At 41.2% G+C, this 60,948-nt stretch overlaps 5 protein-coding genes and 2 long non-coding RNA genes across 10 annotated transcripts; 4 read left to right on the forward strand and 3 right to left on the reverse strand.

Moving 5' to 3' along the window:
* The first annotated feature begins 15,427 nt into the window (after window positions 1-15,427).
* On the forward strand, window positions 15,428-28,128 carry smarcad1a (SWI/SNF-related, matrix-associated actin-dependent regulator of chromatin, subfamily a, containing DEAD/H box 1 a). Of its 2 annotated transcripts, XM_035166615.2 has the most exons (24): window positions 15,851-15,895; window positions 16,124-16,235; window positions 17,119-17,179; window positions 17,272-17,386; window positions 17,491-17,560; window positions 18,220-18,314; window positions 18,516-18,617; window positions 19,314-19,392; window positions 19,518-20,245; window positions 20,949-21,145; window positions 21,653-21,743; window positions 22,150-22,249; window positions 22,847-22,906; window positions 23,117-23,192; window positions 23,296-23,431; window positions 23,553-23,684; window positions 23,964-24,059; window positions 24,215-24,332; window positions 24,438-24,553; window positions 24,836-25,024; window positions 25,106-25,224; window positions 25,454-25,636; window positions 25,872-25,981; window positions 27,097-28,128. In XM_035166615.2, the coding sequence occupies exons 2-24, from the start codon at window positions 16,139-16,141 to the stop codon at window positions 27,156-27,158; spliced, it is 3,132 nt and encodes a 1,043-aa protein (XP_035022506.2). In that variant the 5' UTR covers window positions 15,851-15,895; window positions 16,124-16,138; the 3' UTR covers window positions 27,159-28,128. The 2 variants fall into 2 exon arrangements, with proteins under 2 accessions (XP_035022507.2, XP_035022506.2); XM_035166616.2 differs by lacking the exon at window positions 16,124-16,235 and having other exon boundaries at window positions 15,428-15,895.
* A 707-nt stretch (window positions 28,129-28,835) lies between these two features.
* Window positions 28,836-31,809, reverse strand: prf1.5 (perforin 1.5). Of its 2 annotated transcripts, none has more exons than XM_035164935.2 (5): window positions 31,457-31,809; window positions 30,831-31,106; window positions 30,428-30,699; window positions 30,122-30,263; window positions 28,836-29,982 (listed from the first exon to the last, which is right to left on the reverse strand). In XM_035164935.2, the coding sequence occupies exons 2-5, from the start codon at window positions 31,098-31,100 to the stop codon at window positions 29,095-29,097; spliced, it is 1,572 nt and encodes a 523-aa protein (XP_035020826.1). In that variant the 5' UTR covers window positions 31,101-31,106; window positions 31,457-31,809; the 3' UTR covers window positions 28,836-29,094. The 2 variants fall into 2 exon arrangements, with proteins under 2 accessions (XP_035020826.1, XP_035020827.1); XM_035164936.2 differs by having other exon boundaries at window positions 30,831-31,031; window positions 31,457-31,807.
* A 679-nt stretch (window positions 31,810-32,488) lies between these two features.
* On the reverse strand, window positions 32,489-36,108 carry mpeg1.1 (macrophage expressed 1, tandem duplicate 1). Its single transcript, XM_035166826.2, has 2 exons — window positions 35,627-36,108; window positions 32,489-34,736 (listed from the first exon to the last, which is right to left on the reverse strand). Exons 1-2 carry the CDS (start codon window positions 36,074-36,076, stop codon window positions 33,054-33,056), a joined length of 2,133 nt encoding a protein of 710 aa, XP_035022717.1. The 5' UTR covers window positions 36,077-36,108; the 3' UTR covers window positions 32,489-33,053.
* Window positions 36,109-38,979: 2,871 nt separating this feature from the next.
* On the reverse strand, window positions 38,980-46,761 carry LOC118115360 (histone H1-like). Of its 2 annotated transcripts, none has more exons than XM_035166458.1 (2): window positions 46,623-46,761; window positions 38,980-39,781 (listed from the first exon to the last, which is right to left on the reverse strand). In XM_035166458.1, exon 2 carries the CDS (start codon window positions 39,712-39,714, stop codon window positions 39,190-39,192), a length of 525 nt encoding a protein of 174 aa, XP_035022349.1. In that variant the 5' UTR covers window positions 39,715-39,781; window positions 46,623-46,761; the 3' UTR covers window positions 38,980-39,189. The 2 variants fall into 2 exon arrangements, with proteins under 2 accessions (XP_035022349.1, XP_035022348.1); XM_035166457.2 differs by lacking the exon at window positions 46,623-46,761 and adding an exon at window positions 40,639-40,776.
* Window positions 42,021-43,451, forward strand: LOC118115362. The gene is made up of 2 exons (XR_004697550.2): window positions 42,021-42,534; window positions 42,906-43,451. It is a non-coding gene; the product is annotated as an uncharacterized LOC118115362 (long non-coding RNA).
* Window positions 44,292-45,716, forward strand: LOC118115363. Its single transcript, XR_004697551.2, has 2 exons — window positions 44,292-44,799; window positions 45,171-45,716. It is a non-coding gene; the product is annotated as an uncharacterized LOC118115363 (long non-coding RNA).
* On the forward strand, window positions 46,758-53,883 carry tspan36 (tetraspanin 36). The gene is made up of 7 exons (XM_035166456.2): window positions 46,758-46,890; window positions 50,334-50,525; window positions 50,762-50,836; window positions 50,978-51,073; window positions 51,807-51,956; window positions 52,085-52,168; window positions 52,915-53,883. Exons 1-7 carry the CDS (start codon window positions 46,831-46,833, stop codon window positions 52,993-52,995), a joined length of 738 nt encoding a protein of 245 aa, XP_035022347.2. The 5' UTR covers window positions 46,758-46,830; the 3' UTR covers window positions 52,996-53,883.
* Window positions 53,884-60,948: the final 7,065 nt, after the last annotated feature.

Raw genomic sequence — 60,948 nt, forward strand, 5'->3', positions numbered from 1 at the left:
GGTGCTGAAGTTTTAATAGATACATATTATTTAATCATAATTAATAATAATTAATGTGTTTAAAGCCAAATTAATTGCAATTAATTTAGTTTTTTAATCTAAATTCCAGTTTTTTTCAGGTGAGTGTCTCCCCACAGAAAGTTTCTCCAGGTGCCACGTGTCAACCTAAAGCAGCCATACGGTCTGCAGCCGAAGAAAAACTCTACACTTGTCTCCATAATGGGGTCAACTACGCAAAATCTGTAAAAGAAGTCAAGTGACAATAGAGATCAGTTGAACTTTTACTCCCTGCATAGTAAAGGCTTTTTGTTCCCGCATTGCCCTCATGGGAGGTCACATAGTGTGACACAAAATGAAGGCCTCGTATGCGTGTCCCGTGAATTGTGACAATAATATGGGCCTTTGTCAATGCTCCTATGCAATCCTAGACTCGGTTCAGGCAGGAAAGCTCACGCAATGAGAGGGTTTGAGTTGATGAGTCATGTTTAGTTGCATCGAAACGTCATCTCAGGGAAACAGGGTCGTCTCACGGGATTTTCACATATCTCCAGCCTTTAACTTTGATAGATATAAAAGTTACAGCATCAGACTTTTTATCTGTACATTATTGTACTTCTGCTCGCTTTCTAGATTATTTTGTGTTTTTGACTCAATGTTACAGCACTTTGAATTGCGTGCTTTGTATAAAATGTGATATTGTTCATAGGATTATATTCCTATCTACAGTATCTGTATCCCCACAATCCTGTCACACTGTCTCTCCTGCTCTTCATACCAACCTGTCTGCTCCTCATTGTACCTTTTTGCTCCTTAGTCTGTGTGTCTGCCAGCCTGGAAAGGTCAGTAACTAAATGGGCCGAGCGTAAACAATGCCCTCGATACCCAGGACAGGAACAGCCAGTGTCCCACAGCCAACGTCCTGCCACCACCAACACAAGCGATGTGTGGCCAGCCCTCCCTATTCATCTTCACCCTTCTCCCTCTTCCTCCTCGCCACACTTGCCTTTCTACTCTTCTCCTCCTGTCTTGTTCTGATTTTGGCCACTTCTCACTTTTTTTTCCCACCAATGCACGCTCTCTCTCTCTCCCCTGCCCTCGACGTCTCGGTGTCCGTCCTTCCCTGCCTTCCTTTCCTTACCTTTCCTCCCCTCCTCGCCCCATCAGTACCCATCAGGAGGAACCTAATAGGAAATCAAAGTTTCTGGTGGAAGAATGGAGTGGGGCTCAGCGTTACCGTCCCCTGGGTCCTCCCTGGTGAAAGAGGAGTGCAGAAAAGACTCTATACTGGCACCGTGGAGGGGAAGGTTAATGCAGCAGATAGTCTTTCCCTTGCTCTCTTTGCGTGTCTCTTTATTCATTCTTTTTTCAACCAGACACACACTCGCTCCAGCTCTTTTTTTTTTTTTTTTAGCTCTTTACCCTTTATGCTAGCTTCCATTCTCACTCACTCAAAGCACACACACACGCACTCAATGCATATTCACTGTTGGGTTTTTTTCATCTCAGAGTGAACAGTGCAGCAGGTGAACTCAGCTACCTCTGGGCCGATGGTGTTTGGTGAGGTTGGACCTGCAGCCTGCCGCTGCTCCATCCGTCCTTTGGGATGCGGTGTGTATGGTTGTGGAATGGATCGTGTGTGGGTGTGTGTGTGTGTGTGCGAGCCGCCCCCGGCCCGGTACGGCACGCACCCCTGCCCTTCAAAGCTCTGCCTATGTGTAGCAATTGACTCCATGGCCCCCGTGAGCTCAGGTACTGCTGCCTCGTCAAGCATGTCAAGAAGCGTTTACAAAGGCCATCCCTGTGTTTCACGACATACGGCATTATGTTTTCCATTTAAATAATAAGCAGTATATTGAATCGTATTGATCAGTAGACAAAGTCTCACAAACTCTCGCACCTTGATTTTTACAAATTGCAAATGTCGTTTTCCAAAAAAGCCTTTATTCAAAGGTGCTTTCAGACATGCACTAGGCATTTTCCTGAAATGTTCCACAGATGCTGTATGTATGCAAATGTCCATGTAAGATGCCGCAGACATTTCCTGGAACTATTACGCCCAGTATACAACATACAGCATGAAAATGTTGATGGTGTTTCTAACACAAGACGGATGCAAAACTGACAAAACAAAAAGAATATCAGGATGAAAAATGGGAGCCATAGACAAAGACATCAACTTTGACAGACGATGAGATTCGAGAGCGTTTAAGAATAAGGGCCGACATCAATGTTGATGTGCTGTTGTTCCGGACATTTTCCTGTTGTTGTGAACATGTCTGAATGGGAAAATATTCTGCTGTGCTCCTTATATGAGAAACGGAGCCCACTTTTCCGGACATTTTCCCCTAGTTTATGACGTCTGAAAACGGCTTAAAATAATGCTCACTAAAATAAAAAGTACATATTTATTTCAAGGTAAGACAAGATAAAACATTAAATATAAGCGGCAAATACCTAATTTAAGAACCTAATTTAATATTAGTGTTGAGAAACAGCTTTTTGGGAAATTACTTTACTTTTCCCTTCAGTTTTGCTCAAGGCCTCGAGGTTAAAATACCACCACAAAAGGGACCACAACATCCCCACTTCAGCTGGGGCCACTTCTCCGTCTTTATTGCTTGCAGTTGTTCCTTTCTTCTCACTATCTATTTTTATAAAGTGCCCTCGAAGGCTGTAAATAAAAACATGAATCCCTGGAAAGCAAATAATTGAAATAATTCATGTCTATGACACCACAGTTTTTCTTGTAGGAGAAGGAATTTCAAATGTTTTGGCATGCACATGTGCGTTGGAGTGCATATCGCTCACAAACATACATTTACGACGTCACACATATCAATAGACTGGCAGAAAGCGGCACGTAAAAAGCGGGGGCTAAGCCTAGAATTAGTCCCATATTCACTGTCAAGCATCAGCCTACTCTAGTTGGAGCAGTCCAGATCCTGCTGTGTTAAGCTGCTTAAACACTCAAGAGGTGGAAAAGATTAAACAGCGTGAACGCCTTGAGGCACGAAGGAGTGAAGGGAATGCTGGAGGAGAGGGCAGGGGTTGAGAGCAGCTACGGAACAGGGTGGGGCACAGGAGCCGCAGCAGGAGGGGGTGGCAAAAGATGAAACATATAATTTCGTATGGATTCAGGGTGAAAGAGGAAGAGTGGGAGGCCACATTCGGGAGAAGAGAGGGAATGATGCTGTCGCTGCGTCCCGATTGCCATTAAACAAATTCTGTGTCCTCCTCTCTGGTCCGTTCATCCATCCCCTCCAGTACCTCTCACTCCTCCTCTCCCCTCATGCCTGCACACCACCCACCTGCCCTCTGTACTCCCCCACACAAGAGTTCGGATTCTTGGAAGGTGTTGGGTGTCTAAAGTGTCACAACTAAACAAAACCATTTGAAAACAAAGTGGGCCGGTGAATGTGCCGGCGCAATCCGAGCCCTGTGCCTTTGTGGTCGCAGAGAAAAATGGCCTCTCAGAATCAAGGGGATGGAGGACGGGCAGGGGGAGGCACACCATTTCAATCTGCAGGTTACCCCCCCTCCATCCACCCGCCCAGGCCCACTTTTACCGCCTCCTCTCCACCCCACGCACACCCACACTTTTAAGTGCACCCTTCAAAGGTGAACGAGCTTGTCTGTGTTACCTCCAAGAACAAGAAACTCATTCAACTCTGTTAGTCTTTTTCTTTTAACCCACTTTCATTTGTGCTTTTCCCACTTCAGACTATATGTAATTTCCGTATGAATGAAAATGAAACGGTTAACAAATATCAGATGATATCAACAGACTGGATTTCAGACATGAGTAATTCCAATTCTACCAGGGATTTAACAGATTTCAAATGTGATAATTTGACAAGGAACTATCACAATGACAACTAAGATAAAGGCCTCGGAGAAACGTTATGAGTAAGTGACCATGAGACGGTTGTACAACAAGGTGTTGATGCAGTTGTGAGTCATTTCATGTCTTTCAGTGTAAAATTAGAACTTTGGGGATTAACATTCAACGGCCAAAACAGAAGTCAAATGTCCTTACAATGAATGCATTGTTTAAAGAAATGCCTATGGTGTTCCTTTGTGCATCAAGAGGCGCTGACATCAAGATCATTTAGTCAATTTTATCTTTCCTGTTTATGGACCATGTATTTATATCGTTTTATTTTATTTTAAAAAGGCTTAGTTGAGTCATTTCCTTCATTTTCAACTGTGAGAAAAAATACAGATCATCAGTCTTGTCGACGCTGCTGATTATGGGAAAGTGATGCCCCTGTGTGCGTGTGTGTGACTGTGATGAACTGTCTGTCAATCATAGTTGGAGTTAATTATTTCGTTGCCCTGCTGGGTGTGAGTGTGTGTCAAGAACTCTGACCTGGAGACTAGGGGTTGGGTGACACACACACACACACACACACACACACAGACACACACTTGGAGGGGTCCACCCATGTCTTTCCACGGATCGTCCATTGGCCACCTGACTAACCACTTGGCTCCCCACAATGAGTTAAGTGAACATGTAGGTCTTCTCTGTGCTTTCTTTTCTCAACAGATGTTTGTATGTTATTCATCTTCCTGCAGTGTTACACTGACGACGAGAATAGGGCTTTTAGTTGAACTAGAGAGAAAATGTGCTAAAACGTGTGTGTGTGCATGTGTGTGTGTGTGTGTGTGTGTGTGTGTGTGAGAGAGAGAGAGAGAGAGAGAGAGAGAGAGAGAGAGAGACGGTGAGGGGCAGGCCCCATGGGAGATCAAGTCGTCCTGCAGACAGCACAATGGACACCCCTGGGTAGGGTCCTTTCTGTCAGACAGATTAGAGGCAGGGGGCATAAAATAACACACCATTTTTCAGTGACTGGTTAAGTCAGCTAGTGTGTTAGTCTCCTGTCAGTGTGTGTCTGTGACGTACAGGAAACAAACAAACAGTTAATAGTTAATGGGTTTAACTTGTCCTGTTACCAGGTACAAATATCTTTCTTTGTCTGCACCCGGTCCGCCATTCTCAATTGTACATATCTGCAGCTTTAATACGTAAACACATGATCGCGACAACAAATAAGATCACATTTTAAAATGACATTTCACCAATAGTGACCAGATGTTCTTACCGTCCAAGTGGCATAAGGTAGGTGCCTGATTTTAACCGTCTTCAGAGATTTTTTTATATTTTAAATGTTTTTCATACTTTTTTTTTTCCTTCTAAAGATGGTTTAAATATCCCAGAATAAAAAGGCCAGTGAGCACTCCCGCCAATGGTGTAGGTGGTAGAGTAGTAGGGTATTTCATTGTATATTTATTCTACATTGACCCTAGTGACCAACATCAATTATCGAAGCCAAATAATGATCACCAACCCGCCAGGCGTGAACAAATCTTACCAGTATGATCCAATAGCCACTGCCTCTGTGAATAAACAATAACAGAAAGCTCCTGTTTTAATCAGATCTAAACCAAAAACCCTGCTTTTCATTTTCCCACAGGAGAGAAATAAAAGCTTGTACAATAACACGTGTCTCACACCATAAACCCAGCCACACACTGTGAGCCAAATTGATGGAGAGTCACCCAAGAATGAAAATTAAAACACTGTCACCTTGTTTTTAAAGATGAAGGATGCCGAGTAAAAGAAAAGTGAGCGGGGAACTTATTGGATTAACGTCCAACACAATCGCATCTGCGCAGATTTGCCTCTGTGCTGTAAATGTGATTGTTGGCAATAACATGTCGATTAAGGGGCCGTGGCTGGACTATTGGAGGCTTTGTGTGAGTCTGCAGAGGAGGAGATTGGATTAGTGAGGGCCGGAGTGGGAGGCCTGAGGGACACAGATTGAATACTGATGAGAGGGTTCAGAAGTAAAAGTAACAGTTTTCTCCACATTCGGTATTTTCTTTATTTTGCCTTGTTTCATTACAAAAACATCACTAGACGCAAAGAGTAGTTTTGTGATTTATGAGATACTGTTTTATATGTTAAAAAAATTGAGCTGAAGTTTGTCGAAAAAGTTTAAAAAAATCATTGATTACTTTAGGAATGAAAAAAATATTGAATTGATAGCCAATCAAGGATGGACACTAAGTACATAAATGGCTCAATGACAGTATCTCATTACTTTCCCTTTTGTTCCAGGAACAAGTGACATCGTGGAGAACAGTGGCAAAGATATATTGTCTGTCCTTCAGACATTTCACATATTCAACTCTTCATTCCAGTTTTGCACATTAACACAGTGTTTTAACCTTGTGTAAGAAAAACATTTGAACCTTGTATGATCAACCAGACATGCTGCAGTAGAAATTAAACATGGCACAAACAGCTTCACCTGACCGCTAAGCACAGTTCAGGAGTTTTGTTGTCAAGATCACAGGCCTGCTAACAAGCTGCACCAATTTAAGCTGTCTTTGTGCTGTTTTCACTTTGCAACAGACAAAGTCTACAAGATGAGGATGAACATATGTTGGACATCTCAGGTTAACTTCACCAAATAGCTAACATAAACCCTTTGCTTCTAAAGCTGCCTCAGGGACCATGAAGTGCTAAACCTCCAACGATAGTGGACGATACTGTCCTGAGTGGAACCATCATAACCAGTAGGGCCACAAAATTGTTGCTAATAATATGTTAAAGCTAAGTCCTGGAAGTATTGCTAAGTTATGACTGTAATAAGTGCTGTAGTGAACTAGTTAACCAGGCATGCCAATGTTAGCAACTTATGCTAGAGCACAAATTCATATCCATCATACTTCAGTTGTATTTTTTATTGTGACCCTGAATACAGGTTACTAAGATTAAAAAGTTTGAGGAGGGCATTTTGCAAACAATCAATTGGACAACACCTTTGTAGAGATCAACATTCCCACTTGGCGATGATAAAATCACCTACCTTTGTTTGTACATGCTATATTTCTTTTGACTTCATGTTACTTCTTCCCTGTCTCCACCTCTGGATCTCAATCCTCCATCTGTCTTTCCCCCCCAAGACGACCAAGAAAGGGCCTCTCTGATTTCCACCTGACAAATTGTCTTATCGGTCAGTGAGCCGATTGGGGCGAATGAAAACATGACCTTCTCAGACGGGGGTCTCTGACAGAGAACTCCAGGTACATTGATCAGGACCGATAAAAGCTCAAGGAAGAGGATACCGCACACTCACACAGAGACTTATCTCCAGGTACGCTGATCAGCGATGATAGAGCCTTACGAGGATAAGGGAGAGCAGTGGAGTGGCAAACAAGCGCCATTAGGGTTATTCTATTCATACTCAGAGAGAGAGGGAGAACAGCGTATAGGCAGTTAAGTGGCTAACAAGATCCATTAGTAGTACTAAGATCTTAAGAGTGATGGAAGGCAGACAGGCCGACTGACTGACTGGTTTACTGAGTGACAGGTGTGGGTGGGGACTGAAACAGAGAGGGTGAAGAAAAGAAGATACTTGGATTTGTTGCGAGAGAGAATAATGAAATAAACATGTGTACAAATAACTTGATCATAAAGAAGTTTTTGTATAATTCATATTTTATATAGACTATAAAACTTTACAGGTGTGAGAATGTACCATCCTGAGAAGAACATGAGTGGACCTCTTCACAAGTGAGCAGTTTTAGTAATGGGTCCATGAGTTTGAAGAATTATCAACTTCTGAGAACTTCACCTGCCATCAGGGAGGAGGTACATCTTCCTTAGAAGGACTTAATTTAACAGATATTTAATTAATTTATTCATTAATTTTCTCCATTTTAACAGAAATACAACTTTTTACAATACACTTTCTTCAAAAAGTTATACAATACAATAGCTGAAATAAAAACATGCCAACATCAGACGAACATTGGTCTACAAATCAAGCGATGTGAACTATAGGGAGATGCAGCCCACGTGGGTGATGACGACAAGGAGTACAAAAGTCTCTAGTATGGTCTATGAATTACAATGTGAAACCCAAACTAACCAGATCAAATGTTAACAATCCAACAAAGACATGGACCTTGGTTTCGGACGATGATCCAGATTTTCAGGTGTGAAAACGCCATAAGATCATTTGTCTCATCAGTTGTTGGGTTTTTTAACAAGCTGTGGGTAAATTAGCTGTTACAAATACCTGTTAACACAATAAATGTTGACGTAGTTGTGTCCTGGATCATTTCTTCTTATTGTCTGTAATTAGCCATATAGGTGTTGACTACCACTGGATTAGGACTTTAATGTTGTCACATTCACATTTTCACGTCAAGTAATATACCATCAGTGTGCCTTTGCTTGAATGTGTGACACAATTGACCCATGTGACACACAGCCAGGTGATGTTACATTGCACTGCAGGAAAGGACCTTTTTGCTGGTTTACCCCCGACTTTTTTTTTAATGCTAAAATGAAGAACGGGGCCACTTTTGATACATTCCTTGTTTTGGTGTTAACACTACCTGAGTCATTTTGTCATCAGATCTCTATTCTGAGCCAAATGTATCATGACGAGCTGAACCTGGCTGCATCCCCATTGCACGTGATCCTGAAACAAGATCAGTGAGGAGAAAAACAATCAAATAATACATTTACCAGAATTAAAGGATCAAGATGAGAGGCAGGTGTAGGTGACAGTGGGAAGAAAGAGAAGGATCAGTGGAGGGTGGAGAGTGCATGGGGATACAGTGCAAAGGGCTGGCTAACCTTTCAGATCTGCCCCATTGTCCTACATTAAAAGCATCAGCATCCATTGTGAGAGCTGGGGGACAAGGTTTCCCTGCAGACCGAGGGAAGTTAGACGAGGAGGAGAGAGGAACGAGACAGAGAGCAGCAGAAAGTTTTTTTTTAAAGTCAGAGGATGTGACTGGAGAGTAAGGACAAAAAGTATGATAGAGAGAAAGAGAGGAAAAAAGAAGGGGTGAAGGTAAAACAACTTCGGGTGTGTGCGCAAAATAAACAGCCCCTCCCTATTTACCTCACGCTTGGCTGCCCCGGGACGGAGAGAGAGAAGGAGAGGGAGAAAGAGAGCGAGAGGGGATGGGGGAAGAATGGCGGGTCACACTAGACAGTGGGGGCTTTGTGGGCACTTATCAGAGACTGATGGCAAAGCACTGGACCCAAAGAGGAGAGACAGTGAATAGAAAGCGATGGAGTGTGTGTGTGTGTGTGTATTTGTGTGTCTGTGTGTGTGTTGGACTGGAGATATGGAAGAGATTGAGGAAAGAGAGAATAGAGGGATGATACAAATACAGATGAGACAACTGCGAAGGGCAAAAAGGGTCAAAGAGTACGGCTCAGAACGGCAAGTGCAACAAGCAGCAGCACAGCGGAGACCTGTAGATCACTTTACCAGCCTGAATGCAACCTCAGGTGAGACGGAGAAGGAGAGGGAAGGAGGGAGCACAGGGACACCAACAATGAGCGAGAAGGTCAAGGAGGGGTATATGATATGGAGGGAGAGAAAATGGAAGGTGGAGGAAGGAAAGGCCCGAGAAGATTGGGTTACACAGGAGGAGAAGTCCAGTGTCACATCCATCAAGATGCTGTTTCACGGAGATGGTGACTCTGCCATGGATGTGGGAGAAATCAGGATATGAAGCGAAAATGGACCCAGACGAAAGAGAAGTCGTCTTTGTGGTTGTTGTCGTCGTTCCTCGCTTTGTAACTCCACGTCCCTCCTTCACTTTCCCACTCACACATACACACACAGAGACACACACACACACACAGACACACAAACACACTCAGTCAGCGGCAGCTCCCAGCGCCCCGCGGTGCGCCTGCTGAGAGGGGTCATGTCAGACATCAACTCCCGTCGCGTCAGCTCTTTTTCTCCCACAATTCAACACAGCTGAGCCTGTCACCACGCTAACCTCCCTTCCCCCCAAAACGGCCCAGACACTGGCCCCTAACATTCACATAGACACACACACATATTTAGGATGTACACTCATGAGCCAAACTGCACACACACACACACACACGCACACACACACGCACGCACACACACACACACACACACACACACACACACACACACACACACACACACACACACACACACACACACACACACACACACACACACACATTCACATGTCTTATCAAACACACACACATTTAGATGCAGTGGCGTCCCAGTGGAGACCGACCCCCAACTGGTGTCCACCAGCAGGGGTGTTGATCCTGTGCTGACATTCCCATCTCAGTCGTATCAACTTCCCTGCCACTTTGCAGAATGGAGAGGGCAGGACGCGGACGCGGCACACACACACACACACACACACACACACACACACACACACACACACACACACACACACACACACACACACACACACACACACAGTCTGCCAGAAAAAAAGAACAACTTAACGGGTTTTTCATTCTCTTCCTGTCTCGGCTCTCGTCTCCTTAGATAACTTTATAAATTAGTTTTAAAGTCTTACTTCACCTTGTGCATGTACTATTTTGTGCCTCTGCCGACTTGAAGCTTGTTTGTATCTTCATGTTCATTATACATTTGGGAAAGTTTCTGTGTCCTGATCCCTCAAACTGCTGTCACTTGTGATACAGTGAGGAAAATGGCACAACACTTTAAGATGATTCAATGGTTGAGCGAATGCATGAGTGCCATTTTACTTGCTTTTCAAACTCGATTTCAATACATTCTGTTGATCCACCATGGTTAAGATTTCAAGTTGTTTTGGGCCTCGTGTTTGCACATGTACATCTGGAAGCAAATCTAAAAAGGAATGAAAATGTATAGAAATGCTAAGACAACTATAATTTTGTAAGCGTAATCAAGATAGGACAACCACTATTAACAAACTAAAATCCCTGACAAAGATATGTAATCAATCATATAGCTCATAATATTGTATGTTTAAATGACTGAGATATAATTGGCATCCTTTGATTAAGCGATTGTAGACAGGAGGACAATTCGAAGGCATGCAGCGCCAACAAAGCTCAGCGTTCTGTCAGGCAGCCTGGGGATCAGTCATTGTCCCCCTGTCTTTCTGCACGTCTCCTTCAGTTTAATTAAAACACTGCTAATGTGACAGACCCACACAAAGTTGACTGCAGCCACTCATTCTGCTGCCACAGAAAACAATGCAAAATAAAGTGAAAGCTTTTAGCTAAACCACATCTAAGACGCATGAAAGAGTTTCTTTTCAGCCACGATTATGATAATAACAATAATCCAATAATTAATTATCATCATATCAGCCATGGATGTTAACATGTTAGAAGAAATAAACAGTTTACAGCATCACGGAGAGGATGCATGAAAGGAAGTGTGTCATTTTTATGAAATAGCTGAAATGAAGATTATTTCATTAAGGAGTACAAACAGGAGGACAATGCAGAGGAATGCAGCGCTAACAAAGCTCAGTTTGACTGATGTTCTGTAAGGCAGCCAGGAAGATCAGTCATTGTCTCTCTGTGATTGGTGGCTTGTCTCGGCTGCTCCGCAGCATCACCTCCAGCAGCATGGGAATTCTCCCCTGCTGCTGTTTCTTTTTGCCTGCAGAGAGAGAGAGGGGTTGTATGAGTGATGACTAAACAAAGGTAGCACAAAAGAAGTGAAATGAGTGTTTGATAAGTTATCTGACAGCCGATATCGAAGAGGACTTGAGACGCTTTTAATGACATCAAAAAGAAGGAGGGACCAAAATGAACTTTTGATGCTTTGATCTGTATCAATGTGTGAGATATATCGCTACAGGATGCAAACTATACAAGCTTTTGTTTGCACATTTATGTACTCTGTAAATGACATAATGAGACCAGTAGTTTGTCTATGAAGACAAGTGATTAGACAAACAGTCTTTAATATATCTGTTATTAAACGACGGTTAATGAAAGTTTCCCACTTCAGACTACAACACTTGACTTCGTGTCAGCTTCAATGGATCGGAGACAGAACAAAGATCTATAAAAACCTCTCAGTATGTTAGAAATGCTCACTTTTATATTTATTTATACACAACTCATATGCAGCCCTAACAAATGACATTTCAAGCAACAAACTTAAACAGATAAACATACAGTATAGTACAAGCACCATGTGTTGGCTGTGACCCCTGGGTAAAAACATTCACAAAGTCTGCAGTGGGGTAACATTGGTTTCACGTAATGCTATGCTATGCTATGCTATGCTATGCTATGCGATAAAATATTGCATTTAATGCTTTTGACATAAAAATAACAATAATATGCTTCTTTATTTATCTCTGTTTAATTCATTTTGCTCTTTGTGCCCCACTGGAACCATCCTTCTCCGGGACTCTTCATGAGGCCAGATGAATGAACTCCAGCAGCATAGCAAAGTGACAACTTGGGCATGCTTGCTTTTCAGTTTAAATTTACTCTGTGTTTTCCAGCAATCCATTCTAGCTTCTATTTGAAACTTTCAATATTCAAACTTGGCCAATGATCCCTCATCTTTATGTCATCTCTGCGATATGATATCTTGCAATACAGCCATGGTGTCATATCAAATCAATTGCCCAAAACCTTTGGATAAAAGTTATTTTTTGTGTATGGAAATTTTTATATTCTGGGTCTGATAAATCAATATGAGAAAAGAAAGTACAAATACAACAGCCATAGTGAAGTGGTTTTTTATTGTCAGTCTATCTCATATTCTCTTTATACGATGGCAATGGAGATATTGTGTTTATTGTTATCTTAATATAAGAGCACAAGATTATTGGGTGTGCTGGCATCAGTGAAAGCTAATAAGCACAAATAAAGGAAAAATTGATAGTGTGTTCAAACCAATTACTAGCCTGTGGTGTGGAACAGGGTACACTTGGCATAAATGAAAGCAACTGAAGCTGTCAAACTCATTTAAAAGGAGCCATAAACTGGTTAAAGTCAATAGCAATAGAAGAAAAATGAAGTTATGTCTCTCTGTCATCAAATCTCACAGTGAATTTCTTTGTCTCTCTCATCTCAAAGCCGTATCAGTCAGAATCGATAGCGACAATTATTTTTTAACATGAAATATGTTCTACCCTCAGAAAGAGCTTTCATATGGGGTGGTGTGTGTGTGTGTGTCTCTGTGTATTTCTTAGGGGGGGTGTTACATCCCAGACGTGTTACCACGGTGACAAGGTGCTCCCTGCCGCCGTCGGGTCTCGGCCAAGTTGGGCGCCATGGTGACTGGGTGGTGACAGACTTTGTGACGAGTCCACTGGGAGACCATGGTTGGGTCAAACTTGAAAGTCCCATGCATACGCAGACATGCATCCAATGGACACAGTGACACATGCACTTGACATGGACGCTAAATGTGAGAAACTTGAGCAAGCATGATTTACAGTTGATGCATACACAAACGTTTTACATATCACATGCAATCATGTACATGTACCGTATGAGAAGTACACACCTACAGTACGCACACTCAACTCCAACCCTCTGGATCTGTGTTTGTGTGTGCAAGTGTGTGTATGTGTGTATGCATACTGACATGTGAAAATTTGTTTTCAGAAGTCAAATTCCATTATCAAATGTCATACTCGCCTGTTTCCCTTTCTCAATGGTAATTATTACAGGCTTTTATCTCAGTTATTGCCTCCAGGCAAAACATTCATTATAACATTCACTGTGTGTGTGTGTGTGTGTGTGTGTGTGTGTGTGTGTGTGTGTGTGTGTGTGTGTGTGTGTGCCTCAGCATTGCAACGGCCTGGTGATTTGTGTTTCAGTGTTGTTGCATGTGTGCCTGCTTGTCTGTGTGTGTGGGTGTGTGCATGTCCGTACACACATAGACACCTACATAGTCGACATGCACGAAATTCCTGACAGAACAAAACAAACGTAGGAACCAACAACAAATGTCTATCTTAATGCAGATGTAAGACACACACATACACACAAACACACACACTCACATGTTTATGTATATATACACACAAAAACCTTGACCAGGACGACAGGAGAAGGCAAGGAGCCACAGTTTGAGCTTCCTGCTGTGAAGTGTCGTGACCCCTATCAGACTCTGTGTCAGTCTGCCTATTGTGCCATGAGTAGAGCGCAAACACACACACATGCACACACACTCATGCACGCACACACACGCAACGCTATAACTTACATGGTCTCCATGGCGATGATGGGGGCGACAGTAAGGCGGCAGGATGGCGCTATATTTTGACGGCTGGGGTGTTCTGACGAGAGGACCCCAACTTATTATAACACATTCACTGTATCTAAAGAGGATTCGCAGGTAGACGCACATGATAAGATGAACAACGTTTGTTATATTATATCTATGTTAATAATAAATGATCTAATATTCACAAAATAAGCTGTGACACTGTGGGGCAGTGTGTATGTGTGCGTGCAGCATGGAGGGGGTGATGGTGGGAGTGGTTGCCATTGACTTTGACCATCAAGATGAAATGAACACGAGGGCCACCACGGCTATTTAGAGTTTACAAAGGAAAGAAACAAACGCATGTAACTCTCTTATAATTAACAAGAGTACGACACTCTGTTACAAAACACCATTCAATTAAACATTTATGTCTTATGTCACACATGTTAGTAGATATACACAACTTGTTGTTTGAGCCAGGAATCCTGGAGGCTCAATGTGTGAAGTTGACATCGTGTTCAATTCAAAAGAAAGCAAATATCAACGAATTGGGACCAAATTCTGTCACGGATTCAGTTTTTTCAGAAATTTACAGAAACTGGCCTCAATTTCACACAATATTCAACTTGTCCTGATCCTAATCTGTGTCATTGAAGACATCATACATATATCATATTCCATTATTTTCTAGGCTGCTGTGTCTAATCTGGTCAACTCTAATAGGTTCTTCCTAACTCTTTCTCTTTGGCTGCACCTTGGGTACAGAGACCTAACTTATAAAAGCAAATTGTCAGTGAAACAGAAGAACTTCAGACACAGTGTATTATTTAAGTTGTTTAAAAAAGTTCAGTCTAAAAATGTGTTCTCTCGAAAAGCTGCCTGCCATAAGAGGACAGGGACACAGACATACAGAAGTTGCAGAGAGGTAGTATCACTGTCTACACCTGCAGGTGAACCCCAGCACATACCCTGATCCCATCTCAGAGAACGTGTATCTGCTGCCCCCATTTGATCAATAAATGTATGACAGTCTTTGTCTCATCAGGAGCGTGTTTCACAGAGAGATTGTGACATCTAGTGGATGGCAAACAGAAACAAGTGGATTTGACTGATTGACAATGAAATTCGAATAAAAAATAGTTTTTTATATTACTTTTCTTTACTATTGTACTTTACAAAGCTTCTATCCCATGTTTCACTAGCGATGTAAAACGTCCATCAAGACAGTTCACCTCCTATTCGTAGGAGCGTCACCAACAAGAGCGATTTAACCTGTGACACAGAGTTTGAGCTAAACCAGAAGTGTGCAGCGGTGTACTATCTTGGTTCATCCGTTAATTCCCGCCCACCGCTTACTCTGACCAATGACAGGAGTCGGCTCCACATCCTGCTGGGCCACCTCAGTTCGCGGGAAACCGGCTGTTATCGTGATACCAGGAGCAGAATAGAGCTGAAGACTCAGCAGATTAATTTGATACTAAACCGCTCCGCCATTAGTCGATGCGCGTCAAGCCACCGAGGCTACAAACGGCGCAGTCACACACGGTTCAACGCCGCCGTCTTCGAGCTAGCGCTGCCCCCGCTGCTATGCTAACACTCGCACCCGGTAGCTAGTTTGTCACATCGGCTAACGGGAAGAGCCGCTGCTACATGCGACTGGACGCAGAAGACAGCGCCGACATAAGATAGACAAAGGGGGCCGCCGCTGTCACTCGAGAAATAGTCTCCGTTTAAGATGAGCTTGTTCAATTTGGACCGTTTTCGTTTCGACAAGAAGGCGCAGGACAGCGGCTCCAACAGTCCCGAGTCGGAGAAGGAGAATAAGCCAGGTATGTTCGCGCTAGCTTCCACTGCTGGAAGCCAGATGTGTCACACATGCTATCGTTAGCATCACTAGTTATGTCATGCTATTAATATGCTCCCCTCTCCCCCTCAAACCTTCATGTCATTGTATTGGTTTTGTTCGGAGAGGTTGTTTTTGCTGTGTTGACGCTGGACAGTCAATTTAAACACAATTATCTCTAAGTTAGCATGGCGGTACTAATGCTGTGTTTTAGAAATGGTTCGAGACAATGTCATCCTACTCGTCAAGCTCCCAGACCAGAATCACATCATATAGCAGCGTCGTGATGAGGTCACACGTGTCAACACAGCGCACCTGCATTTCAAGTTCGTATGATTGTCAAGATGCATGATACATGTGAGGCCACTCTCTGGTCTGGGTCCCTCACATATCCACCATCTTTAATTTGTGGTTTCCTTGAAAGGAGGTAGATGGTTTCCAAAGAGAGTTATGCAGTCATTTTATTTACCCAGTTAATATTGTGTCATTATTTAATAACAACTTGTAAAAACGCAGCACATTGTTGCCAGGTGTCCCTCTCCTTATTAACACATCACCTGTAGTTGTAATAAATAGAGAACAGCCAACATCACTATCAGTTTGTAATGATGGACGCCTACAGAACCTTTACATCAGAGCAGGGCAGCAGAACATAGCTGCAAACTTGGCCCTGGTGTTGACATCCAACCTAACAGATCTGATTCGATCTCTCATATCGCATTTGGAGATTGTCTGAGATGCATGTGGCCACATTCTCTTTCCTGTGTGACTGATGATGTGAAGAACCACCTACTCAGCGGATGTTCTCTTAACAGCCTCAGTTTAAACATATGTTTTATATGTTTTGTTTTTTTAGCCGCCACCACCATATCAACATAGACCGCCACACAATGATTGATACTTTTCATAAATTGGTTACACTGTTCCTCAAACAGTAGCTGCGTGTATTCATTCATTCAGCCCCTCCTGACTCCACTCACTCTCTATCTTTCTCTCTTTTGCTCGAGTGGACACACAGAGCCACACACACAATTAATCATTGTCATATGATTTATCCTTAAACTCAGACTCAGTTAAGACATAATTTGGTCTTCATGAACACAAATGAAAAACATGGTTATTTGCATATATTTGGGGTAAATGAGATCCAATCACAAGTGGTCACAGGAGACGCATTCAGGAAGTATTCTAATGCCATTTTCTGAACAGATGAGCTTAAAAAGGTCCTCTCTGAACCAAAGACCAGCGTAACATCAAGTATGAAATCCAAGTAAGTGTCAGCTAAAATTTCTACATTTTCCATTGTGTCACATTCGTGGGGATTGGTACTGTTTTACAGTTGTGTTGCCTTTATTTCAACAGGAATCCAATTAGGAAACCGTCAGTTCATACGGATAAAGAGGAGAATAAGCTCGAGGAAAAAACAACCAGGCTTAAAGAGATGTTTCCTCAGTTGATGAGGGAAGAGCTACTCGAGGTGAGGCACCTTTTAAGCATATAACACAAGAGTTAAACTCCATGGACGACACCTTGCGATTTTCAGTTCGCTGTTCTAAGCACATTGTTCTGTTCTGTTTTCAGGTCATTGGGAGCACAAGCACATTGGAAGAGGCTGTAGATGCCTGCTTTTTAAAGGGCTCTGATAACAAAGGTAAGTAATCACCTTTTTCAAGAACCCAATGAAGGAGCACCCTCCTTCATTAGGTAGTGCATTGATGCAGTGACAGAACATAATCGATTCATGCTTTCCGCTACGTTCAGCCACTGCATAGTTATAACCACCACTGCTTCAGAATCAAGACAGACGAACATTAAAAGTCTGGTTGTCCTGTTCTGTGTCGGAGTTTCCGGTCCGTGTCGGCCTCCTCCCTTTTACAAAAACCTTTTTGTAATTTACAGCCCCCTTGTAATAACATTAATAATTCATATGTGTCTGACTGAATTTATTTACTAAAAAATCTGCCTTGTGCATTTATATATAAAGTTGTGAATGTGATACATTGAAATTGTTACGCAGGATGGTGAAGATGCACACCTCTACCATAAAGATGCATTTTATGGAGGAACAATTTCTGATTTGTGGTCAATAATGTTTGGTTCATTCTCAAAGCTGTAAAGCAGAAAACTTGATGCAAAACAGTAAATCTCAACCTGGTGCACATTCAGAGAAAAATAAAAAAAGTTTCAGATGTTTGAAATATGTTGCAGTCAAGCCACAGGGCTATACATAAAAAACTATAGCTGCCTCACTGGCTACGTCTCTCATTCCTATGGAACCACAGAGATAAATGGCTTCTTTTTTTTTCTCAGCTCCAGAACAAGACAGAAAGAGAAAGCTGGATGGATCCAGCAGTTCTCAGGACAGTGGTGAGATTCAAGAGACCAAGAAGAGGAGAATGTCAGAGGTAAGATTACTAATGTTACAACCCTTCAGATTTAAATGATAATGGAATAATGCGTACATATTATCGCAGTTGAAATTTTCACATACAAGAATAGGTGTTGTAAGACGCTTTAATGAAGATTATTGTATGATGATTTACTTACCCTGCAAAGTCCAGATCTCAGTGTTTTATTAAAGACTTTTTCACCTTAAAACAAAAAAGGTCTCTAATGAAGATGACGATGAAAATAATGAGCCAAGCTGGGAGAAGCAGGAAGCCATGGTGAGAAGACTGCAGAAAAAGTTTCCTGACCAGGACAAGGAGGTGAGGACACACTGACACTGTCCTTTTCTTTAACTCACCAAGCCATGTTGTTAGGAGATTCATTTTAGTACAGTTTGATTCCACCTTCCTAAACGGATCATAGTCAACTTTACTATGTTTGTGACTGAACTTGATACAGTTTTATGTGATGTTCCACTAGAGGAAGGAAGAGGTGTCGCTCTCCTCCCAGTTTTACCTTGCACAGTATCAATTGCCTTGCAGCTTAAAACCAGTCTGGAGCACACTCAGCCTACATGACCACTCGTGTACTTATTCATCGTCTTAAAATGTTATACTTAGAAAAAATGTTACTTTGAATTTCATGTTTAACAAAACCAGATTTCCAGCTGAAATTCACTGTAGACAGGAGGAAAATTTGCCATGTGTAAACACTATAGCCTTAGCTTTTATTATTTTGTGAATAAACAAATATTGTCTGTTAAGATGATGATTTTTTACATCATAAAACCTAATTTTCAATCTAGATATTGGGACAAAAGAATGAACAACAAATCATTCAGAAACACAGATGCTACTCTTGCATCTTTAGTGCTAAATGATGCCTAAGCAAAGTAGAGCACTTTCTATCATCCGTTTTACAGCTGCTTCTTATGACTTTACCATCGACCCAGACCATAGTTTTCAAGGTATCTGGAATCAGTGTATTTTGTGTTAAAGCTCTGACCCTCATTGTAGGAGCTGCGGATGGTGCTGCAGGAACACGACTGGGATGCCGAGGAGGCTCTGCAGGTTCTTCAGATGTTCTCAGACCCAGGTGTGAACGCAACGTCTTTATTCTGAATCCATCCACCTTTTCATTGACTTCATGTGTATGTGTGCTTTTAACTTTCCTGTTGTCCGCTCATACTGATTCAGACTGTTGTTTTTTCCTGGTGTCAGATACCAACTCCAGCACACCTGAGTCAGAAGAAAAGAAATCCAGCAAATCAAATAGTAAAGACAAGTCAAGCACGGACCACAAAGAGTTGAGGCGCCACAAAGATCACAGAGACAGTGCAAAGAGGAATGGTAATGTGAACTCTAAAGATCACACAATTATCAGTGAAACAGATGGAGACAGTACAGATGATACAGAAGCGTCAAAAGACAGTGAAGACGAATCAGACCCAGAAGACATTAAAGTTTCCATACCCAACACAAGTAGAGCTTCCACTATGAACACGTGGCTACAAAAAAGCTCCCACCCAGTGTCTTCGTCCTCCTCTGTCAAGAAAACAACTACCTCTTCGTCCCTAAAGCCATCCTCCTCCTCCTCTTCTTCCTCCTCCTCCTCCTCGTCGTCCACTGCCCAGATGCTGTCCAGATTTGCCAGTGGCACGAGTATAGCGAAGAAACGGGCAGCAGAGAGAAAGACAAAGGCGCGTGCCTCTGATGAACGTGTCAGTTCTGAGGGGGAAAATGACGATGAAGAGGACACAGTTAGCAGCGAGTTCGAGAACTCTGATGAGGAGCTCGACGCTCAAGGTGCCATGACGGAAATAAAGAAGGAGGTGCTCAAGTTTTTCCGGGAGGCATCAAGAGATGAGCTGTCGCTGATCACCGGCTGTTCTGTTAAAAAGGCCCTGAAAATTGTGGAGCTGAGACCCTTCAATAGCTGGCAAAGCCTGGTGAGAGAACATGTGTCTCCAAACAAATCCATTAAATAGATACTGAAATATTGAGTAGACAACATGCAGGTGATTCCTTTATGGGAAATAAAACAGTTTGCACAAGGTATCAATGGGGAAAGATGAAAAACACAGCTACTGCCAGTCCTAGGGTAAAAAAAAGTTATTGTATAGAATACCTGGAAACGGTGCTCTTGTTTGATTCACAGTGTATTTACTCATTGAGTTTACTACTACAAATTCTCTGTAGAACAGAGACCTCTTCTAATATCTATTGAACAGCTAAATGCCACACATCTCATCAGCCTTTCAACATTCCCTTTATTTTCATACATCTATCCATTATCATTGAGAAAATACCAAAGGCAATGATGGACAATAACTATCACAGGATCTCCTGATGGAATTCAATCTTTTATATAAACCAAATACATCAGACATACAGTCACACTTCATGTGTGCTTGTCCTGATCATAGATATCTTGAGCATTTTGAATATGTTTAAATAACTTATATTCTTCATAGGACCACAACATCTATTCATGCATGTGTTCAGGTTCCTTTAGGTATGACCTTGGTTAATATGGCAAATACCATTGCACACTGGACCAGCTCCACTATCGGTGTCTCTCCATGAGATTGAAGTATTACTTCTATAAGGTACTTGAAACACTATGTGAACCATTTGTTCTGTCCTCTTAAGGTCGAAGTCTTTCACAAGGCCAATGGACTGTCGGAGAGTTTACTCGGCGGCTGCAGACTTGTCCTCAAGGAGCGGAAGATGGTGTTGGGGCTCATGGTCAACTGTAAGACTATTTCCTCAAATATGGTCAAACAAGTGACTGAAGTGATGGAGAAGGGCACAGGGGCCATGAAACAGCCCAGAATACTCAACAGCCAGTGAGTAAAATGCACATTAAGTTTAATTTATGAATATTCCATCAAACTAAATGTTCAAATCATCAGCTACTTTCCATAAAATAACCTTATGATTGTGTGCAGACTTTGGTGTTTCCCCAGGGGCCTAAAAAGTCTATATTTAATTATCAGAATTTTAGGCCTTATATGTTAAAATATTACGCGCTCTGTCTAAATTGTGTCAATATTAATTCAAGGCTACTACTTTGACTTCAAATGGGTTTTGGCAGCATGCTTAGTTTGGAATTTCTCAGTTTGTTGTAGTTCTTTCCTAACGGTACAAATATTAGAACACTGTAATAAAACTACAAAAAAGACCAATGTGGTACTGATGCTGTTTCATGATGCATGGGTTACTGTTTAGTATATTCGTTTTCTTAAATGATTACTAAATGAAAACGGGACCTATCAGAAACAACTTACAGTTTGTGTTTTCATAAGATTAAATATCAGATTCTTGTTCTCAGCCTCTTATTGGTTGTCTTTCAGGTTACGGCTGAAGCCATATCAGCTGATTGGTCTGAAGTGGCTGCTGCTCCTGCATGAGCACAAGCTCAGCGGTATCCTGGCTGATGAAATGGTAAGACAACCAACCTCGGACCCGTGGGAAGAGGCAAGGTGCACTACAAACATTTGTTCTCAAGCCCAAAGTCGTACACTAATAGACATGTGAACATCAGGGCTGTGTCAGCATCACATGGCTTTGTGTTGATATGTTTCAATCCTGAAGATGAATAAACAGAAAAGAAGAGGGAACAAAGAAATTGTTTAAGCTCCAAGACAGTGAGAGATGTTTTTTGTAGTTTAGTAAAGATGCACTGTGGGTAAAGTATGTCAGGATCTTTTCTGTTTACACATGGTGAATATGATCTGAAACGCAGATGTTCAAAAATCTTTAATATCCATGCACCTTGCTCCTTCTTTTTTTAATCTTTGAGTTTGAAAGACTCTATCTCACCGTCCCTCTTCTCCTTCACTCTTCTCAGGGTTTGGGGAAAACTATCCAAGCCATAGCGTTTCTGGCCCAGCTATACGAGAATGGAATAGAGGGTCCTCATCTCATCGTTGTGCCGTCCTCTACGCTCGGTAATAGTCTCCACAAATCACACACTTTGGTGTACTTTGCTTCATAACATGTTATGTAAAGCAAACAACATATATTCAGATAATAATGTTATAAGGCATTAGGGGGTCTTATACCTTTTGGTTATATGTAGGACTTCTCTATTGGACACTTGAATGTAAAAATCCTCAGGTTGTACCTTGTATCTTACTGTATCTTCTCCTGGCTTCTGCTAAGAAAAGGGACAGTCGTCTCTCTGATTTGTCTCTAAGACTTCTAAGAATGTTTGGACCTTCCTTCTGTATATACACAACTCCCTGTATCAAGCTTGGTTGTAACAGTTACTGCTGATGATAAAGGGGTTCTATCCCATACTGTAGGTGTGTCATGAACTCATTTTGACCTTGCCTTGTGTGCAGTCTTAGAGAGGTCTGTTGAATAAGTACATAGTAATTAAGAAAGAGAATCAAACTAAATGAGAGAAATGGATCCAGATTAGGAAAAGAAATTAATGGTTGTAGCCTCCGGAAAAGGGCAAAGCACTCTTAGCCTCGCTAGGTTTTCTAACAAATCAATTGTTCATTTTTGATTTATGCTTAATTAAATGCTCTGTCTTCTAGATAACTGGGTCAGAGAGCTGAAGCTGTGGTGCCCACGCCTCAAAGTTCTAATCTATTGCGGTAAGAAATCTCTCAGTAAATGTACACAATGCTGAACATGTGTTGTACTGCCTGCTGTGTGCACGAGGACATTTTTAAATTTTTTATACCCTGCTATTGTGTGTACACGCCGTTAATCAGCGTCAAATTCTGATCAGTGAATTTATCGAACAAACGTTATATTCTTTCACACTTTGAGCTCTTGTGTTTGTGCTCTTGTGTTCTTTACAGGATCTGTGGAGGACCGCCGCTACCTCAGACACGACATCCTCAATAACAAGTCTGATTTCCATGTCATAGTGACCACGTGAGCAAACGCACAGATCACCTGCTTCATATGTTACAGATCATTGATGTAAATATGCTACTTGAAGAACGAATGAGGAAAGTTTGTTTGCTGTGTTTTGCAGATACAATTTGGCGATAGGAAACGATAACGACCGCAGCCTTTTCCGCAAGCTGAGTCTGGAGTATGCTGTGTTTGATGAAGGTCACATGCTGAAGAACATGAGCAGCTTGCGCTACCGCCACCTCATGGCTATTAATGTTAGTTCAATTTGTAATGTATTCTCCACCACAACCATTCAGCTGTCTGCCGTCATGTCTTTAGTTGCTTTCTGTCTTTTTTACAGTTTGGGATGTCTCTCTCTTTCTCTTTTCCTTTTAGGCACAGCATCGTTTGCTGCTGACAGGAACTCCTTTACAGAACAACCTCTTAGAGTTGATGTCTCTCCTCAACTTCATCATGCCTTCTATGTTCTCCAGCACCACGACACAGCTCACCAAAATGTTTTCTATTGTGAGTGTTTCGGTGTATAAGCACAGTGAGCTCAGTTTGTGAGGCCTCTCCATTTGAAGCTATTCAAACAACACTACCTGGAAATATAAGCTTGTTGTCTCCCTTTTATATGTTAGGAACTTATGATCAGCCAGATATTGTGTTTTAAGACGGCACATTCGTTTGATGTTTTTAGTTCTTTACTTCTTTATTCTGAAATTATTGCAATATATAGAATGACTAGTTCAGCAAAAATTTGTCTTTTCTGTTCCAATCTGACGAAAGTGTTTAATGTTTTAGAAATCCCACGAGGAGCAGAGCCATTTTGAAAGGGATCGTACTTCTCAGGCCAAACTCATCATGAAACCGTTTATCCTCCGAAGGGTCAAGAGTGAGGTGAGTTAATCTTCTAAATGAAGACTTGACATTAAAATCTTTTCTCAGTTTTCTTTTCTTTCTCAGTTAATACCATTTGCTTCAGTGTTTATAAAAACGTTAGTTAAAACCCTGTGTTAGTGTTTTAAATAACTCGTGATGTTTCCTTCCTCCAGGTTTTAAAGCAGCTGCCAGCGAAGGAGGAGAAGGTGGAGTCCTGCTCGATGAGTGAGAAGCAGCAGGTGCTGTACGAGAAACTCTTTCAAAAACTCAAGGCCTCCACCCCTGGCGAGAGTAAGCCTCATTTAAATGGCTGCATTAGCGGCTCCCTTTTGTCAATAACGGCATTATTTTGTACACATAACGGAAATTAATGCATGGTTAATAATTTCTCTACAGAGCGGGAGCTGTGTAATGTGATGATGCAGTTGAGGAAGATGGCCAACCACCCACTGCTCCACAGACAGTACTACACCACAGAGAAGCTCAAAGCCATGAGCAAACTCATGCTCAAGGTCAGTCCTCCTCTTTCACTATCCTTTGTTCTTTTACTTTTTTTATTAATTCAGTACTTGACCTTCAGTTTGTATAATTTGAATTCTTCAACCATTCAATTGTTCATTATCCTTTTACTCCTCCCTCTTCATTTCTCTGTTCCCATATTTTTGCTGAACAATCGAACGTACATTTTGATTTAGCTCTTGACGGTTAATGTGCCTGACGCTTGGTGCTGGCATCAAACTTGTACATGTGAGTTCTCAAAGGTTTCATCCATTTTTCTGTGATTCCTTCCTCAGGAGCCAACTCACTTTGATGCAGATGCAGCTCTGATCCAGGAGGACATGGAGGTGATGTCAGACTTTGAGCTGCATCGTCTGTGCCAGCGATACTCCACCATCAGCTCCTACCAGCTTGAAAACAATCTCCTGCTTGACTCTGGGAAGTTCCACTACCTCAAAGAGCTTCTGGCCTCTCTAAAAAACAAGGTATGTACTAATGTAGAGAATCATGTATGTGGACTGCGTGCAAAGGAGTAAAAGATAATTTATTATCATTTACTCCAACAGGGCGACAGAGTGGTATTATTCAGTCAGTTCACCATGATGCTGGACATCGTGGAAGTGCTGCTGAAACATCACAAGCATCGTTACGTCCGACTGGATGGATCTACACCCATAGCCGACAGGTCAGTTAGAGTTGGGCTTTATCCAATTGTTGATACGGTTAAACCTTTCCTAAATGTCCACCCTGTACAATGGGATTTTGATGCTGAAGTTACCGTATATAATACTAAATCAGTCTAGCATAGTTATTTTTGAAGTTGTTACAAAGAGTTTTTTTTGTCAAATTGAGAAAAGATGTCACTTTATGAGCAGACATTAAACTGTGTCTAAAATGAGTTCTTCATCCTGCAGGATTGTGTTGATTGATGAGTTCAACACGGACCCTGAAATATTTGTGTTCCTGTTGTCAACTCGTGCTGGAGGCCTGGGCATCAACCTCACGTCAGCTAATGTCGTGATTCTACATGACATCGACTTCAACCCCTACAATGACAAACAGGCAGAGGACAGGTGTCACCGTGTGGGACAGACCAGGTAAGATGTAATCTGTTACTAATACTCCTGTCAAAGAAATTACTTCTTATTACTTCTAACTACTTATCAGCAGTTGGATTGAAAGAAAACATTCATGTTATATTCTCAGATTCTGATGTGATTCAAATCTCAGAATAAGACCGTAGAATATTAATTGCTATTCTCAGATCTCATTAGAACTGTGCTTCGTGTATTAATTGACTGTAGTGACTAAACATCCTTTCTTGTGTATCAGGGTTGTGAAGGTGATTAGGCTGATCAGTAAGGGCAGCATAGAGGACTGCATTCTGGAGCTGGGACAGAAGAAACTAAAGCTGGAGCAGGACATGACTGCTGCTGAGCAGGGTGAGGACTCGCACGCACCTACACGTGCATACATTTTCTCAAATGCATGACCACCCTCTTTGATAATCCCCCTAATACAAGTGTAGTTTGACATACAAGTAATTAAGTTAAAAAGTGAGTTAAGTTTCAAAATGTAAATAAAACTGATCAGAGGAGCGACACCGCTGTATTTACTTTAATCTGGCCATGTTAACTTTTTAAAATTGTAATTATGCCATGTGTTCCATATGATGACGAATCTAAATAAGCTGTAGACTGTGCCTTATGTTATTGGTTGCAAAAGTTAACATCTTATTACATTGTATAATGTCTGAAATTGACGTTACTTACAATCATATGATATATGATGGGGAATATGGAGAATTAACAAGTGCTTCACAAGGTAGCGAAATAAAACAGACGAGTCACACATTCATCAGATTTTTAAAAGATAAGTTTCATATAAAACCAATTTAGTCGGGGACAATAAAAGATTGAAAAAATAAAGAAAAAGAAAAAAAGACAGTTCATAGAAAATAAAAATCACAGGGGAAAAAAAACTGTCCAATAAAATGCATCTTAAGAAAGGATTTAAAAAAGGTTATTGAGTCAACTGACCTGATTTCCTCAGACGGAGCCTCAGGGTCCTGACTACAGACACTTTGTCCCCTTTTAGCTTTCAGACGAGTTTCTGGAACAGATGAAAAGGAAAACGAATAAAAGCAGATGCGTATTCATATTTGTTAAACTGGTGGTCCGCCCCAGATCTTTACTTCAGCTGATGTTAACTTTTCACCCCTTTTCTGCGCTTTGACCTAAAAAACACTGTAAACTCACCTGTCACCTCCACGTTGCTGTTAAACCCCCTTTGGATGAGGTGCAAAAGATTCATTTTAACATTCTGCAAAGCAGTTTATGTATATGTAGAAATGTTGCTTGATTCTTATCAACTCCTCAAAAACGGCAGCAAGCATGGATATTTTTGTTTCCAGAGCAACATGTAGGCACCACGTCTGAAGCATGACATAGTCGGGCCATGTATTTTAGCTTTATTTTGTGGCATGCAGCTTTGAAATGATTTGACTTGAGATAACCGCAACATAACCTTCTGAAATAAAGCACTGTTTGTCCTTCAGGTGGTGAGGGATTCATACCGGAAGATATGGCATCTTTACTCAAAGCTTCACTGGGACTGTGATACACATGAAACTTGAGACGTTTTTGAAAGCATTCCTATGATCCTGGCCAGAAACTACTGAGAATCATATGCTGCAGGTTCTGAAGATGAAGTCTGATTGACTGACTGTGTAGCGTGCTAGCTGTGCCTAAAACACAATTTTTACCTGCTCTGAGTTTATGTTCTTACTTTGTCTATGAGACCAGTATTTACAGAGAAGGCTGAACAACAACTTAGCCTTTTTATTATTATGCACTTCTCATGTTACGTAAAAGATTCCAAAGTGTAGAAACGTGAAAGAACTTGGTTTTAAGAAGTTCAGCGTGAACATGTATTGAAGAACACCATCAACCGTTTGGTACTGAACTTATAGACTGAAACAAAGTTCACATAACTGAAGTGATGTGAACAAAGCCTTGTGTCATGTACATTTAGATAACTGTACTGTATGCTGGTTAGGACACTGAGAAGCCTGATGGAATATTCAGAATTGTTGTATGGTAATGATTCTTACACACTGAAATAGGTGGTGCTTGGAGAATGGCACCTGGCAGTGTTGCATCCTTGTCATTCCAGCCAGTGATTTTAAAACACACTAGTTTACATCCCAATGATTTTCATTCTATTCAAAACAATTTTGGCACTTGCGGTTGCATCACAATTTCAGTTTAGTATCTAGAAAATGAACTTCTGTCACCGTTAGTCTACTGTGTTGAGTTTCATCTTTCAAGCCCAGTTCTTTTCCTGTCAGAGACATGTCAAATGAATTCAGAGAATGTTTTTACGTTAAGTACGGTGCTTGAATTATTTTCTTTGAGTTTTCGAGCCAAGCAACAAAGAAGATGATTTGAGGAATCAGCTGCTGCATTCATGTACTGTACAAGTGGCTAATGTGTTGTAAGTGTACAAGTGTTACCGTAAACGCTTTTACTAAGTCGTTTGTATGATTTCTAGATACCTGTTTAAACTTAATAATAAATATTGGAATAAATATTTGTGTGGTTATGCTTATGGGGATTCAGCAGGAGGACCAATAGGTACCTGGATAAATTATAATGAAAGATGTGCAGATCCAGTGTGCAGGATTTAACAAATCCTTTTTTTTTCTGCTGATACACACGATCGACCAATCACGAGTCAGTCTCAGCCGTCAATCATGAGGTTTCACCCTGTTTTTATAGCAAAGACTAATTAAAGCCAAACTAACCATAAAAATGAACAATTAAAAAAAGACATCAATGTCATATGAACTACCTACAATGACGGAACAAAATTATTATTGAGTAGATGGGTTATGACCTGTACTGTTGCCAGCCACCAGGGGGACATGGAGACACTTTACCTCACTTTTCAGGAGCCATCATATTCTCAGTCCTTATAAACGTTTATAGGATGTATTAGCACCTAGTGGTGAAGTTGCACATTGCAACCAACTGAATACTTCCTCTTCACCCAAGCATGTAAGAGAACCTATGGTGGCCTTTTAATTTGAAAGGGCTTCTCTAAAGCCAGTGCTTGGTTTGTCTGTTCTAAGCTACTGTAGAAACATGTCAGAATCCGTGAAACAGGACCTTTTCCCGATGTTGACATAAAGTGCTCATTCTAAGTTGATGAAAACACAAAGGTCCTTAGTGTGTGTTTGAGCATGTCAGTCCAGCAAAAGACAATTTAAGGTAACGTCCAAAGTATGTGGCGGTGTCCTGAATCAACATTTCTTTATTTGGTTGCGTACAATGGATGTAGAAGGACATTGACTTTGGTTAATAAATACAGAAACATTACAAGACATTATTTACATAGAAGACAAACTGGTTTCTGGTTAAATTAATGTTTCCTACAAGATTATAATATGTTATGTTTATAGTTCAAATGCAATTATAAAATGCTAAATATATTACACATAAACATCATCTATCTATATATCTAAATCTACGTTGAAACATTGTAACCTAACAACCTACTCAGCATTGGGGGAGTAGCGTCCACACCTAAAGCCTGTCAAGTGAGCATCACATCTGACGGTGTAGGTGAAGTAGAGAACTCCTTTACTGAGCTGACAGCTCAGGGAGTGAGTTCCCCTCTCAGGAAACACCAGACATATCCCAACCATGTCATTATAGAGCACGTCCCTGTCCCAGACTTCAAACCTCATCTCCTGACCCAGTTCAACGGAACCAAAATCATACGTTGCATTCCACACTGGGTTATTGTCGTCCATTACTGTCGCAGTTTCCTCGTACTTGCCGTTGTAGAAGATTTTCAGGTAGGCGTCTGTTTTTGTGAAGGTGTCCGCCTTCAGGCCTGCAGCTCTGTGGATCTCCAGTCTGAGGATTCCTCTGCCAGCCCTTAATGGACAACAGTTGTGATCCAGGTTAGGAGTTGGGGAACAGCTCTTGAAAGCAGGATGCCCCTCCTGCAGCTGGTTCTCTTTAATGTAGTCAGTGACGATGCTTCTCAGATTGTCACTGATCTGCGAGTCCTCCACCAAATGGTGCAGAGGGAAGATGGCGTAGGAAACCACGTCAGGGTTATCGTGGAGGCTGTTCATCCAGCTGTGGTACGCTTCAGATGGGTCTTGCTGGTAGAGGATGTCGGGGAAGTACCTCTCCCCCCCGATAACCTCAGTCTTGTGGGTCATGAAGCCTTGGTAGAAGCCCATGCTCATATTGCCCTTCAGGAAGTTTTCACACTTGTTAGAGAAAGAAGCATTAGCAGGGAGGAAACCTAGAGCCATTCGGAGTTCGGAGTTCAGGCAGGTATTGATCTCGGACTCTGAGTAACCCTTCAGTGTGGCCAGACAGGTCCTGAAGGCAGTGATTCGCTTCACCTTTCCACCAAGCTGGACCTAGGAAACAAAAATATTTACTCTTGGCTTTTCAGTAACTATGGTCATCCACCTCTGTGTCATTATCTCAGTAAAACACTATCAAAAGGTGCAGTAACTAAAAGGCGCAGAGAGAAGAGTGTGTGTGTGTTTCTCTGACCTGGTGTATATAGTGTGTTCCATAGGTGTCTATCAGACGTCTGTACTTGGCTCTGTCCTGGCTTGTGTTTAAACTCTGTGGGAGTCGGTTCAGATACTTTGTAAATTCTGTACTCAGCTGGGGATGATCAGCCAGCCTGTAGCTGAAGAAACAAAGGACATGCGGAGTACCATGACGCAATTAGAAAATAATCTTGACCTTTTTGTAACAAACACAATAAACATTCAAGTTCACTGTGCGGCCTTAAACCATTGTAACCATGCCCATCTATTGTTTTTCTTTTGTGTACCATTAGATCCCCTTTACCTGTAGTAGGTGCAACTGATTTCATGGATGGCAAAAGTGGCCTTGTCCACGCTGTGCTGTGAACGAGCAAACTTTGCCAGGTCTGATCTGCTTCCTCCCAGCACTGCCTTGCCAACTTTGTCAAGGCTCAAACCCAGGTACCAGTTGTTGTTAACCAGGGAGGTGGAGCTGCGCAGCAGGGAGTCCACCGAGTGGTGCAGGGCACTAGAAAGCTGCTTACTGCAGCGGCTGAAGGGACGCCAGTCGAGCACCGCCGCTGGAAGCTTCTGAATCTGAGGAGGGTTAAAAATGACCGGATGTACATGGGGATGCAGGTGTAGGAAGAAAGCAGTTAAAGGAAGTGGAATACAACAGAGCAGGAGGTGCTCTGAGAAGCCTGAGAAGTGTGGTAGTTTGACTCTACCTGTCCGTTTTGGAACCGGTTGGGACACAGTGTGCAGGTGCGGTTGTCAGCCAGGTGAGCTTTGACGTTGATGACATACGCGCCTGTTCGACGCATCCGCACCACATCGAAGCCCTCTCCTGCCAGGTTGTGGCCTGGGACAAAAGGAGCTTTTTCACACTCTGACCCAAAGCCAGTCCGACAGCCATGGACCCTGCAGACCTCCAACATGACGGACAAAGCCATTATCAACAGAATGAAGTTGCTCCGTTGATGTTTTCCTGCTGGCATGGTGACCTAAATGTAGCAGGGACGAGGTTGAGGGTGGATTTTAATGATAAGCTTGTGAAAGAACATTTTGCCACTAAATGCTCCCAACATGTCTCACAGAAATCTCAATGCAAGTAGCAAGTCTTTTTCAAAGTTGCCTTATTTTCCTTCAAATTAAAACACATTTTGACAGGTTTGCAGTGAGCAGACTTTTAATAGCAGAGGAACTATGTTTGTTACACAGTAAATGCAGATGAGCTCTTAATCCTCTCTGCTTTATAAAAATCAGTAATCCTGCAGCAGATGTTGTGTCAACATTAAAAACGTGACATGCACTAAAAATGGCAAACTATGAAGAAAGACAATGTGAATCTTACCTTGGACTGTATTTGTTTTATTGTCCTTAAGTCCGTCTCGTCGTCTTCCTTTAGGAGTTGTCAGGCTGTAACTTTTCTTCCCCTGCTAAAACGCCTGCCTCTATTTAAACGCTCCCTCTTCACTAAGCCCATTGATGGCACAGTTCACTGTAAACGGTGAACTGCAAACTGACTAAAGTCTTGATCCTGCTGGAATTGAAATAACGGCCGAGGGAGCTTTTGCTGTGCTGAAAGCCTGCTGGGCTCTCTCTTTTGTCCGTCCTCTGCCTCATGAAAAAGACATAGGAGGGAGTTCCCCTGCTTCACAGCAATGTATCTGTCTCTCTCTCTCCCTCCCTTTCATTTGCTCTTTCCCTCAAGGCCTTACCAATTTCCTCAGCATGACTGGTTTTGTTTTCATTTTCAAGACCCAGCTGTATGAATACCTCACAGCTGTGTGTTTGTGTGTGCACATGTACATGTGTGTGGGGGAGGGTGATTTTTATATTGTCACGAGAGAGGAGATGCACATTGGTCTGAGCACTCTTTACGGGAAATAGATGTGTGTGTGTGTGTGTGTATGCACATGCATGTGAGTGTGCACAGTACATATGTCTGTTGTGAGTGAATGTGCGGTCATGTCTATTTAATGTCTGGGCCTGTCTGTCTGTGTGCTGATAACCTTACCAAAACCATGAGGTCAGCTTTCCCATTGTCTATTTAAGGGTGTGGGTGGAATGCTGTGGTTTTCTCAGTAAGGTCAAGGAACATTAAAGTGTCTCTCTTTCATTCAAAGTGAAACTGAGGTTTGCTGTTATATTTAGAGAACCAATATGTGCTTTGGTGCCACATGTACAGACTAGTGAGAGGTTACTTGAACTGTTTCTGCTTTTTGAACTAACCTTTACATGATCTATTAAAAACATATACACACCATGCAGACAACATGAAGGCCATTAACTATGTCAGTGACCAACTACCAAGATATTATTTGGACATTTAAGACATTTTCCTTGACCAGAGAGATAGCAAACATAAAGACATAGATCCATGAGATTTTTTTAAAATAACTTTAATAGTCAATTCATAGTTGTGCATTGCAGAACAGCTTAGTAGACACATACACCATTTATACACGTATAGGTTTTAATTGCAAGTACAGTACCAAAATGATTCATACACAAATTACAAAGGGTCCACCAGTTATCTGTGAAAAACATTTGTGAACGCATTTCTTTTTTATTAAGTGCTGAGGTTCTTAAATGGGCGGTAAAAATGAAATGACATTGTGCTTCTGGCCCTCATGGGGGCAGTATAGGCTCACTACAGCCTTTGGAAATCACGTCTGCTTCCAGTGAATCATTTCGTGATTTTAAAAGCAGATTTTGCTGAAATCAAGTATCTTAGATGTAATTAAATGTTAGAAATTGCAAAATTCAAGGTAATTTTTGTTATTAAATAGCCACATTGATTCAAACCAGGAACTCTAAAAGAACTCTAACAAAATCTCCCTCTCCAGAAAAACGTATTTTTAAAGATTCAAAGATTTCTGAGGTGACAATCAACTTCAAAACTAAATCTCACTCATTAGAAGAACTTAAAATAACTTTTTTCCCCCTCAGGCATCCTCTTGCTGTGTCTCCCTCTCTGCTTCATCACAACCATCCTCTCCACGTATTTCCTCATAGCTAGTCGCTATCCCAAACCGAGGATGCCCTCTCCTTCTCCTCTTCAGGAGTACTGCCCCTATGACCACCAGCACCATCAAACCCATCACCCCAAAGGCTATCCCTGCCTTTTCTCCCCCCGACATCTGACTCAATTCTGGGTCCATTTGAAGCACAATCTCCTTGATTTCCTCTGGTTTGGCCAGTTTCCACATCTTGGTCTGACCCACTCTGACCCAGCTCTTGTCTCCGTCACTCATCACCATTACTGTGTTGGTGGCTTGCACGGTGAGGAGCGGAGGTTTAGTGAAAGGAGGCAGGTGGATTGGCAGCAGTTGCCCGCCTGTGAACAGTCCTGACTGGACACAGTAAAGAATTTCACAGCCATCACTCACTGTGGCCAGGTGCTGACTGAACTTGGGAGGGCAGCGACGTTGGTCTCCAGCCAGTGGGTTGGTTGACTGACAGCTGAAGAGGCCTCCGAATGGTACTGCAAATCTGGATCCGGCTTCATAGTCGTCACTCACACAGATCACTTGGCCATCCGAGAGGAAATTTTGTGGGACGAAGTTCGGTGGGCAACTTTTGGCCTTGGTGAGGGGGTTCAGGAGAGAGGGGCTGTAGATGCCTCCAAACAGATACCCCGAGTTGTCCGGGGCCTTTCCGTTCACAGAGCACCAGTAGGTCTTAATGCGAGCATGGCGAACATAGTAGTTGTCCCGACACACTGACTTATGACAAGTTTTCAACCACAAAAATCCGCAGGCATAGCTGTGGTCGTAGCATTGGTGGAAATTGTAACCCTGCTGTCTCACTTCTGATCTCAGTAACGTTGGGGAGTAAGGTGAACGACAGGAGAAGTCTCCTGTTCCAGGGTTTTTCTGGGCCAGGGAATCACAAAGGGGACCCGCATCTGTACTGAGTTGATCACACGTTTGATAGATGCCTCCAAAACTGAGATTTGTAGCAGGGCCATCGCAGGAACTGTCTTCAATGTTGGCTTGGAAGTTAAAGTTCTTGGAGTTGACGTCAACACAGCCAGGGCGGCTGTTGACCATATAGTATCGCTCTATGGCTTGACTCACACTATGAGCCACTTTCCCAACTGTCGGCTGTGGCAGGTCAGGAATGGTGTTGGTGTTTATAATGAAGTGTAGGGGAAATCCGGAGCGATCAATAGCAACCAGGTTGTTTCTGGTGCTTTCCTGCCACTTCTGCAGAGTGATGCCAGGATAGAAAGGTGTGCCGCCTCCATGGCTTTGAATGAGAGAGTACTGAATGTTAGACTGATACGTTTGGAGTGACGAGCTCTGTTGGGAAGTTTGACTGCTTATGTCAAACTTGAGTTTGTCAAAAAAGTTGAAGCCAGCCTGAGCTTTGACGGAGGAACCCTGTGACATGCTGTCCGACACATATGTAGTAGTGAGGTAATCTTCCTGCACTAAAGCAGCCCCAGCATCGACGCTGGTGATAACATGAGTTCCATAGTCCAGCACCATCTTCTCTGAGAGATACTCTGCGTTCCTCGTTTGGTTGTTTTCAATTGCATCAGCAATCTCTTTGGCTTGTTGAGCAAAGCGTGTGTCCAGAGTGAAGTCTGGATAAGCCTTAACAGTGTAGATGAAGTTACGAACCTTTGAAAGAAAGAGGAATAAAGCATCATTAAATGTTATTTGGGGATTTTTTTTTACAATCAGCTGTGCATTAATTGAATAAAAATGTATTTGCTTTTTAAGTGATATTTTTCTCATCTAACCAGTGACGACAGATGAAACATTTGTATGTGCACTGCCCCTCTTGAGTTGACCAATAAAAAGATAAAATAATGAAGGAACTTATTTTAATTTTAGACCTTTTTTAAACATATCAACCAAATTTAAAAGCAATCCAACGTAGAATATAGGCATAGATGTGATGGAAGTTTTCTGGAAGCTGGTGAAAGGAGAACTCAGGCAGCAGCTGATGTCTTATGCAGAAGGTTTTAATGTAGACTTGATGCATCAAGGAGACCAGAAGGTTGAACAATGTACCAAAGCCAACAGAGCAATATGAGCAATTTTAGATTTAGATTTCTAGATGTCTCACACAGCATCCCTATATATCTCCCTCTACTTGCATCACCCATCCCAACAGCACATCCATAAAAGGCTAGAATTGCTGTCACTCTCTATGTTACATGTAGGTGTTTGCATCTATTGGATAGTTAAGCCTAAAGTATGCATTCCTAAATCACATTGTGTCCTTACATCTTTCCACTGGTGTAAAATGCAAAAGAGTTGGAGTTTGGTGCCTCTCTGCCTGGGACCTCTGAATATGAAAGTCCATGAGCGTAGACACTACAATGTACTGCTAGTTGGCCCTTTATCTATAACCTGACCTTGGGTACAGATTACGTTGTACTTGGAGAGAGAAGGGTGTGTATGTTTCAGTGAAATGAGGAATTAACTCTGGATCACCAAACTGTTTTTAATTTTTCATGCTTTGTATCTTTTTACATTCAAACCATAGCAAAACAAAAGCTCACCTGCACTCTGGCTGTAGTTGATGAGTCTTTGACCTGATGGGTTTTCATCCTCTGGTTCTCAATAGAGAATTTGCCATTTATCACTTTGAGGAAGGATATATCTGCATTTATGGAGGAGGAAGTAGAGCTTTTCTGCTCAAGCCAGGAGCTGATTATCTCTGAGGTAGTCTCCACACCCGTCTCTTTGTGGGGAATGACAAACACCTCGTCTGGGATGAGGTAGTACCCGTCCTCGGTCGTCTGGCACTGGAAGTAGCTGAGGTTCATGACTCGGCCCATATCCATGTTCCGAAGGTTGTCCCAGCCTCCACCTGGCAGCACCTCCAGTGCTGTGATGGAGAGGTTGTTGGAGGCTCGACATTTACCGAGCCAGTTGTCGGGGCGTCTGACCGGAACTGGAGAGCAGACATGAAGGAGAGAGAGAGCCAGGAGGGCCGCTGCTGTCTTCATGACGACTGTGTTGGAAATGAAAGCTTAGATGCCTGATCACTATATATACTGTACATCTACCAAGGTCCTCCTTCTCTTAGGCAGTTTCTCACATGACAAACAGGGAAATTTTGTTTGAGAGAGGAAATGGTTTTTGCTTTCACTTGCATTTTTGTGGAACCAAAGTAAATGTACCAAAGGCTACTTATTAACAGAAAGAAAAAAACTTCAAGAACTGAGGTTTAACATTAATACTGATGTTACAAATAAGTTTATTTTCTTTCCGTGAAAAATAAATGAACAGTATATTTAAAGGCAATACCATAGAACCTACAGCAGCATATGTTTTTTAAAGGCAGATACTGTGTTTAGTTACAGTGGTTTATGATGTTATCATTGAATAGTTGATTTATTTAGGTTTGATCTGTGTTCTGATATTAGGACGTGCCTCAGTGAACAGTTGTAAAACAATCTATTTCTTTGTTTACTCTCCAAACTCTCTCGCTACTTGTTCAAAGAAAAATGAACTTGGAAAAGAGAGAGTGGCCACAAAAGAGAGGGTAGATGAGAATTTAAGTTTGATCTGAACCCCAAAGGAAAATCGTACTTTTACTTTGCATATATTGTGATAGTGACAATAACGATACATTTTAGTTGTATAGCATACAAGAAATGCAGCTTAAAGTGCTTTACATACAATATAGATAAAAAATAATAACTTGTTCAAATTAATTCAAATAAGGACAACAGATATTAAGAAAGGAAATAAAAAATATATTAAATTTAAATTAATAAATGCATGAAAAACTAAAAAGAAAGAAAGTGATTCAAGATATATACTGTATATAAAATAGCGCACGTGTGCTGCCATGAGGATAGATTCTACGTGTCACAGACTTTTAGGTGAGGTTAAAATTGTTCAGACTTCCTCCTACAAAACGGAACAGAAAGCAGATGCGAGAGATTTGTTGGTTACTTTGCTATGTTTGCATAGTTGTGGGCTGTCACATGACTGCACATCACTGGGAATGTCCCCAGACTCAGTCTGAGTCACCACACGCCCGAACTCATTTGACAGACTACCAACGACAGAGATGGTGAACAATAAGGAACAATTAGTAATGTTATAGTCTTATGGGGAATTCTCCCCATAAGACTATAACATTTCTATACTATACTATAACATTTATTTTGGGTTAATATGTATTAGAACCAATGATCTCAAAAGGTCACGTTTACCAGACTGAGTATCTACTTCCCATCACGATATCTCTGAAAAACAGGAACACAGGATCAGACATTAAAAAGATTGTTTAGAAAAAAAGAGAAGTACATTTAACTTCTTCTCTTTGTTAGTTATTAAAACTAATTCTCCTGCTTTGCGCATCATATTAGTGCAAACTGTGTTCATTCTTTTTAAAGTGCTCATATGAGCATTTACATCTTCCAACTTTTGTTTCCCCCTCGTACTTTATTCAAGGGAGTGTATAACATGACATTCAGAGTTTGAAGATCCAGTACTTCCATTTTTTCCCCCTTCCACAGCCACAACAGCACAAAAGAATAATAAGAAATAAATAAGAAAAAACAAGTACAAACAAATCTGTTCGACCCCACCCCCCCTTCCTTTTAAGCTAAAATTCAATTTAAAGATCTATGAGAAATGATAGCCTCTGTATGTTACAGATGTATGAGAAACGCCAAATTGAATTTGAGCTGCACAGAACAATACTCTCTCTCTCTCTCTCTCTCTCTCTCTCTCTCTCTCTCTCTCTCTCTCTCTCTCCCCTCCCCCTCTCTCTCTCTCCTCCCCCAGGTTCCAAAACAAATGTTCTATTCATCTGTAAGGATCTCATTGGTCTTTTACCCGCTTATATCACCTCCCTGCTGTCTTTTAATTTGGGCTCCGTGGGCTGAATTTATTCCAACAGGGTTTTTTACTTTTGCTCTTGCTTTTGCTGTTTAGCTAATTTGACCGTTTCCTTTTTGAGTTTTCTTGGTCTATTGGGGATGTTTTTGCTGTAGGTAAAAAACTGTTCCGAACCCGGACAGTAGATGGCGACACGAAGCCACACACAGCTCATGAACTCTGTGATATCCCAACGCTATTCTCTCTCCCCGTGGCAAACCCACTCAAAGCAACACTTACTCCAATTACTTAATCTGATTTCTGAACCTCAGTGGGACCGTGGATGAGGACGATCTTTTTCCAGTCATCAGGTCTACATCACTGTCGCTCTGAACCCCTGGCATGGCAGGTTTTTATTTCGCTGCTGGAGATAAGAGCAACTTCAACGAACACGGCTCGTCACGCCCGGTTCAGCCTCACTTTTGTCGGTGGTGATAATAGCTGAGTCACCTGCTGCTGTTATATGATCAGCCTGGTCCCACCCGCTGTTTCTGCACATGTCAAACTCCACATCTTATCTAGCTACAACTTTTTTAATACAGGTTACTTTTCAACAAGGTCTTGCCAAGTTTTTCAAGTTAAATCAGCTGTTTGTGCCACTGCTCTTGGTCACACCAAAGGCGTCAATAAGTGCTGATAACATTTATGTAACTACATGGTGCCTTGACCCGCGTTGCGCGTGCGTAACGATGCGTAAAAGCGCTCCAAAATATACCGCGCGCAAAGTGAATCAAGAAAATAATGTTCAAAGCTAGAGCGCGCCCAGAGTCTGCTGCCATCATCAAAGAGCCAGATAGCAACAACTCTTTGCCTGTTGAAGACCACAAAAAAACTCTATCTTATTTTAGTTTTTACTCTTTTCTGTCAACTCACTGGTGCTGAATGACAAATCACTTATTCATAACACTTTGTTATGAATAAGTTTGAGAATAGACTGTTCATATCCAGAAACAGATGCAGGTAACATGCAGTCTATTCTACATCCAGTTTGTTAAAGGACACACAACACACTGTGTAAATTAAACTAGGTTTATTATTTTTCAGCAATTTCAGTTCATTGCAAACCACAGCATGCAGATAGTGGAAAGAAACAGTGTATAAAAACCTGCAGGTTCAGTATTTTCTATGGTAGAAAAGCTTTAAAATACCTCAAGCAAACTCAAGGTTTTGGAATGAATTCAGAATTTAGGTTCTCACACAGTTAAACATAGCGTTGTGTGAGTGTTCAGTGGCAGAGTGTTCTCTTCTTGGCAGCAGCCCTGGTCCTGGTAGATTTGACGACCCTTCTCTTGGCCCTCCTGGGACTCTTAGGCTTCTTGGGACTCTTAGCTGCAGCTGGTTTCTTGGCTTTCCTCGGTGATTTCTTAACACTGGTCCTTGTTAAGACCTTCTTTGCCTTTGGCTTCGTCTTGCTCACCACTTTCTTCTTTGGAGGTGCAGGAGCCTTTTTGTTCAGCTTGAAGGAGCCTGAGGACCCGATGCCCTTGGTCTGGACCAAAGCTTTGTTGGCCACCAGGCGTCTGATGGTGATGAGGACCCTGGCGTTGTTCTTCCCCACATCGTATCCTCCAGCCTTCAGAGCCTTCTTCACGGCTGCCAGGGACATGCCGCTGCGCTCTGTGGAAGCGGACACAGCCTTCAGTATCAGGTCAGACACTGTGGGGCCCGACTTCTTCCTCTGAGACTTGGCTCTCTTCTTTGGAGATTTGGCCGGAGCCACTCTACGCAAAACTATCACTGCAGAAGGCATTGTAAGCAGATCGGCTCTTCTCTCCCTCTCAAACTGGATAGTTTGTGTTTTCTCCAGCTACCGGATTCTGTAAAATTCATGCATAAACTGTTAGATATCAATGTAAAAAGCACATCACAAGAAACAGTGTGATATTAACTCTCTATATGTATATTCTTAGTTTGGGATTTTATAAAATGTACTGAAGTTTTTGGTGTAATTAGAAGCTGGCATTGTTCAAGTGTAATTTCAGGCAAGTATTTTTAACATTCTAACAAGGTTACACCCTCAAAATAACAAGTACAGACTTTTATATTTAAATAAACTTAAATAGTAATGTGTTTTATATACCGGCTACAATAATGAGCTTAATTTTATCTATTTTCCATGATTAAATGCATTTAAATATGACCAAAGAAACACAGCTAGGTCCATGAAGCTAGCATTTAGCAAAGAGTGGAAAGGCTCCAGAATCTGTGGCTGTTACAAGTGATAGGCTTTCTGTTAACTCTTTTCTGTCTTTTCAAACAATATTTCATCTACAGTTTTTGTCTAATTTTTTCCACATTACATGATCTAATTAAGAAAGATTTGAATACCGTATTGTAATCTAACAGCTAGAAATTATGTGTATAACAAAAAAATTACAAAGGATCCTCTTTACAACAGCTTGCGCACCCCTATGGGTGCATGCACACCACTTTGGGAATCCCTGATGTAGCTTAATACAAGTGACCACGAGGCAAGGAATGTTTTTCAGAATGATCACACATTTGTGACTGTACACCTCAAAGGATTGAAATGTTTTTCCTTTTTGGTAGGAGATGCACTTGACAATTCTGACACCGATCAGGCCTCATCCACTGAAAATGACAATGAGGCAGTTGAAGAAATGAAGCAGCATGTACCAAGCCAAGACTCTGTTTCAGATGGAGCAGACAATACCTTAAACACTCCTGTTGATGTTGAAGATGCCAAGCAGACACATCCACACTATGAAGAGGATATATCTGATGATCGCTTATGACATATAAGGGATCCAGACTATACCCCATCCTTTGATGAGTCCTTGTCATCAAAGGCCATCCAGAGATGTCATAAGCGATCCAGACTATTCCCCATCCTTTGACTAGTCCTTGTCATCAAAGGCCATCCAAGGATGTCATAAGCGATCAGATATACCCCATCCTATGAGTCCTGTCATCAAGGCCATCCAAGGATGTCATAAGCGATCCAGACTATTCATCCGAGTCCTGTCATCAAAGGCCATCCAAGGATGTCATCCAGACTATACCCCATCCTTTGATGAGTCATTTGAAGGTGTGATCGAAGACCATCCAGAAACCCAAGGAGATCAGTCAAACACAGAAATACCTCTTATGTTACATAATTGACAGACATTGTTATTAGTATGACAATAGTCATCTATTGTCATAACCTTTTGAGTGAAATTATTAATAAATATCATATATTCAATATTAGGTAATTTTTTTTGTGTTTTCTGAAAAACCTGAAAAAATTACTTGGGCCATTAGTTTAAGAGGGTGATGATATACAAGATCTTGTTATCAAACCCTTATGACAAAGAAATGTGATATAGGTTTAACCTACAACTTTAATAAATAGTAAATGGTGTATAATATACATGTTTTCTGTATACAAGTAGTTTTCATATTGGTGCATATCAGCCAACATATCTGAGGAATCATTGCAGTTCACACACACATACTGTATAAATTACAATGATTCTGAAGTTATGATTATATTATTATATTTGAAACTTGATATTTTGCAGTTTAACCATCAATTTTATAGAAATTTCTAGAAAAGAGAAACACAACCAAATACAGGCAGCTCGAAGTTTAAGATTTAAGAAATGTTTTGAGTATGTGTAAAGAAAAATCCAAATCTTTTCTATAAACTTAAGGTTGTCATGTTGATACATATCCACTTAAATGCCGGATACCGATGAGTGTACATACAGTATATCGATGTATATATCGATGTAGGCCGTTTTATTTTGCCTAAGTCAAAAGACAATGTGACTTAGGCAATTTTACAAGCTTTTCAAGATGGCTGCTGCATCAAATAGAACAAAAATCTACCTAGCCGCTGAAGTTATTTCCATGATTCAGGGCTCGTCCCCTATTGGTAAGTGATGAGGTTTACTATAATATAGGCTAGGCCAGTCATTCCCAAAGTGTGGGCCGCGGCCCCCTGGTGGGCCGTGAAGCCACTGCAGGTGGGCCGTGAGAGGTCATCAGAAAATAAATAGATAAAAAAGTTTCAGGTTTGTAAGTAAGCGTTGATTACCACAAAAAATGTATGATTGATTTAAAAAAAAGTAATCATCACAGGTAATGAAACAAAGACATGAGATATAAATTCCACGTTGTTCTTATTTTATCTGACCTATATAGCAGGTGTCATTGTTTTTGCTGACCGTCACAGTAACACTTGAACGCATCATTAGCGGGGGAATCACAGGTGAGGGAGAACTTTGTTGTGAGCTGGGTCGAGCAAGATGGAGCCGAGGAAAGCTGCTGATGACGAAGGGGAATCAGAAAGTCCAACTGAACCATTCAAAACTAAAACGAGGACTCGCAGAAAGGACTCATGTGAGGACCTGTCGCTGGCCCAGAGGAAAACCCCCAAGCCTGTGTGTGTGTGTGTGTGTGTGTGTGCGCGCTGAGATGCGAGCTAACAAGACCCTGGGACCGTGTAAAGTGCGCCGCCATTTAGAAACTAAACATGGACAATATTTATCCAAGCCTCGAGCACCTTTTTAAAAATCCGCCGAGAGAGCATCGGAGCCAGCTAACACACCCCCCCTCTCATCGGGTGAGTTACAGGTGACACGATGTCACTTTACACGACATGTGATTCAATATCAAGTATATCGAGATAAACTGCTTTTTAAACAATATTTCATCTACAGTTTGTCTAATTTTTTCCACATTACATGATCTAATTAAGAAAGATTTGAATACCGTATTGTAATCTAACAGCTAGAAATTATGTGTATAACTAAAAAATTACAAAGGATCCTCTTTACAACAGCTTGCGCACCCCTATGGGTGCATGCACACCACTTTGGGAATCCCTGATGTAGCTTAATACAAGTGACCACGAGGCAAGGAATGTTTTTCAGAATGATCACACATTTGTGACTGTACACCTCAAAGGATTGAAATGTTTTTCCTTTTTGGTAGGAGATGCACTTGACAATTCTGACACCGATCAGGCCTCATCCACTGAAAATGACAATGAGGCAGTTGAAGAAATGAAGCAGCATGTACCAAGCCAAGACTCTGTTTCAGATGGAGCAGACAATACCTTAAACACTCCTGTTGATGTTGAAGATGCCAAGCAGACACATCCACACTATGAAGAGGATATATCTGATGATCGCTTATGACATATAAGGGATCCAGACTATACCCCATCCTTTGATGAGTCCTTGTCATCAAAGGCCATCCAAGGATGTCATAAGCGATCCAGACTATTCCCCATCCTTTGACTAGTCCTTGTCATCAAAGGCCATCCAAGGATGTCATAAGCGATCCAGACTATACCCCATCCTTTGATGAGTCATTTGAAGGTGTGATCGAAGACCATCCAGAAACCCAAGGAGATCAGTCAAACACAGAAATACCTCTTATGTTACATAATTGACAGACATTGTTATTAGTATGTCAATAGTCATCTATTGTCATAACCTTTTTGAGTGAAATTATTAATAAATATCATATATTCAATATTAGGTAATTTTTTTTGTGTTTTCTGAAAAACCTGAAAAAATTACTTGGGCCATTAGTTTAAGAGGGTGATGATATACAAGATCTTGTTATCAAACCCTTATGACAAAGAAATGTGATATAGGTTTAACCTACAACTTTAATAAATAGTAAATGGTGTATAATATACATGTTTTCTGTATACAAGTAGTTTTCATATTGGTGCATATCAGCCAACATATCTGAGGAATCATTGCAGTTCACACACACATACTGTATAAATTACAATGATTCTGAAGTTATGATTATATTATTATATTTGAAACTTGATATTTTGCAGTTTAACCATCAATTTTATAGAAATTTCTAGAAAAGAGAAACACAACCAAATACAGGCAGCTCGAAGTTTAAGATTTGAGAAATGTTTTGAGTATGTGTAATGAAAAATGCAAATCTTTTCTATAAAGTTAAAGTTGTCATGTTGATACATATCCACTTAAACGCCGGATACCGATGAGTGTACATACAGTATATCGATGTATATATCGATGTAGCGCGTTTTATTTTGCCAAAGTCAAAAGACAATGTGACTTTTACAAGCTTTTCAAGATGGCGGCTGCATCAAATAGAACAAAAATCGACCGAGCTGAAGTTATTTCCATGATTCAGGGCTCGTCCGCTATTGGTAAGTGATGAGGTTTACTATAATATAGGCTAGGCCAGTCATTCCCAAAGTGTGGGCCGCGGCCCCCTGGTGGGCCGTGAAGCCACTGCAGGTGGGCCGTGAGAGGTCATCAGAAAATAAATAGATAAAAAAGTTTCAGGTTTGTAAGTAAGCGTTGATTACCACAAAAAATGTATGATTGATTTAAAAAAAAGTAATCATCACAGGTAATGAAACAAAGACATGAGATATAAATTCCACGTTGTTCTTATTTTATCTGACCTATATAGCAGGTGTCATTGTTTTTGCTGACCGTCACAGTAACACTTGAACGCATCATTAGCGGGGGAATCACAGGTGAGGGAGAACTTTGTTGTGAGCTGGGTCGAGCAAGATGGAGCCGAGGAAAGCTGCTGATGACGAAGGGGAATCAGAAAGTCCAACTGAACCATTCAAAACTAAAACGAGGACTCGCAGAAAGGACTCATGTGAGGACCTGTCGCTGGCCCAGAGGAAAACCCCCAAGCCTGTGTGTGTGTGTACTGTGCGCTGAGATGCGAGCTAACAAGACCCTGGGACCGTGTAAAGTGCGCCGCCGCCATTTAGAAACTAAACATGGACAATATTTATCCAAGCCTCGAGCACCTTTTTAAAAATCCGCCGAGAGAGCATCGGAGCCAGCTAACACACCCCCCCTCTCATCGGGTGAGTTACAGGTGACACGATGTCACTTTACACGACATGTGATTCAATATCAAGTATATCGAGATAAACTGCTTTTTAAACAATATTTCATCTACAGTTTGTCTAATTTTTTCCACATTACATGATCTAATTAAGAAAGATTTGAATACCGTATTGTAATCTAACAGCTAGAAATTATGTGTATAACTAAAAAATTACAAAGGATCCTCTTTACAACAGCTTGCGCACCCCTATGGGTGCATGCACACCACTTTGGGAATCCCTGATGTAGCTTAATACAAGTGACCACGAGGCAAGGAATGTTTTTCAGAATGATCACACATTTGTGACTGTACACCTCAAAGGATTGAAATGTTTTTCCTTTTTGGTAGGAGATGCACTTGACAATTCTGACACCGATCAGGCCTCATCCACTGAAAATGACAATGAGGCAGTTGAAGAAATGAAGCAGCATGTACCAAGCCAAGACTCTGTTTCAGATGGAGCAGACAATACCTTAAACACTCCTGTTGATGTTGAAGATGCCAAGCAGACACATCCACACTATGAAGAGGATATATCTGATGATCGCTTATGACATATAAGGGATCCAGACTATGCCCCATCCTTTGACTAGTCCTTGTCATCAAAGGCCATCCAAGGATGTCATAAGCGATCCAGACTATTCCCCATCCTTTGACTAGTCCTTGTCATCAATGGCCATCCAAGGATGTCATAAGCGATCCAGACTATACCCCATCCTTTGATGAGTCATTTGAAGGTGTGATCGAAGACCATCCAGAAACCCAAGGAGATCAGTCAAACACAGAAATACCTCTTATGTTACATAATTGACAGACATTGTTATTAGTATGTCAATAGTCATCTATTGTCATAACCTTTTTGAGTGAAATTATTAATAAATATCATATATTCAATATTTGGTCAATTCTTTTGTGTTTTCTGAAAAACCTGAAAAAATGACCTGAAAAATCCAAATCTTTTCTATAAACTTAAAGTTGTCATGTTGATACATATCCACTTAAACGCCAGATACCGATGAGTGTACATACAGTATATCGATGTATACATATCGATCGTGCTCAATTGTTTCAAAATAACTTAAAAGAAGGGAAGTGCTGGATGTGCTGCATTTGTATTTTTTTTTTTTAAACTGTTAAAATATATTGGTTATATTTAGTTCCAAAGTGGTCATAGGCCATTATAGATCAAGATCAACGGGATTTCTTTGTTATTGGAGTTGGAGTCCTTTGTGTTGCTCTGTGGGATCTTCCCTCTTCTCTCTCTCTCTCTCTCTCTCTCTCTCTCTCTCTCTCTCTCTCTGTGTGTTCCTGTACTTATACCTTTGTGAGGACCGTTTAAGCATAGACCCTACAGAGTGAGGACATTTTAACTGTTCCTCACTTCTTCAAAGGGCTGTTTGAAGGTTAAGACTTAGTTTTAGGGTTAGAATTAGGTTTAGGTAAGTTTGGATGGTTAAGGTAAGGGTACGGCTAGGCAATGTCTTATGTCAATGAGTGTCCTCACTAGGATAGAAGTACAAATGTGTGTGCGTGTCTATCTATAGTTATGAGGGCCAATTTTGGTTCAATGCCATAATTGTGAGGACATTTTGGCTGGTCCTCACATATTCAAAGAGCTGTTTGAGGGGTAAGACTTGGTTTTTGGGTTAGTTGTGATGATTGGGGGGCTAGGGAATGGAGTGTCCTCACAACTATAGAGAGACGTGCATGTGTGTGTGTGCGCGAGAGAGAGAGTGTGTGTGCGTGTGCGTGCGTGCGTGTGTGTGATGCAGCTTCCCAGAGAGGCGCTGGCTGTCAGACCTGTTCTGCCTCTGTCCATCGTCCTCCTCCCCGAAGCATGTGACCATGTGATCACACAGTCTCTGCGCAGTCAGACAACCGGAGGAAAGCTTGTGACCGAAGCAGCAGCTGTGGAGCTGGCGGCGTCAGCTCAGTTCTCCGAGAGATAAAAACTGGACCCCGGCGTCTCCGCACTCCTTCATCCATCTGCGCAACTCCGCCACCCAACATGGACTGCGGCATCTTCACCTCCAAGTCCGTGCTCCTCTTCCTCAGCTTGGTATTTTGTGTGAGTCGATGAGTCATTTCTCCACCTCCCAAGATTTGTTTTTGAGTAAATCGGGTATTTGTTGTGTGCTTTTACAGCTGTATTAGTTATTATTTATAAGCCAAATGTGCGCCCATGCATTACGCAAATCAGAGCTGTGACCTGGTAAACACGTCGGTTTCTTGCTGCTCTTGTCTCTACTGCGCACTTCCTCATTTTGACTTTTTGCTCAGTTGCGCTATTTATCACACATCTGCGCAATGAATTCTTAAAAACACAATGTGGTTAAAAGTTAAAGGCCACAAGTAACCTTTCTCAATAATGGGAATTTAAATGTGATTGACTTCAGGGGAAACAGTGATTTGTCACCCAGCCACTCTGACAGACTGGAGTTTATAGTTCAGTAAAGTTGGAAAGATATTCACAGATTCGGACTTCCCGGATCAATAAGTCAAAAGCGAAACGATGTTAAAGCACAAATGCCGCATAATTCCCACCGTAGTAAGGTGGACAACGGGCTACAGGCCAGTTTTCATCAATATGAGTCGTCCTCCGTGATGGACACAGAACATTGGTGTCTATGTACAGCCTGCTGTGAGACGAGTGCGCAGGGACCGTCTACAAAGTGCAACACCGAAAAGAGATATTACACAAATATTCAATAACTTCACTGTAATACTGTATATTCTCACCAAAATCACGTCACAGGTCCAGGGTCTCCTGCTGGCTATGCTACAGTACTAAGTTTGGGAACAAGGGATTTAGCATAATTTTGGGAAATATTTATTATTGAAAATATTCAATAACTTCACTGTAATACTGTATATATCTAGCTTTGTATCAATTCATAAAACTTCTGATATCTATATTGTTACCTTATAGTGGATGAATTCACCCTGACTCTCCTTCATTTAGTCTCCCTGGAAAACAGTGGTAGGTTCTCTCTCCCTCAGGGACCCAGTGAAGTCCTCTATCTGCCTGTGGCTCATGTTTGTCTAATTAGATTACTGGGAGATCAAATTGGCCTGTGTGTGTTTCCAAAAACAAACCACAGACATGGTTTATCATTTTTCATTCGTACATCCACAGTTTGCTCCAATTAAATTAGTTTTCATCCTCTTTGCAGTTCACACTGAACTTTTTCTCATCTTTGGTTGTGTAATGAGTCTCTTTAGGGATTTCCAATGTTCAGGGGTTATTGCATCCCGTGTATTTCAACATGTCCTAAAGCCTCTCCTTTATTTCCCACCAGCAATTACACTATTCCTGCCATTTTCCAAACATCTTTTACATAAACTCATATAACGCTAAAGACCAACATCAGGGTTTATTTTCGACACAGCTCTGTTGGCCAAAAATGAAGAATGTGGGACAAACTAGTCTGTTTATAATTAGAACATCTATCTTTAATTTTTCCAGTGATTCATCAGCTGTGTGAGTTGGATCATGACACATTTCCGCATCTTGAGCAGGACTAGCTGGAACTAGGAAAAACCACAGATGTTAAAAACTGTTTAAAGACATTTTTTATCAGTTTATCTTTTTAAACTCTATTATGTGAAAATCATATTATGCCACCAATCATAGTTCAAAGGTTTATTGAAATATTTTGAGAATGACAAAAGTTATATTTTGTTGTGCGTTTAGTAAATGTGTCTAATATCATTCACTAAACAACTGGTGTAATGGTCTGGTGATAAAACGTGGTTTCTTTCTTTTATAAAATGTTATCAACATCCGCATCTAATTGTGTAATACAATGTTTTCTGGACAAATTGTGTGATTTGAGGAGAAACTCAAATATTTAAAAGGTCGTGTGGGAGCACATGAGCTCTTACATCACGTCACGGCTGCTTTGTTTCCCAGTCGGCTCTTCTTAAATAATGCCTGCCCCCCCAAAAAAAGCCTGATCTGAGATACAGTACTGGGACATTTGTCGTGAAGGGACCGACTAAAATCATACCCATGAGATCAAGACACATCGCCCCAGAGGCTTCTCACATTCCTGAGAGGTGGCCCTGCATGCACACGGGTAGCGCTATATGTTGTGTAAGCCTCTTTGTGCTGCTTCTTAGGCACAAGATCAGAGTTTCTAGAAAGATTAGGGGGTGAGCGATTTGTTGGGGAGGGAGGTAGACTCCAGAGGGATCCCGTGACTGGGGAGTGATTAGGAGGAGGGAGTCATGAGGCTCAACTGAGGGATGAATGATTGTGAGGCCTCACAAAAACACACATTCTCGCACTCGAACAATGTTCAACTGGTGTCATCAGAGGAGAAGTCATCCTGAAAATGAAAACGTCTTTCTGTGTTTGATGCAAAGGCAAATTTAGCTGATCATACATTTATAATCCCACTGCAGTGCCAGAATATGGATTGACACAGACAGAGATATTTGAGTATAATCTCATTCTGGCTTATTATTTACGCAGCTCTCATCAGTTAGCAGATGTTTTGTGCTTTTTCCCACACTATTCTGTGACTGGAGTTTGAATCAAGTCTGATACTGTGAGTCTCAAAGGGCAAAATGAAGTCAGGAGAGCTGATGATAAGATAAACATAGAAAAACCATTGATTTCTTAACAGTTGTGTCCGAACTGGAAGTCTCTTGTACATTGATCGTTACTCAAACAGATACAGAAAGCACAATAAACAAAGCCGTCGTTTTACTATACAACATTTTTAAGGTGATTAGCTTTCAGTCTGAAACGTGACCTGCATGTACGCGCAGTCTTATGACCGATGAGTTCACTCCTGAAGCATGATTTGTAGAGAAGTCATGATGATGGTGTGACTCGATGGCCGATCTGCATTTTGATCCACAGAGACCGACCATAAGTGATTTTACAGCCTCATATGACAGATAACTGTCACATCTGATAACTACATCACAACAAACCCCTTTGTGCTCGGTCTTAAAGCGCTTCAACACGCGGCTGCTCACTTTATATTGGATTGTGTTCATGATGCTACTGTATGATGCTATCTCCTCTCTGTACCTTGGAAAAAGAAGCAGAAATGTCACCATTCTTCAGTGTTTTAACTACGTCAAGTTTGGATACAAAAGACTCATTTATCTGTATTTATTAGTGAAAGGTTAAAAAATGCCTGTTTCCTCTACAGCAAAGAGAGGAAAGCACGGATCATGTGACAGATCCCTGTAATTCTATCAATGTGTGTTTGTTTCTGCAGGAGTTTGCTTTGTTAAATGCAACCTCTAAGTACTCAGAGGTTGGTCTGGAAACGCTGAAGATCCATAATTTGGGATTATTGACCCTTTTTAACACAGGCTTAAATAACTAGAGCTGTTTATTTCCAGAATAAAAAATATGACACTAAAAGACAGGTTTTCTCATTTTCACATATGTTGTACATTCATAGAAGCATTCTGATCTGTACACACCATAATGATAACTTGTCATCTGTGAATTAACACTCATATGTGTGTAACACATGTTTATTGCAGGCTGCAGGAGCGGCGTTGGCCTACATCGGCACCTACGTGATCCACAGCTACATCAACTTCAACAGTTTCATTCAGGACAAGTATGCGCTGGTCCCAGCAGCCATCACCATCGGCATCAGCGTGGTGATGTTCGTGATTGGTCTGGTGGGATGCTGCTCCACGCTACGGGAGTCCAAGTGCGGCCTCTGCTTTGTAAGTGTCTGTGAGACAGGAGAGATAGTTCACGCTTCACTGGTCCTCTCATTTCCTTGACATCTGTTTGCTCAGCTGTAGAGTCTGAAGGTGAAAGTGCATCTATAAACATACAGTATATCAGCTCAGTTTATTATCTTTCATTTTTGGTGCTTATATATTTGTCCTTAGTGTTTGCTTGTCCTTTCACTCTGATTTTTGTTGACACCTTATTTCCTCTGTTTCCTCCTCTCCAGTTCTTTCTGGTCATCATGATGATGTTTGCGGCTGAAGTCACTGCTTTGGTGTTTAGCTCCATCTACCAGGGCAAGGTGAGTCACATATATACGTTTTCTCTATCACACAATGTCTGCTGCTGAGCATAAACTATATTTTAATACATTTCATCTTCATTACTTTGAATCTGCTCTGGCACACATCATGTTTTTTCATTATGTATTGTGTGTGTCCAGATTAGCGGAGACCTGCAGCGCTCTATGAATGAGTCCTTCTCAATGTATGATGGTCAGGGCACTGAGTCCAAAGGTGTGGATTACTTGCAGACTCAGGTTGGTATTATGTTCTGCTGTGTATAAATAGTTTGTACTTGTATTCTCTTCAAACTCTTCTGCTTTGTTTGCTTTCATTTCCTTCTCTTGAGCTTTCATTTTAATCCCCAGTCTCTCTTTTTTGCCTCTGAAGAAAAAAGCCATTTTATCACATAAACAGCTAAAACACAGGATACAAACACGTAGATTTTTATGTGGTATATATGTTTTTATTATTTCTTTGGATAACTGGCCAGATATTGGCAGAAAGTGCAGTAGAGCTGAGTAGTTGTACGATTATTTTAAATGAGACAACCCCCATCCTCAAAATATAAGAAATGATTTTCTTTTTCGGGAAAATTTAAATGTGTTAAACGTCATATTCCCGTGTCTGGGTTTTCTCCGAGTACTCCGGCTTCTTCCCACAGTCCAAAGTCATGCAAACCCTTAAAAGGACGAGCAGTATTGACGACGGATGGCTAATGGATGGTCTGTCAAGAGTTACTGTGGGAAATGCTCACTGAAGGAGAAGTTGGAGCGTGCAGGTAAAAAAAAAAAAAGAAGGCATCCCTTAATCCCTAAAAATATGCTCTGAATCATAACTCACTCACATGCACGTGCAGGTTAAGGAAGGCGGATACTTCCCTCAATTGTTTCTCATATATCTTCTTCCTTACCCTCTATTTTTTATCCTTTTGCTTATGTTGCCTGGTTTTTTTAATCCCCTCTCTTTTTTCTCTTCGACTCTGTGCAGCTGCAGTGCTGTGGAGTTAACTATTTCACCAGCTGGTCCAACACGACCTGGTCCAGAAGCCAAAACAACACAGTGCCTCTGTCCTGTTGTAAAAACAGCATCACACAGTGCACTGGCAGAATGGACCAACCAAACCTCCTCAACGTCATGGTAAAGCCCACAGAACCACATTTTAGTCTTGAGACGTAAATGCTGTGTCAGGGAAAATGTTGTTTCATGTGCTAATGCATTGAACTGTAAGACGCAGGCATTTCAAAACGCTTGTGTGTGTATTTTAGGGTTGTGAGCTCAAGCTGAAGAGCCTCATAGAGGATGTGTGGGGATACGCCACGCTGGTCATTCAGGGCTTCGCCATCGTCAAGGTAAAGATGGCTGCAGTTAGCCTGATACAACACACACTCCAGCAGTTGCGAAAGAGCATTACTGTCCAACACAGTATTTCTGCAACGATATGATTCATATGTTCCCGTTGAGTTGTTGATTCAGCGGTTACTGGAGACAGTCCAGCATCTTTGTTGAGAGGGTGAACCCTATAAACTCCTTCACATTCTTTCAGTGCATGGATCATCTAACCTAGAGCTTGTTGGGTTGTATGTGAGAGCTCATCAGGGATGTAAAACAAGAGGATTTACTGTTGAATGAAGATGAAATAGAGGATTTTATGTCTCTAACTCCACTCGTGTGAAAGATGGTAGCTCAGTCGAAGGCTACTCTTTAAAACAGAAAAGACATTTCAGTATTTATCAATCAAATTAATCAACTTTTATTTGTATCACCCATATTTACAAATTACAATTTGTGTAACAGGGTTTAACAAGGTGCAACATCCTCTGTTCTTAACCCTCAACAAGAGTAAGGAAAAACAACCCAAAAAAAAACATTAACAGGGAAAAAAAACATAGAAACCAAATCTATCTGAATGGAATCTCATCCTTATTCTTGCACATATAGACCACTTTGTACTTCAGAGACTGTTTTCAGTCCTTGATCCTCCTACTCAAATACAGCGCTTACTTGTAACCTTTTATGCTCCACTCCAGGTCTAACTTCACTTCAAAATGTGTTTGAAGAGCTTTGTGTCCGATTACCTTTATGTCTCCTGTTGCAGTTCTTCGGGATGACTAGCGTATGTGTGATCACCTGTAGAAGTGGCAACCGGAGGAGAGGCTACCAGCCTCTCTATGCCTGAAGACCTCCACCACCTCCACCCCTAGGTGTGCTGACCACTTGAAAACAGGAGGCCTCCTTATTCTGCTGTGTACTGAAGCATACAGGTCCAACATGTAGAAGTCTAATGGAACACAGTAGAGCAAATACCTCCGCCAAGGCCCAATAATCCTACACAACGCTGTCGAGTTCTTATCATAGAAATAAAAAAGATTATAAAGAAAGTGGTCTGATACATTGAATGGTTTCCGCCCAGGGCCCATCCCTCCACCAACTTTGTGGAAATTGGTTTAGTAGCTTTTGTGAATCCTGCTGATAAACACAAAACAGCAAACAAATGCAAGTGAAAACATAATCTTCTTGACGGAGAATTTCATATAAACAACATACAGGTGGCAAACTCAAAATATAATTTCTCCTCAGACAAGATCAACATGAATACGTCCAATTTTGAGTTATTGTCTTAATGTCCCTCAGGAGAGTCCCTGAGGTGTCCATGTTGGTTGAGCTGTCAAATGTTTCTTTACTGTCACAGGCCAAGGACAGTGAAACAATTCTTCAGTAATTAAATTGTTAAAAATACTGCCCCCTGTTGGATTTTGTTAGCTCGAAGCAGTTTTCTCCTTGCTGCTGGATCATGTTGATATTCTTCCAAAGAACATTCTTCTTTGAAATGTATTGTAGCAAAAGATTGCAAACTATGTTTTAAGCTTTTTGTGATTATGAACAAAAGAAATTAAAAGCAGTTAAATGCCTTATTTAGAATTGCAACTGACAATTGGATGAAGTATATGCATATAATGTTAAATGGTCAGTTGACTGTTTTTAATTAGGTCACAGTTCTCGTACGTAGTTTGACTTTTGGTTGTTATTGTGTTTCTAAATTAAAAAGGTCAATATTTCACAATAATTTGGAGGTTGGTGCAGTTTTATCACGTCCTTGTGTTACCTCGTCTTCTGTGTGTTGTTAAATGTACGATATTAAATGAGCCTTTATAAGTAGAACATTAGGACAGTTGAACACAAATAATAATAATAATAATAATAATATTTATACAGCACTTTTAAAAACAAAGTAACAAAGTTCTTTGTTAAGCAAAACAGAAGAAATAAATATATAGAATTAGAATGGATAAAATGACACAATATAAAAGAATTAAAATAATCAAATCAAATAAAGTCGGGGTTACAAGGATCCCATTGTAACTTAAATAAATAAAAGAAAGCCCAGTAAATGCATGTTTACTGTATAGAAATAAATATGTTATGAAGGTGGGGACAGATACAGTTTTGTGTGATTCTACACAAAGTCTAAACAAAATTTAAAGGCAATTTAAACTCTACACGTGTCATAACTGTAACATAGCACAGTACAGGTTACCTACTGATGAGGGTGTAGATTTAATTGATTAATTGAAAAATCTCAGTACTGTAATTACCAAATCCAAAACAACACATTAGGACTCCATTAGGATTACAGCACTTTGTCATCAATTTGTTTTTTGTTGTATGTTTAGTTGCAGTCACAAAGAAATTCCTACAGGTGGCGTTAGGAAACCTGCTCTGAGTTTGAAGTCCTTTACCAGCAGTTGTGATGAGGAAACATGAAACACATCATGTGAATTAAGTAGAAGATGAGAATACATATTAAACATTCAGCTGTTTCATGCATTCATGTATAAATAAGGTAATCCATCATTGCAGTAAGTCTGTTTTCAAGCTGTGGCATAAATAGGTTGTTTGCATGTTTTCGAGCTCAAAGAAACAAATGGAATAATTATTTTCCTCCCTCATAGTAACCAAACTCTTTCATAATAGTTACTCGTGTCAGAGTTTTTTATAACTGCTCTGTGGCTGATAATGTGTAAGACGCCCGCTGATGTAAACGACCCTGTCTCAGCCTGTGTCCCTCTCATATCTCCTGCCTGCATATCTTATTCAAAGCATATCCTCACTGATCCAGGCTGTTGGCATTTGGACAGGCCAGTTCTTTTCACAGTGATCTGTTGGCACACAACTGCTGAGATAACCTTGTCAGCCCTGAGACCCGTTCTCTTCCCTCCAGCCTCCCTCGCTCGCTCCTGTCTGTTTTTCTGAGCTGTCCACTTGTGATGGGATCAGCTGAGATGGATGTTTGATGCCAGGTCTGAACAGGGAGGTTATGGTGTCGGTTTCTCACTCGTATTCTCAAGAAGAATATTTTTATTTATTAGCTTCTGTAGTTGTGAATGAAAATAATATTAATAAATTAGTGGAAAGAAGTGAAATAATAAGAAAAATGTACGACTAAAATGTAAAGAAAAGAACAGTCAAAAGAAAAGAAAATAATATAAAAAGATTTTTCTAATGAAATAGAAAATAAGTGAAAACAAATCAACAGAGAAAAAAAGTATTCTGAAAACATGAAAAAAATGTATAAAACAAATTCACGGGCAAGTTTAAAAAATAAAATATATAACAAGAAAAAATAAAGTGAGTGAAAAGTGAGAAATAATTTCCCCCCAAAATTTGAAAGTTTGAAATCAATGAAAAAAGAAAAAAAATCTGACAAAAAGAAAGTAAAGAGAAATGTATGAAAAGTCAAACAAAATCATAAATATGTAAGAAATGTAAAAACAATGAATGAAAATGACAGGAAAGAAAATCAAATGAAGAAAAATTAAACAATAAATGAAAAATATAATAAAATATAAAGAATAAATGAGACAAAGTAAATTAAAAAATAAAATAATAAATACCCTTGTATAGGAAAGTGACTGAACTGGAGTGAAAGTGTTAATTCACCGAGGTAAGAGTTGTGTTTGTTTTGTCATTGCAGCATTTTCTGTTCCCTTATGAATTATCTCTACTCACCACATGTGGCCCCTTCCTCTGTATCTCTCTCCTCTTTGGGCTCTCCAGATCCGCACACACCACAAAAGGCACTCGGAGCAGGCCGACCACGGCAGATGTTGTCACAGGGACATTTCAGCCTGACCTCTAATTTATTTATTTCTTTCCTTTTTCTACTTAGACAGGAATGTGTTGGAGGGAGATAATCTGAGGAGGACACACAATGCTGCTGCTGTGCTGCCGTCAGACGCTCGGAGAGGAAGACTGTTTCTCTGTGTTAGATCCAAGAACCCTTCTCCAGAGAATTCCTTCATGTCTCCTGTAACATGTCTGTTAGGAATTTGTTTTTCTTTTCTTAAGTATCTCTGAGATTTAGCTTTGAACAAGTCACAAAGACCCCTGCTTTGCACAAATAGTTTATGTCTGAGCTGGATCACGTGGTTGATAAAAGGGGATATTTGCTGTTTTTTATGGGCTTGATAAAATGAAAAAAAGACCAGCGTGTTACTCGTTTTTATTAAGAAATAATACAGACAAATAAATAACTAGTTTCATGGTTTTATTTGGATTTCTCCGCTTCACCTTTCTTTTTAGGGCAGACCCATAAATAATGACATCACATTGTCGAGACCAGGAGCAGGTGTTGCTGACAACGTGTGTGTGTGTGTGTTCTGTAAATAGCCGCCCACCACCAACACTGTGATGTCTCCATTTGTCAGATGCTATCAGTATTAATGAGAGAGGTCATCCAGAAAAGAGGAACAGAAACACAGAGCAAAGACTCAACAGGACAGAATGAGCAGCAGCAGTCCACCATCATCCTTATCTGTCATTTTACAAGCCTAATATGTGCACGTTGTTACATGAGAAATACTCAAGTATCTCTGAATATTGTTTTTTCTCTAACCTTTTTTCTTTACTTCTTTTTTTTGTATGTTTCTTGTAAGTAGACACTTGATGATTTTCCCCTCCGCCAAGGAAGTTGTGTTTTCTCCCTGTCTGTTGTTGGTTCGTTTGTTTGCAAGCAAGATAAGAGAAAAACTACAGGACGGATTTCCAGAAAACTTGGTGGAAGGATGAAGTATGAGGAATACTTTTCTCAGCTTATAGCTTTACCTCTATCTTCAACTCTGATGTACATTGTTTTGTATGTACATCTTAATTTCCACCATGCAAAAGATATTTACCACATTGGCAAAAAGGTACATGTGCCTCTTTTTTTTTGAAGTATTTCTTTTTTCATATATGTATCGGAGTAAATGTGATTTTGAAAATGTTGCATGACTACGAAATAGTTTTCAATGTTTTTCAAACATGTAAATTAAATGACCTGATACCTGACCTTATACAATACATAGTATTATAAATCTGTATATGACACTTCCTGTCCTCTCCACGTGTACTATTTGCATGTGTGGGTAGGGGTCCGTGGTCATGATAAGCTGCTATCCCATCGTTGTGTTGTAAATGACAGCAGGTTGAGAGGTTGTAGTATTTCAGAAGATGTGTCAGTACAGTAAAATATAAAAAACACACACACAAGCGACACCGGAAAGTGATGTTTGATGCCTTCATGATTATATAAAACACCCCTGAACTGCAGCGCTGTTGGAAACAGTTAACAAAGGTAACTTATCACAGCATCAAAAGAGCTATTACAGTCATGATTGAGTGTGTTTGTCAAATTAATTTTGACCTTTCATCATTTTGTCCTGCTGAATAAAAACAGCAGGACAGAGACTTTGTTCCTGTTGCAGCTGCAGCAAAACTATTTAACAATTTCCTTTTCACTACATTCCTCTTTTAAACCTGACTTGCCGACACACATGAAAGGAAGCATGCCACACGCCTGGAAGATATAAAACTACAAGTCTGTTTCAATCCGAGCGGCTTCGCTGTATTTTACAGGAGGTACGAGAAAAGCTCCCCCTTGGCAATCAGAGAGAAACCACAGAGCCAGCGTCTGCTTTCATCAGACTGATGCATTACACAATTCATTCAGCAAACATTCTCCTTTAAAACAACACATTTATTAATGGTGATCCAATTGGCAATAAACATAAATATGTAATAAACACAACAAAGATCTTCTGAGCCATTTACAGCTGCTCTATGGTGCTGAAGGCTGACGTCCAAAGGATCCAACATGTCTGAACATCTTCTCCCTTTGACTCATTTGTCTCCTGGTTGGCGAGAGATGAGAGCGACATCCTCAACACTGCTTGTCTCAGGACGCTGTTGTTCGCCATTTCCTCAGATATCTCACTCACTGTGGCAGAAATGACAATTATCCCCTTGTCTCTTCTCACTGACGGAGTCATAACACCAGTGTGTCACTTTACACGGGCCTCATTACACTGCGTTGCTCCTGGGTCTCTGTTTTCTTCACGGCCTCGCTCCTCTTTTTTAATCCCTGTTGCTGTAGAAACTCTGCAAACTCATTATCACACTCACCATGACCTGTCTTCTCTCTCTCTCTTTTTCTTTCTTCCTTTCTCTCACTGTGCTGATTCTCATAACCGCCCTCCACAGGCTACAGGACTTTGTAAATCAACAGACTTTTATAAAAAACAGCCATCGGGCTTTGCAAACATTGGAGGAGCCTTTCTTTTTGTTACGCCTTGTGATGCTCTCTCCATCCTCACACATGATCCACACGAGTTCAAAGGGAGTTGTCAGCAGTGGTTGTGGGTTCAGAGAGAAATCAGAAACTAAACTGAGACATGACGATCATAATAATGATAAGGAACAAACCAAAGCGATGATAAATCAAACAATGCTAATGCCTTAAATGCACCGTTGTACTGTACTTAGACACATTTTATAATGATCATCGTCAACACTGTTGCAAGAGGCTTGTTGGTTCAAATCCTGGTTCTGCCGGGGCCTCTCTGTGTGGAGTTCATATGTTTTTCCCATGTCTCCGCTTACTCCGGCTTCCTCCCACAATCCAAAGACATGCAGATCGGAGCCAGCTTGTGAGTGTGTGAATGTGAAAGTGTATGTCAGTCCTGTGATGAGCTGGTGCCCCCCCATGACCCTTAAAGGATAAGCTGTATAGACGTTGGATGTACTTTTAGGGGTAAGTGATGTAGCTGGTATCTGATATAAACCCTCAAACTGGGTTTTTAACCTAATAAACTGTTTAATGGCTTCATTTAATCTTGACCGGCTTTACCACAAGCAATCACACATGTCTATCTTTTCATTTTGTAATTTCCAGTGAAATTAGGCTTCAAGTGTGAGTCATCTCTACTTTTAATGGAATGATATATGCTCATGTGATCTCGTACATTCAATTTCCGCTATGACTGTTATCTCTTTGCAGTGTAGGCTCTCTGCGTTTCTCTTCTACTTGAGCAAAGTATTATTTCCCCCTCGAGGGCCCATCCTGGACATGGTGGCATGTTCATTTTCTTAAGGCTCCTCTCTGGCTTCCTCTCCTGGGGAATCTCAACCCCAGTAATTCTGTCAGGATGACAGATGACCATGATTATTTAACCTATAACGATCAGGGAAGAATAGGTTCAGGATTTCCTTCAAATAGATGTAGACTGATTTCCCGCCTTATTACCTCCACCTAGGATGTCATGTTTTCACCCTGTCTATTAGTTTGTGGTTTTGTACATGTGTTTGTTTGTAAGAAACGTGGTAGAGGGATGTGGTGTGGGTCAGAGAAGATGCGGATCCAGATCAAGGTGCAGATCCAGGAAAACATTTTTATTACTTTCTACGAACAGGATCTTTTTTGATACTTTCATGAAAAAATCTGGCATATTTAGGGGACTGATATCTATGAGTGTGTGCAATTTGGTGAAGGCTAATAAGTGGCATTCTAATATTCTAATGGCTTATGACTTATACAAGCTAATTTTCTGTATGACTGCTATATCTTGGACCCTTTGCATCCCGCATTTGAGCAAAACTATTATTTTCTTTTCAAGGTCCCATCCTGGACATGCGTGGTGACAGATATTCAAAGGCTCCTCTCTGGATTTCCTCTCTTGGGGAATTCAGTCAGGATGATAGATCACCATGATTATTTAACAATCAGACCAGAATAAGCTGAAGGCTTCTTTAAATACATACAGACTGATTCCCCCCTTATATTATTATCGTTATTATTGTCATTATTATTATTATTATTATTATTATAGTGTTGGATGTGTACATTTGGAGACCCAAGTTCAACCAAGTTCAGGGGGATGCTGAGAGAGAGAGAGAGAGAGAGAGAGAGAGAGAGAGAGAGAGAGAGTACCTCATCATCAGTGGTGCAGTGTGTGTGTGTGTGTGTGTGTGTGTGTGTGTGTGTGTGTGTGTGTGTGAAGCCTCTCAGGTCTGAATGTAGTGTGTCGGGGGGTGATCCCTCCTCTCTCCTCTCTCCTCTCTCTCCTCTCGGATCCTCCGCTGACACAGAGCGGACAGTCGCCCACACAGTACCCGGCTGTAACTAACGCATCCTCCGGCTTATCTCATCTCGGCGGATCACCCCCCACGACCACCTCCTCCTCCAGCAACCCGTGCCTGCTGTTACCCCCCTCATATCACCATCTGAATCACAGACACACACAGAGAGAAAGAGAGAGAGAGAGAGAGAGAGGGAGAGAGAGATGCTGCCTCCCTCTGTGTGTGTCTCACTTTCTTGCTTCTTCCAAGGACCCGTATCTCCTGCTCGGATCTTTGTCTCCGGCTGCGGCGGCTGCTGATGCGCGTAATACTCCGGTGGGTGCTGCTCCTTATCTCGCCTCTTTCTTTCTTTCTTTCTTTCTTTCCTCTTGTTATCGCGGACAGAACAAAGTGGAGCTGCAGTTCGAGTGGTGGCGGAGGGACCGTAAAGAGAAGCGGCACAGGCCCCTTTGTACTTTTCTTTTCGTGCCTTATCAGAGGCACTTCCATCCTGTGTTTTTGTTCCGCGAGGGGCGTCACTGGAGCGCATGTTGACACACAAAGGCGGCTGCACGAAGCCAGTGTGCGGAGAGGATGCAGCGTCTCCCTGCTCCAGACAAACGCCTGTTAGGAAGTGCAATGTGAGAGAGAAATTAGGAATAAAAACACAAGGGGCACAGCTGCACGAAGCCAGAGGGGGGGGGTGCACCCCTGTTTGCACCCATCTGCTCTCACCTACAGTGATATTAGCCCAAAC

Source organism: Hippoglossus stenolepis, chromosome 9, assembly GCF_022539355.2.
Source record: "Hippoglossus stenolepis isolate QCI-W04-F060 chromosome 9, HSTE1.2, whole genome shotgun sequence".
Classification (NCBI taxonomy): Eukaryota; Metazoa; Chordata; class Actinopteri; order Pleuronectiformes; family Pleuronectidae; genus Hippoglossus; species Hippoglossus stenolepis.

Excerpts from the sequence above, each read along its gene's own strand:
- LOC118115360 (XM_035166458.1), bottom strand. The coding sequence starts at position 39,714 with ATGCCTTCTGCAGTGATAGTTTTGCGTAGAGTGGCTCCGGCCAAATCT.
- mpeg1.1 (XM_035166826.2), bottom strand. The coding sequence starts at position 36,076 with ATGAAGACAGCAGCGGCCCTCCTGGCTCTCTCTCTCCTTCATGTCTGC. Across the intron at positions 34,737-35,626 it reads CAACTACAGCCAGAGTGCAG|GTTCGTAACTTCATCTACAC; the intron begins GTGAGCTTTTGT and ends TTTCTTTCAAAG.
- prf1.5 (XM_035164935.2), bottom strand. The coding sequence starts at position 31,100 with ATGCCAGCAGGAAAACATCAACGGAGCAACTTCATTCTGTTGATAATG. Across the intron at positions 30,264-30,427 it reads ATCAGTTGCACCTACTACAG|CTACAGGCTGGCTGATCATC; the intron begins GTAAAGGGGATC and ends TTGTTTCTTCAG. Across the intron at positions 29,983-30,121 it reads GAACACACTATATACACCAG|GTCCAGCTTGGTGGAAAGGT; the intron begins GTCAGAGAAACA and ends TTTGTTTCCTAG.
- tspan36 (XM_035166456.2), top strand. The coding sequence starts at position 46,831 with ATGGACTGCGGCATCTTCACCTCCAAGTCCGTGCTCCTCTTCCTCAGC. Across the intron at positions 51,074-51,806 it reads TGGATTACTTGCAGACTCAG|CTGCAGTGCTGTGGAGTTAA; the intron begins GTTGGTATTATG and ends GACTCTGTGCAG. Across the intron at positions 51,957-52,084 it reads CAAACCTCCTCAACGTCATG|GGTTGTGAGCTCAAGCTGAA; the intron begins GTAAAGCCCACA and ends TGTGTATTTTAG.
- smarcad1a (XM_035166615.2), top strand. The coding sequence starts at position 16,139 with ATGTCATCCTACTCGTCAAGCTCCCAGACCAGAATCACATCATATAGC. Across the intron at positions 19,393-19,517 it reads TCAGATGTTCTCAGACCCAG|ATACCAACTCCAGCACACCT; the intron begins GTGTGAACGCAA and ends TCCTGGTGTCAG. Across the intron at positions 24,554-24,835 it reads TGAGCAAACTCATGCTCAAG|GAGCCAACTCACTTTGATGC; the intron begins GTCAGTCCTCCT and ends TTCCTTCCTCAG.